The sequence below is a fragment of the Neopsephotus bourkii genome, unplaced genomic scaffold, assembly GCF_033783945.1.
Source record: "Neopsephotus bourkii isolate Nb327-2 ecotype Australia unplaced genomic scaffold, CSIRO-AGI_Nbou_v1 NB_951, whole genome shotgun sequence".
Classification (NCBI taxonomy): domain Eukaryota; kingdom Metazoa; phylum Chordata; class Aves; order Psittaciformes; family Psittacidae; genus Neopsephotus; species Neopsephotus bourkii.
This window is the reverse complement of record NW_026901445.1, coordinates 3,275,409-3,347,106: the sequence shown is the minus strand read 5'-3', so window position 1 is coordinate 3,347,106 and position 71,698 is coordinate 3,275,409. Positions and strand designations below refer to the sequence as shown.

The window sequence follows — 71,698 nt, the reverse complement described above, 5'->3', positions numbered from 1 at the left end:
GAGGAAGAGGCTGGTTCAATATAGGGCTGAGTATCCACAGCTTCAGAGTATCTGCAGACCTGCTGGCCATTTTCATGTAGTTCAGCTGGTTCTCCAGGTGCAGCTGGCATTAACCAGCTATGTTCAGAGAGCTGAGAGGGTGACTTCAGCACTGCTACAGATGAAGCTGGTAAAGGCAGCACTCTAGGGTAGGAGACATAGGGAGAATTCATAATTTCTGAAGAGGAGGGTTCTTCTAAGTTCCCTTCTGAGGAAGGGACTGAGACTTGAACATATTTGCCAGTTTCAGGGTCATAAAATGTCTTTACATTAACTTCAGCTGGTAAATCAACTACATAGTATTGACCAGAGTCAGGGTCTTGGAGGAGTTTACGTTGGGTTAAAGAGGGTGAAGGGCTTACTGCTGATGCACAACTGGGTCTTCCTGTACTGGTTTCTGTGGGAGTAAAAGTTGAGTGAGGGGCAGGGTGGAGAGGAGAATATCCCAAGGCTGAAACAGATGCTAGTGTCTGTCTAGAATGAGACGACTTTCTCCCTACAGCATCTGTATGCTCAGTCTGATGTTTTTTCTGCTGCTCTAGCATTTTCTTTCTCCTGTTTGCCAGCTTTTTGGCCCGCCGCAGAGCTTTTTCTGTTTTTGGTGGCACAGCAGGAGGCTTGCCTGCTGCTCTCTCCCTAGGGTCCCTGGGCTCCAGTCCCTCAGCTTCCCCTGCAGAATCAGAAAGCAGATTTCTCTGTGCTGAATGAAGTATTTCTCCTGCAGCCAAGTCAGCTTGGCTCTTTAGTGCCATGTTCAGCAAGGCAGGGTTTATAACATCCTCTGCCTCTCTAAGGCCTGAAATTGTTGGTTTGTCTGACAACGAACTGGCAGTTAGAGAGTGCATTGTGCTGCCTGACCTGGGGCTTGCAACAGCAGAGCATGCAAGACTATCTAACAAAACTGGTGCACCTTCTGTACATAGGATGTCCTCTAAAGCTTCATGGGATACAGGCGAATAAGAGTGGTCCTCTGATATGGAGTCAGTCACGGGGGAAATTGTCTCCCTAGTGATTATTTTTTTCACACAAGATCCACCCCTGCGATTAGATAGATGATGATTCTTGAAGTAATTTGTCTTTCTTTCTGTGGGATAGCTGGGGTTGTTTTGTTCTTGGTCATTTTCCAGACCTAAACTTGGATGTGTTAAGCTGTGTCTTGCCTTCCTAGACTGGGTCCTTTCTTTCCTTCTGCAGTCACTTTCCTCATTCATTTTCCCAACTTTATTTAACAAAGCACAAGTATCTTTATCTTCTTCCGTCAGCTTCCCTAACAAAAAGTTCTCTGTATCTTCCAGATGACTGGGATCCAGTGTTGCTGGAGTAGTTCCAGGCTCACTGGCCTCTTTTCCTCTGTCAGTTGCTCCATCCCTCACGTTCTGCTTCCCTCTGTGCCTCGATGCCAACCAGCCTACCTCCTGAGCATGCAACATCTTTTGGTGTTGCTTATTGTGCCATGCTGGGGGCATATACCTACATTCCATTTCCTTGTAACTGCTGCTTACTGTATCATCCAGGGAAAAGGACCTTAACAGAGGCAGCTTGACAGTCCTTATTACCTGAGGCGACCTGAATGTGTTATCTTTAATCATAAACAGACTGGGTTTGGTTGCACTTGAAGTTGGCAGTGTTTGTGGTTCTTCAACCTTAGGGATGGACATGTCCCTTACACTGCTGGCAGCAGAATCCATGCTGTTGGCCTCTTTGCTTTTTTCTCTCGTCAGTTGCTCTTTCATCACGCTCCTCTGTTCATTCCCAGTAACCTTCCCCTCCCTCTTCTCTGCTGCACCAGTACCAGAGCTGATACAAGCATAATATTGCAGTTCATCTTCCTCAATCTCATCCCCTTTCTCATTGTGGCTATTCTTACTGTCTGTACCCATTTCACTCTTAGTCCTCTGGCTTTCTTGAAGGCATGCCTTCTGCATCAGGGGCACTGGTGGAAATGTCTCATCCTGAAGTGGCTGCTCTACCGTGGAGACAAAAGACTGCTCTGAAGAACTAGTGCTTCTGCCTTGTGCTTCATGGTCAGGTACCACCATGTTGGTTTGGGTGTCACTGTAAGGCACATCCTCTGCTGGTGAGAGTTGATTTGGGAGTGTTTTGAAGGCAAGATCTTCATTCTGAATAGCAGCCTGTCGCATATTTTCCTCACCCTGGACACTGGGATTTTGCCCTGCTGTTGTGTCTGCATTGTCTCTACTGAATGGTTTCAGTGCTGGATAGTGCAGATGTTTTCTTAAATCAGGTTCATTTGATTCATGTCTGAACAAGGGGAAGTTTTCATTCTCCCTTGTGTTTTTAACCGGATCTTCACATGTTGAGTTGTCTTGCTGCAAATTGTCTCCAGTTTGGTAAAATAAAACGTCCCCTGTTGTCTGGGGTGAACTCATAGTCAGGTAATTGTCTGTAAAGTGTCCAGTTAAATCAGTTTTATTGTCCTTTTCATGAATACTGCCAGACAATATGGAGGTTATATCACTCGATTCATCTTTGTCTGCAATATTCTTGCTACTTTTTTCCTGTGAAGTGGAGAATGAGGCATTTATTTTTGTACTTTCCTGGATATTCTCCCTCATTTTGTTTTTCTCCTCCAAGGCCCTTAACAGAGGAGAAGGGGTATAAATGCTTTTAACACGTTTACGCACATCCTTCAAGTTGAATAACAGACTCGATGCTTTTGATTTGTAACTATCCCGAGACCTGTAATTGTCAAATGCGTTCCCCTCATGGTCTCTCAGTGCCGTGTTCTCAGTGGGAGGAGGTGTCAGTGGGATCAGCTCACTTTCAACAGTGACCACCTCCTGTTTTGGTGGTATGACGGGTGTTAAGAGTTCAGTGATGTTGAAAGGGGGACTGATCGATCCAGGGGAGTTTACGTGTCTGGGCAGAGGGGTCACCTCCAGACCAGGTTTGGCACCAGTCCCCTTTTCAGACAATGAACATGTCTCATTGCTGGCTGTGAACTTCTCATTTGAAGTCTGTGTCCTCTCTGCTGTCCCTTTTGCAGCCCTCTGCCTCCTCCAGGGTGGACATGTATTGCCCAACTGTGGACTGAGGTGCTTGCCTTCAGTTAAGGTGGCCAGAGGTCTTGGTGGAGGTGGGCTGGATGCCTGGGAAATAGGTGAACCCATCCTGTGGGATATGGACTGGGGTGAGATGGAGGCTGGGGATATGACAGGGGGGGAAAGTTGAGCTGGCATTGGGGGTGGTGGCACAGGAGGCGCTTCAGGGCTAGGGGGTGTTGGGGGATGGCCCTGCTGGTTTAGAGGTGGAAGGTGTGGGACAGGTGGTGGCTGAGGAGGACCCCGGTGCATGTGGATTCTAGGGGGTGGTGTAGGAGGAAGAGCAGAGGGAAATTCAGTTTCTGAAGGAAAGGGGTCCTGAGTTTCATATGCAGCTGGGAGAGGGATGCTGAAAGCAGCTTCTGGTGTTAGCTTCATCTGAAAATCTTTCTCTTGTTTCTTAGCAACAGTGGTCTTGACAGGTGGCAATTTATGATCCTGTGTGTAGGATCCTTTAATAAATGGTGCTTCTTCCAGGTACGTAAGACCTTCCTTTTTCATTTTTATATCAACAAATTCCTCCTTTTCAGCCAGTTTTTTATGATGAACTTTCCATGATTCAAAAGCACTATTCTCACTATGAAGAAAATTACCTTTTTTTGCTGGCTCATTAACTTTCACACTTCTGTTTTTTAAAGCCTTTTTAGAAGAACGGGAAAAATTTGACTTGGCTACTTTTGACATCTCAATCAGCACAGGATAATAATCATCAGAACCACAATAACTCAGGTCTATTTTATTAGGTCTTTTCTGTGGCTCATGTCTGCTACTGAGAGAGTGGCTCCCTTGACTAGCCTCAGAATATTCATGAAGTTCCTTGTGGTTGCTTAAAATGTCTGTGTCATCCCAACAAGCCATATCATTTCCATGATTTAACTTATGTTTTTGAAAGCTATTCTTAATGGGCTGCTTAACAGCTATCAGGGAACCCCCTGACCCTTGGTCTGCAGTCTTATCAAATGTCTTAATCAATGAGGACACTTTTGAAGCATGTTTATTGTTCCTTGGACCAGGAACTGGTAAATTCATATTTTTCCTTTCTGTGGTAAAGCTGTTATTTTTAGCAACCTTTTTCTCCTCCTGAGCACACTTTGGTAACTGCTGGAATGTGGAAGCCCATATTGTATGTTCATTGTTTCTTGCTGTTAGCTTGTTACAGACATTGCTCTTCTTGATGGCATGGTTTAATGTCCCTCGGTGAAGTTTAGCAGAGAACTGGAGGGCAAAGTCAGGTGAAATGGGAAGATCTGACTCACTGTAAGAGTCTTCGAGTTCTGCCACACACAAACTTTTGAAAGCCCGGTCTGTGAGGCTGCTCACTTCTCTGTCTGTTTCATCCAGGAGGCTCCCAATACTTGAGGAGTCGCTATGTCCTTCTGTATGTTTCTTATTTCCCTGCATTGTTGATAGGAATCATGAATGAATTCCCCAAAGGATTAACTTCAGGCAGATGACTGTGTGGGGTGGTTCCAGCTGTTCCAGTTGTTAGCAATTCACAATCATAAAGTGATTTCTCCTGTTGCACATTGATTCATCTTATGGAATAGCTGAAGGAAATTTTGTTCTCTGCAAAGCCAAAAAATATAAATAGTCATTTTTCTATATTAGCACTATTAGTGAGCATTTTCCAGATATATCAGTCACTGACTAATTTACTCCTACATGTATTCTAAGCAGGATGCTAGCAGTACAATGAATAACGTAACATAAAAAATAATTGTTATCTTTGACAATTTAAGTAGCTTATGGTAGCTCATCATTTAATTTCTTGAAAGCACCATTAAAAAAAAAAGCGGTTTCACCTCAGGTTCTTTACTTGGGTTCTTAAAAAAGGATAAAAGAACCAAATTACAGTACTTCCTTTTCCAGACTTCCAACCATAAGGACTTCCGAGTGCTGTACATGTATTTAGGTTAGAAAGTTAGCTACTTTTTGGGCAGAAGAATTAATGATAAAAAGGGGAAAATTTACTTAGGAAAGGAATCTCACTTGGTACATCATTGCACACTATGTCCAAAATGAAAGAAAAGTTGTTAAAACTTACTTGGCAAGAAATCATAATTATAATTTAAAATATTTTGTGAAAAATAAAATTGTAGGAGATTATATCCTCACTCATTTATTAGCTCATGACTGTGGAAAATATAGTCTACAGAGATGAGCATGCCTGTATCAGGCTGGAGTTTTGCTGTGATCATTACCCTGAGCAGAACCCTTGTTTCAGAAAGCAGAATGGCACCACAGGTAAAGAGGACTTACTGTGCATTAGCAGGTTCCAAGCAAATACTGCTGGAGTAAAATCCTCTAGCCATCCATATTCAAATACAGTTGGGTTGTTACATTGGAACCGAAGAGGCTGCTAATATCAGCTTAGCCAGCAGAAGGCAGGAGTGCCTAGGGGACTCTAGCAGACCCACTAAAGGAGCTCAAGGAATATTTGGTTTCAGTTCTAGAACTGCTGAGAGAAAAAGGTAACCCATTCAACACAATTACAAAATATCACAGCCTTCCGTTTAGCCCTGATCACAATGCAGTCAGGGCCTACAGCATGGTGGTTTTTGTCCAACTCCACATCAGTCTGAAGATAGGATGGTGGAATCTTTGGGTGGAACAAGTAAAAGCAAAACAGACCCTTCAGCTCCACTGTAGAACTGAGCAATGAAATACAGATCCAGACATCAACCGCTCCAGCTGCCCAAATCCATAATTCCAGAGGCTCAGCTCAATGAGACTCTTGTAAAGCGCACATTTTTCTCTGTTAGGACTCAGTGCTGGTCAAAGTATGAAAAGTCAGAGGAACTGGGCTTAATCAGCTGAATTACTCAGGCTCAGTTCTTCAACTGAAAATACTCCTCACTTTCCCTTTCTATTGAAAAAAATCTCAGCTAACCTATTTTTAGATTCAAAGTATTGTAGTGAATCTTGATTCTGTCCTTCCAGCAACAGAATTCCAGTAACTTATGCAGAACTACAACACATTTACACCAGAAATAAAATGAGCTCAATAGAGCTGCTCTATTTTACTTTGTACAAAGAATTTTCAAAAAGCGAGTTTCACTCCCCTCAGGGCACATATAGTTTTGTGTATAAGGCAGCAAGAAAAAGAGAAGACAAATGAAAGTCCATCCCATTCTTGGTTTTGATACTTAACTGTCATATGAGCTGGAAGTATAGGTACATACCTGCGTTCCATGTAACTTTGCTTCTCATATTTAGAACTCCCTCTCCTGCTTGCATTTGGCTTCATTTTTAACCATCTTTAATGAGGAGGTAGAAATAGTCCAGTGATGTATAGTCGACAGAAGTAGTGTCCTGGGATGTTTCTGAACTTCAGCATTTTTTGATCTTAAATGAACTCTGCAATTTGAAAACAAAGACATTTATTTGCATGACCTGAAGATTGTCTTGTGCTGTATACATTCATTTACTTGTTCACATTTCACAACCATTTTAGGAGTGACTTAAAGGATTTCTCACCAAAAGACACAGGTATGCACCCCAAAATTACAGTAATCAAATACCTTCAGGCTTTGGTAGCTAGTGGAGTGCAGTCAGTTTCCAAGCAAACAACTAAAGCAAGCTCCAGCATTCTCTGGTAGCCCCAGCAGGGACTAACAGCTGAGTGAGCAATGGTTTCCTGGCAGTCTGCCCATTCCAAAGGCTGAGTGACATCCAGGCTAAAAAGAGGGGTTGTGTTAGATGAGTTCTTCCCTGCTGCTGTCTATACCTCTGCTGTGCCACACTTTCACAGGGACTGCAGAGGAAAACGCGTGCCTTTACTTCACCTGCATATGACTTCCTACTGCCAACATGTATAGACAGACATCGGTCTGGTGGACTGGGAACTAACACAGTTGGGGTTTGAAAGTTTATCCTTTTCACTGTCCCTGTTGTAAAGGAGAGGAAAGGTGGACATTTGGGATGGTGAGGGGCAGTAAACAAAACATCCAATTTGCTTCCATGCATAAACCAGAGTCAGAAGATGCTAAAGGAAAGCTGTTATGGGAAATGTGCATTGCTGCTCTCTTTTTGCTGTGGAAACCCCCAAAGTTCAGACTAGTTTGCTTAACCTTTGCAAGAATATATCCATTTCCTACAAAGAGAACTGCCTGGCCCTAGGTAATGCAAATAGCACATAGATTTGCTTAGTACAGTAGACTTTTTCTGAAGCAAGGGTCTCCCTTAAGGCTTTTGTGTCAGTCCATGGTATTCAAAACACACTGGCAAAAGTGGCTCACCCACTGGTATGGTCTCCTACACTTTATTTGAGGAAGGACAGTTGCAGTATTAGTTTAGGGACAAGTCTGTACCAGTCAGAGCTTTTTGTCATTTGTTTAAAATGTCTGAATAAAAAGAAAATAAAAATTAAAGTAAATATAAATTAATCCCCCTGCAATGTTTGGTTGCAGCCAGATGTAAAAGGTCATCCTCGTCGCAGAGATATGTACTCAGTTGTCCTTTGCTCAGAGGCTAAATTACAATTTTACCGCTTCTGTGGTACTCTTAACTGTGCAAAGCCAACACAGAGGTGGCAGACTGAGTATGTTCTGGCTCACACTTCAAAGGGGCTGTTGACTAAACTCCAGCAGCACAATGTTTATCACTATTAGTGGTGGTACCTGAACTAGGAAGAAGGCTGGCTTTGAGATCTCATGGACAGAGGTCTGAAGAAACATCTTGTCCCTTGTAAACTGAGAACACTTGCTGAAAATGTGAGTAGCGTAACAATAAACATGGAGATCATGATATAATCTCAGCAATTATTTTCCTAGACGGAGTCACTGTTACAAAAACAACTTGGTGTCACTGATTAAAAAAAGAATAGCGACTGCTACTGTCTCTGAAACCCTTGTGAAGATCCTTGTCTTGCCTGGCCAATACGAGTACTTGGGCAGTGTAATGTTTCAAGCTGGAAAAACTGTATCTAAACCAAGTGTTCAAGGTACAGATCACTAGTGGAACTGGATGTAAATAGCAGCACTGTACTGATCTAGCTCTCTCTCGTATAGGTATGACGGCAAGTTCTGAACTTCAGGCAAAGCAGCTGTTCATGGCTGGTTTAGTAACATGCTAAAGTCCCATTTCTTTACCTTTTTGGACAAACATGGTAGCAAGCAAGCAAGCAAGGTGCAGTGTTTGAGCTTAGGTCAGGATTCAGCTGGTTCAAACATGTAAAGATGTCTGAATTTAGTGTATTTTCAAGACAGAGGAAAGCAATGCTGGGCATTTGGAACTGCTTGGGAAATACTGAGAAATATGTGAGGAGTTTGCAGCAGGCATCATCTGATACAAGCTACCAGAAAAGCTTGCATGAATGTACAGATTTCAAGGAGCTTAAACAGAAACCAACCTCCCCTCTTCTAAATAGAAGGCTTTTTTCAGTGGCCCTCTTAAGTGCCTAGCAAGTTGTGATGAGGAGGTTGAATTACAGAGGCTATTCCTGGCCTGGCACAGACTGAATGTCAACTTTTTTCACTAGTCAGGAGCTGGGCAAACCAGCAAACTTGGCTGGAGCGTGTGACATCACTGCTGTTGCAATATATAAAGGGCTGGTTGGTTTACCCACACCCCTTGGGCTGGTATTTGGCTGAAATGTTGTGCCATGAGACATCGTGGTGGCATTTTGGCAGCGCCTTTGGGAGTTGTATAGCAATCTGAAGTCAGCAGCACTGCATTCCCCTTGAGAATGGGAAGAGAAGGGAGAGGGAAGGAAGGTTTATTATTATCTGTTTTTTTTAATCTTTGCAAGCTGACTAACTTCATGTGGTGCTTTCTGTAGGCCATTCATCCACGGCTCCAAAACTCAGAGCCCTGTGGTGACTGCTGGCTGAGGTTTAATTCAGTGGCATACTTGCAAACAGATTGCTGCTTTGAGCTTTTATATGCGTACCAGGACAATGAACAGTTAGTGCTTCTTACCACGGGAAATAGGAGAATCCCTGAATTTATGACTTGTTTGCATAGGTGCACATTTGTCCATGGCACACATGGAAGCTCATTATAGGATGAGAGGGATGGATGAAGCAGGCCTGTTCAGTTATGTGTCATCAGGACAAGAAAATGCTCCCAGCTGATGGCAGCTCCTCACCAGCCTGAGCAGTGATGGCTGAGGAGGTCTCCTGGGTATCACTGGAGAATCCTGCATGGCAGTATGTGAATGGCTATTGAGTGTGCTGCTGTCAGTCAGTGATCACAGTACCACTGTCTCCATTGTGCATTTAGGAAAACACACAAAAAGGTGTTGGGAAGTTAAAAGTCACCCTGTGAGTCCCTGTTAGAAACAAGGGGCCAGAATGATGTCCAGGAGAAAAGAAAAACACTGCAATCTGGTGGAGAATGCCTAAGCGTCTCTGGTGCTGGGATGTTTGGACTGACAAGAGTTTGTGAGCTGATCATATTGGGCTTCATTGGAGCAAAACGCTCTCTGATTTGCCCTCCTGTCTAGGCTGCTCTAGGCACACTGACTCTCTGGACAGTCCTTGGGGTACATGGATAGGGGAAGGATCATAACACCCTCACCAAGGAGGGGAGCTGCCTGACAAGAGACAGTGGTGCTCCAGCCACTTTTCTCCGAGCTGTCAAGAAAGGCAACTTCTGGATTAAGAGTTCATAAAATGAAAGTGATTAGCACAAACCTCCATTTCCCTCATCCAACAAGATCATTTCCATCTATGCTTTGTGGACATAAAGGACAGCCCAACTGAATTCTTCTGCTTGGGGAAAGGAGAATCACTTTGTTCAAATACAAATAACTGCTCCAGCTGAAGGAGGGTGGATAATTGGATCTGTTCATCTTACAGCGAAGATCCCAAACACTGACAGGAATGAGTAGAATAAAACAAAGTGACTTCATCTCTTCCAGCATCAGATCTTTGACCATTGTACTGGAAAGCAAGGTGAAGGCACCATGTGTTTGAATCAAACCAGTGTAGACCAGGTCCATTCTCCTTGAGGATTTGGCCCAGCAATTGTGTCTTGAACAGCTTGTTCTGGGCCAGAGAAGAGGAGACGCTGTTCTTGACTTTGGGCCAACTTCTGTTCTCAGTTACACTGGTATAAATCTAGAGTCATTTTATTGACGTCAGTAGAATAACTGAGAACAGAATTGGTGACTCTAAATGCATCTACTTCCTAAGCCGACACTGGTGCATTATCCACAAGACTACACAAGTAACTGTAACCACAGTAAAGTAAAATCCAGCATCTCTGAAGAGCCAGACCTCACCCCCGTATGGCATTCAGACCAACATCTGAAGGAAAGGGATTTGAAACTGATACTGCATTGCTATGCCACCAAATTGTGTTGTCTGGACAACTCTAATTTTTTAACCTCTGTCACTCACCACTGACAATAGCAGTGCATTTGAGATAAAGTAGTTTTGCTCTTTTCTGCAGTGCTAACTAGAATACCTAGACCTGGTATGGTAGACATTGTGCAGTGCCAGAAAATGCCAGGAGAGCTGGCTGCCAATCTGAATTGCCATCCTGTGAATAATGTATCTTAGAAATGTGCTTGTGTGTGTGTGAGGGGAAGATATTCTCATTTAGACTGTTTTTGAAGTTTCACATGGAAAAAAGATTCTGAAGAGAATTTAAATTATAAATAGAAGTAACACGTAACATATACCATAATAGTTAAAATTATGTCACTGAAAATAGTTACTGTCCTTAAGTCAGAGAGGGTGCATGCTGTTTAACATTAACTGAAACTCTCAATTTTATTTTCTATGTAAAAAAACAATCTTATGGTATTGCAAAAGAGTGTGATCTTGTTTTGAAATTTTCCTAAGTATTATATAAAAATATGTATGTGTGTGTATATATAAATAACATTTTCAATTACCTTTCTAGGGGAAATGTTAAAATGAATATGATTGTGATTTTATTTGTTTAATCAAACAAGATTTTTTTCTTTTTCTGAAGAAAAGACAGCTGATGTCTTTTTCTCCCCATGAGCTCTACTGAAGCTAGTACATTTGTTGCCACAGGAGTTGAACCCAGGGATGCATCAGACTCACAGCTTGAGGAAGATCAGTGCATCTTGGTGGAAGCATGAACAAAAGGAGACTGTGTACCTACCTAATGACCATGTGTTACATATTCTGCACTGTGTCCTATCCTCAAAGGATGTGAACCTCTTCCAGGCACCAGCTGGAATGCTTACCTCTTCAGCTCAGAACATAAAGCTCCAAGCAATGGGAGATGAAGACCTCATGTGAAGAAAAATGGGAGGAACAGAGACTGCTTGTGACACCTATGGAGAATCATTGCAAGTCTTTCTACCTTTCCCTTTCTGATTCAATGGCAAAACCCCAACAGTTGTTTCCAGCTGGTCTCTGGACTGTCTTTCCCAGTATCCTCCAAATGCCCCATCCTGCCAAGAGTCCTATCTAGCGTGGAAGAAGGAGATATCTCTCAGAAAGAGCTGTATCTGAACTGAGGCTTTCGTGGAACTCCTGTTCACTCCTTCCATTACCTGAGCCCTATCCACCACTGCCTTTGAAGAGTCAGTAACATGCAGACATGATGGCAGAAGTCAAAGGCACAGAGCGCATGACTAACACAGGCAAGGGGCAGGTGCAGCACTTGACAAACAGCACAAGTCTATGAGAATCACAAGGCCCAGCGACGATGCTCCTCCCATGACCTGGAGTCAGCACAGACAAGTGACATTTAAGCAACTGAACCCAAACAGTGCATTTCTTGGCATTAAATGTCTGACTGTAAAAGGCCAGTCAGTAACTAGGTTAGTGATTATACACTGAGATATTTATACAGCTCTCCAGTAACACGGTACATGAGCACCTCGTGGCTGTTTATCCTTACAAACTTCCCACTGCAAGCAGGATTTCTGTCTCACAGATCAACAGCTAAAGCCCAGCTTCAAATGACTGATTTGCCCAAGATACTGCATCTGGGGCAGGGCCGGGAACCAAATCTGTGTTTTTTGAATCACACAGTAAAGGTTTAATCTTTGTCAGTTAAAGCAAAAATGTGCCTTCCCACTGCCCTTCATAGGGTGTGATACCTTACCATGAGCCTCTGCAAAAAACCCCCCAAAACACTTCAACTGAATATGGTACTGCAGCTTGGCATTGCATTGTATAGTGTAATCTATCCAGATTTGCAGGTGACTGACTTACTGCAAAGATATCAGCTCTGCCTCAAGTGCTCGATATCTCTATCTCTTTGAGATCATGAAGACTCAAGCCTTCCTCACTAGTTCAAGGTGATGACTGACATTTGCATTGCTACAGCCCCCTCACTGAGCGTTAACAGGATTTTGGCTCACGAGACTAGCTTTCATCTCCTTTCATTTAGTCTTAAGCAAAGCTTAGAGGATGAAAACTTCTGAGTTCGCACTTCCTGAGTGGGAGAAACGAGGTTTTCCCACAGCAGAGGGAGAGTTGTAAAGTACCACAGCATTGCAATGGCTAGAGATGGGAAATGACAAAGGGGGAAGGGAAGAAAGACGCATGTACAAGAAAACAAATGTAATGGCTTGCATGCCTTGTAAAGGAGCATGCTGGACAGTCCCAGCCTGTCACAGGAAAACTGTAATGATACCAGCAAGTATGTTAGACACAAAAGGGAAGCAGGCATACCAACACAAGGAAATCTGCAGCTAGCAACAAACCATGCCTCACTTCTCTTTCCCAGCTGGGGAACCTGAAACCATTACCCACTTATACTGCTCTTCTCATCAGCCCCAGCACACTGATACCATCTGCACTGTCAAGTTTACACTCAGACCATTTAAGCTTCTTAATAAGGAGAATCTGATCCATACCCACTCACACAGGATACAGACTCAGGAAATAACAGGCTTGCAGAAAACAACTATTATTCTTTTACTGGTAGTCTCACCTGTTCCTTTCCTTTTTACCCTCTGGGTACCGAGGTTTGGACAAGGATTTTGCTGAATCCTTTTTCTATAAAGAAAAGAATTGAACCCATTTCCATATGCTGGGTTCAAAATAATTTCAAGTTCTGAGTGGTTTTCTCACCCACTGAATTCCATGGGATTTAGGAACATGCAATATCCTAAAATACCTGTCTTACGTTACAAAGACAAATAGGTGTATGTACCATAGGGGAGAAGAGAAGGTGGAGGCTTTGGTTTTCAGTTTTCTGGCTCAGGCTGCAGGAATAGAGCTATTTCTTATTTATACCATTCCAGAGTGCTTTCAAGTGCAGCTAGAATATCCCAATTCTAGAGCAAGCAGTGTGGCAGGGAGGGAAATACACACATGCCAAAGCATATGACTCAAGCATACAGCCATTCATTTATGTAACATCTTTCCTCTGATGACAAACTGCTCCTCAGCCATTTGTGATTATAACAGAGCCATTCCAGTTGAAGGACAAAAGCTTTGGCTTGCCTTACTCCTGCTTGCTATCTGGAAGATAGCCATGGAAGAGATATCCTTCCCATGTGAGGACTTTTAGAAGTCAGGGAAGAGCCCACCTACCCTTACTGCACGTATTACCTTTGGAGGCCATACTATTTTTCTCCTTTTGAGAAGCAAATGCCAGACAGCGGTCTTGTCCTGAGTAAGAAGGAAGTTCCTTCCAGTTCCCTCTTCACTGTGCAAAAGGAGTTGTGGTTGGTTTTGTTTCTTTTTTTTTCTCTTTGGGAAATGCAAACTCCCTCTTCCTATTCAGAGACTGATTCATTGTTATGATTTAATGGTGTGTCCCCAAGGCAATTTCTCATTCCTTTACAGTTAATGCACATGCTAAGGCATTTCTTGTGATTATTCTGTAAAGGATGTATGCAAAAGACAGAAAGGAAAATACAAGAGTTTTAAGCGGAATTGACACTTGTTCCCTAAGGGACAGACCAATGATTCTGGCTGAAGCAGTCCCTCAGCAACCTTGGTAATGATGTTATCCCAGTGCTTTCCCAGACCACCCAGACTCTCTGAAGAACCATGTGGGTAGGCAATAGCATCATCTGCAGCCCAGTGCTGTCACCAGGCACTTTTTCCCCAGCTCTTCTCCTCAGTTCTCCTCCATACTTCAAGAGGCAATTCTAGATACTTGTCTGTGTCGTCACTTAATTCACAAGCCTGGTTAAAGAATAATTTCTCATTTCTGGAGAAACTGACTAATCTAATATCACTACTTCAAAACAGATCAGTCAAAACAAAGAGTCTCAGTGAACAACCTCATCATGATCAGCCCCACTGCCCTAGCACAAACCCTGGATGCAGCTTGCAGGTCCAGTTCACTCTGAGCATACTGTTGGTTCTGCACCAACATCCCAGATAGACCTGGGCACTTACTCCGACTTCTGAAAGGCCTATGCTCTGAAGCATGCAAAGAACAGGGACAGACCTGAAATACATCTCAACACAACAGAAGCCATCAGTAGGATGCAGAATTGTACAAGGGACTATAATGAAGCTGACAGGAAAACCAAGCTGACCTTAAAGTATGCCAGCTTACATATGATCCAGGTAAAAGTGATAGACACATCTGAGACTGAGGATCTGCATTAACTGTAAATTACCAGATACTTCACATTTGCTGACTCTGCATATTAACATGTAGCCAAATGTTAACTGCATTCATTTCTTTAAGAGACTTAAAAAAAAATAATTGCGGGGGTTTTCACCTCTATCTTTTTCAAGTGTAAAGTATGAGTTAGGTGGCCTTCATGTACCTGACTGTCTTAGCCCTATCACAGTTCCCCAAACAGACTCAGACACAATGTGTAAGCAACAGGGAAAGCGTCCCTGAAACTACTGGGATGTAGCTGTGTGAGTGACTGAAAAAAAATAAGTATCATTATTTGACCTGCTTGACTCATAAAAAAATTGGTTTGACTGTTACCAGATGATAGATTTAGATTAATCATTACTGACTAATGCCTTCTGTATACCATTATTTGCAAGCATGAGGAATGGATGTTAAAAAAGCCTAGGACTATAATTAAATATCTGTTTTCTATGCCTGTCCAAAGAGGATCATTTGGCAGGAGAACATAAGGGAGAGGGAAGCCTTTCTTCTTGGGAAGTGTTGTCCTCTTATGGCTTCAATGCTACCTCAGTTTCTCTTGGACTGCTAAGGGACAGGGTTTCTTGATGGCAGCCTCTCTGACCATATACACTTGAAAGCCATAAAAATCAGTTAACCACTAACATAGTCACAAAACACCAAGCTTAAAACACACACACAATATATATACGTGTGTATACCTTTAACTATATATGTATAAGCAACCACTGACCCACTCTAAAACCCCCAAAACATACACAGGCTTGATTGGAGAGAGACAGCCTTTTCTCAAGGGTAAAGTTCCCATATCAGTGCACACATGGAGTCCCCACTATGGTCCATTTCCCCACACACCTGTCAGCTGGCTCACAAACCGATGGTCCCAAATGCAACCCTACCGCAAGCAATGCTCTAAATGCAGTGGACTCACCCGCTTGCTTACAGTAGACAAGGCTCTGTGTGACCTGGCACCCTGGCTGCAGGCAGGCCAGCACAGCAAAGCCTGCAGCTCAATTCCACTTGCAGAATTTGCCTCTGACAGCAGCTTTTTGTGTGTGTAAACTCAGCTACAGTAAAAAAGGAGAGACTGATACACAAACGGTATCACACAGTATCACAGTAAGTTAGAGATTGGAAGGGACCTCAAAAGATCATCTAGTCCAATCCCCCTGCCGGAGCAGGAACACCTAGATAAGTGTGATAAATGGTATTTTCTCCCAACCTGGCTCACAGGGTTAGTTGGCTTTTTTCCTGGTCCTGGGGGGATTTACATTTTCATGGGTACTTTGCACATCTCTAGTAACACACGCACAGACAAGACAAATATTTCAGAGAAGCACATAGGAATGAGAGGCTACAGAGTGAAATTTCCACATGCTTTCGATTTGCGGTGCAGGGATGCAATTGCACCTGCGTACCTCCACCCAGCTGTGGCCTTCAAGTTCACTGGTGAGTGCCTGTTACAACTGTTTTTGTAAGTAAGTTGTGAATAAGTATGTAAATACCTTCCTAGTGACAAACTTGAAGGATGCAGAGATTTAGTTGTTTTAGGGCTCCACTATACTGCAAATCTTTAACTTGTTAGTGTTTTCCACAGGACTTATCCCTCAAACATTTGATTTTTACACGGTCAGTTCCCTAAAGAAGTGAATGAAAAGAGCCATGGACTGTGATCCTGTCTGGAAAGCTTGTTTCTCCTTATTTCTTCTCAGTTTTTCTTCTCCCCAGCCTCCCCCTCAGCAATGGCAGAGGACTAGTGAGGAACCCTCTAACTGATATTTTGCAAAGTCAGTGTGAACCGATTGCTGTGGCCAGCTGCTGGAAAACTTTTCCCTATTCAGATATAATCGGATTGCCCGTTCACAGGCCATTTAAAAAAGCTTAAGCAGTCTGGCTTTTCAAGTTCAATTTTAATTATTTCTGTTCTTATTTTGCTGCTGAGCTCTGCAGCTAGGCTAATAAAATGCAGTTCCTTGGGATGGCAGATTAAGAAGTTCTGCAACAACTGGACTCAGAAAAGCTTATGCCATTTAAGAAATTTCCCAGTGATTAAAATTGGATACAAGTCATAGTCACAGTCATTTATAGTGGCCTCTTAGCACTGCGTAGGTATTTGAACTATTTTACTTTTTCAAGCTCTGTAGCATACTAATTGCTCTCTATAAAAAATTTAAGCAATTCTTTTCCAATTTGTTGAAAAAAAAAGAAGAAATAAAAATGCCTTCAAACGCTTATACAAACCATTAAAATTTTAAAGAGTACCTTATCTGTAGAAAGTAACCATCTAGAAAATAAGATCAATGTATATTTACTTAAAGTTGCTTACAGCACGATGCACAGGACAATTAAATGGAGCTTCATAACAATTGACTGGTCTTTTGAAACCCATTTACCAAATAATTATGTCATAAACAGTAACCACTGCATACAAATCTATATGTATGCTCTTTCCACATGCAGACTTTCAGAGACAATCATGCATTTTTCAGAGCAGAAAAAGCTGGACAAAGTGAAAGGACTTTCCTGCTCTAATAATTGAAAACAAGACATAAATGCTGTTTGACTTCTGTTATCCAATCAATTACACAACTGATTCTTGAGTGCACACACATTCACACACTCAGGCACCATCATTCTTCACCATTTCTCTACTTCAAAAACACCCACTCACTTTTCCCCTTACCTTCTGTGCTCCAGCTTCCTGGTCAGGGACAGTACAGTGCTTCTCTTTCTTCCCTTGAGTCAAAGCCCCAACACATTTTACAGCAGCCTGCTTACTATTAACACTTCCCATTATTTATGTGTTTCGGACTCTCCTTCTGAACATGGTTACCTTAATAGAAACAACCCCTGAAAAATAAATAAAACAACAGAAGTGGAGGAGCTAACCCTTGAGCCCTCGCAGACCTGTCCAGCCAGGTGAAGTGAGCAAGGAATCCAAAGTTACTAAAATGTATTTAAATAGTTATCAGGCAAGGGGAAACCAAGCGGAGATCATGGTGGGGAAGAAGCAAACATACGTATTGGAATAACCATGCGGTGTCAAGTAACAAGACAGATGAAACAAACAGTCATCAGCTATTTTTACATTCAGATTCGCCATTGGTAATGCTTCAGAGATAACTAATACAGAAAGCAATGCTGTGTGATTGGCTTGCTACTGCTGGTGATTCAAACCTCAAAGCACTGCATTTTTGTATCTACAGGTGGGAGTCAAAGTGCTTTTAAGGTAACCATTAAAAATACTGTGTAAAAAGTATGAACGAGTAACACGTTACTGTCCTGCTGGTGCTTTTTTCATAAATAGCCCATTTCATCATCAAGGCTGGACAAATGTGCCCAGCGTTCTTGGAGTAAGGGCCCCATTCCACTGTCCTTCCAAAGCAAACAAGAGCAGCCATCATCCTGGGAGACACATGATAGCATTGGGTTTCATTTGGTGAACTACAATAGGATGTTGAATAATAGGGGTAATATGCCATGAAGTCAACAAGCTAAGTTTTTGTACTGCAAATATAAACAATGGATTGCACCCTGTCCCATGCTGAGTTCACAGAGCTCCTTAATGAAGTCATGGGGCTCTCTTGGGGATTAGCATCATGCCAGGCTTGAGCCACAGCCTGAAGCAAAGAGCTGAATCTCCTTGCTGTTACAGCCCAACTCTTGCTTCCAGGGTAGAGCTGGGCTCCAATGAGCCCAGTGCACATTTGCATGCTAAAAAGAGCTGCTAATTACATTGCTACAGCATGAATAACCCAACAACCATCCAGTGAGCTGGTGCCTGAGAATCTTCAAGCACTAGCAAGCTTGTGATGAACTAATCCTCCCTGTGACCCAAGAGCAGCCTAAGTTTACATGTCCTTGGAGGTAATGGCCTGCCCTTTCCAAAGCAATCTTCAGCTTTGAATTTGCCACCTGGGAGAGGTGTATCAGTCACCTTAGGTCCCAGCATGAAGATTTTGCAAAGCCCAGTCTCCTAAACTCCTGGTCTGGGCTTTTGGTGCTCAAGTCCTTCCCCTAATTCATCCCAAACTGAATGCTGGTCTTGCCAATCATCAGAGCGCTTCTGCTAAGTTCCGGTCCCAAACTGCACACTTTCAACATCTACCCATGCCCTGCACCCATGAGAGCACTTACGCACAAAGACTTGGTGCATCAGGAGTCATGGCACCTATGAACTGAGACACTGGACAGACCTAGCACACACTGGGAGAAAAAAGCCCCACACCAACTTTGGGATAAAAACAGACAGTGGAAGAGCAGTTTTCAGGTACTCACTGCCACCAGTGTAGGCAAAACTGTCTGTATATGTGTGTCTGTCTCTCCCACACATTTCTAAAGAGGGGTGGAATGTATTTCTGGAATACTTGTGCTAAAAATAAACCTATCCTTGCTGTCTATGAAGAGAGGCAGGTATAGCCCTGCTTTCTGTAAGCCCATGAACTTGTGAACTGCTTAGAGGCTGAATTGCAACTAGAAAGATCCCTATGGAAATTGTAACTACTGGTGCAGGAGGGGTGGCTGGTTGCTTGGAAAATCCAAAGCAGGCCTCTCACCCAAAAGCAGTGGGGGTTAACGCTATTCATCAATGATGAATGTGCTTTACAGACTCCAGCTTTGAAAGGACTCGAATGTTGGGATAGGCATTATGCTTATTCAAATATGATGATAATAAATACACATATTTGCAAATTCAGCATTCAGATGAGACTCCGGGATCAGATGGCCTGTCATTAAAATAAAGCCACTTCTGGGGAAAATTACTGAATAACACTCAGCAAACACAACCCAGTGGCACTTAGATGTTGTTACCCTGCTCCCAGGAAACTTAAAAAGCAAAAATTCCTGCTGCTTCCTTTCAGTGAGTGCAGAGCAATAACAGATCACACTGAACTTTTGTAGACAGCAATTTGGACTAAAATCCTAAATTTATATGAAACGAGTATGTGATTTGCATTAATATGTCACTGCAAAATGAATGTATGTATGTATAATGAACTTCCTCTTGCGCACACACACGAAACTTTGCTTAGCAAGGCTGAGAGTACAGACATGACAGGCTTATGCAAGAACAGTAGTTTTCAGCCTTTTCTGACTTGTATCCCATCCCTTAACGCTTTCTCCAGGGAAATAAATGGAGTTCTGCCCTACTGAGAGAGGCAGTTTTTTCCTTCGTTACCTTAGCTGCAAATCCCAGAGAAGCAGTATGCAGACCCCAAGGGGTCAATGGACTGATCACATGTGAAAAGTCCCTGGTACATGAAAACCAAAAAGTGGAACTGATTATAAACAGAAATGAAAACATGCCACCCTAGACTAGCAAAATGCAAACATCAAACTGTTTTGGTTGTAGAAAGTAAATGGTTTATAATTCTCATGGCGTTAAAAAGCAAGGGGCCTATTTAATAACCCATGAGAGCAGTATGACTATATTGAGTTTTCAGTTGTTTGTTTACAGCATTTTTTGTCCAGCAGAGCAATGCAGGTTCAGATGTTACCTGGCAGCCACACACAGAATAATTTGTTGACTGCCATCACAGTCAGTGCAATAACTTGATCTCTGGGTATTGCAGAGTATCAGCTGGACAAAGCAAACCCAGAGTCATGTGAGCTGAACAAAAGCAGTGAACCAGGACTAAAACATGTCCCACAGCAGGACAACACCTTTATCTGCTCTGCACATTTATTTCCACACTTGCAGGTAGGTCCTGCTGTGCTCCACCTGAAGTCTCACAAGGTGCATTTCTCTGGGGGTGTTTCTAGCACCTGCATGTCTGCTCCAGTGTGTGCACAGGAATGCAGTAGCAATACAGTGCTAAGCAAGGAATCATGGTGCAAATGAGATGCTGCTCCACCTGCCTCCTCAGGACAACCCAAGCCCCCCCAGATTGTTTTCCAGCAAGAGGACTTCACCTTCATGGCTTCTGTCTGAATGGGGAGATGACTGCCAGTTCTATCCTGTATCTTGCAGCATGTCATCAATCTGGACCAAAATCCCTTCCTTCCATGATCTGAATGCACATGTGCTCTGATGATGGGAAAGGAGTGCTTCTTGTTCCTTCTTCTTCTTGCAGTCTTTGCATTTCCCACCTACCTGAACAAAGAGAATGACTGTAAATGGGTTGAGGTCTCCAGTTTTGCATTCTCCTTTAGGAGGCACTGGACTTCCTGAGTATCTGCATGTTTTCTACTAAATGTGAAACCATCCCTGCTTCCTCCTGCAGCTGCATTTTGTGCAAAAGCTCTGGTCACACCTAACCCCCTTCCTTGTCTCCAGGAAGCAGCAGAGACCTGAGGGTGCTAAGGAAGGAATATGTCTCAGTATTGCTATAGGTATTTTCTCACCCAAGGGGAAACAAGATCAAGGCTGTATTTATTGCTCAGTACCTCCTGTTAGCCAACACAGGCCATGCTGCACCTAGTATCAGGGGAAATGACAAGCAGATCTCCGTCATATTCCTCTCTGTCTGTACCGTCTTCTTGGTCCAGTCCCTTACACAGCTGGGTTTGAAACAGCTTCAAACCCAGCTAAGTAGAGGTAGGTGAGGACAGAAAAGTCTCCAGCACCTGAGAACCAGTAGCAGTCTTACAGCTTATTCCCTTGGGGACATTTCTCCACCTTGAAGGAAAGGCTCCTTATCCACCCCTAGTGCAGAATTTGTGCAGCGAGAATGGTGCAGGACTCATTCATAGCCTCTCTCCAGTGCTATGCCTTAGGAATCAAACTTGTCAGTAGCTGTGATTTATCAGTCACAACTCCAGGGATTCAGAGCTCTAAGAAAGAAATTCTAATTCTTGAAGTCCTTGGAGATTTCTCTATTTGTTGTTATTGCGGCTTTGAATGAAGCCTGGCAAAGTAAAAATCCCCTGCAAAAGGAAGCTCTGGAAGAAATTTTAGCATGGTCCAAGCAAAAAGAAATATTTTCTTGATTTCACCTTCCAGAATTTTATAATATGGTGTTTAATATAATATAAAAATTGTTTTCATCCTGCCTTCAGAAAGAAGTAAAATATACTATTTTTCAACAAAAAAAAATGCTATGTTTCTTCTCTGAAATCAGATTTCTCATGAAACCAACACACTTTACTAGATTTCAACTTTGACTGTGTTCGTGACCACTGGCAGAGATTGGTTCCACCATGCTTTTGTCCATCTGTGAATATGACCTTAAATTCCATTTTAAAAGAATTTCTACAGCCTGGTGTGCTCTCCCTGCTGCTGTCCCATCAATACCACCCAGGCTCAGCTGACTCAGAGATGACTTGTTTGGCTTCCAGCCCCAAACGCTCATCCTAAAACTGGGAAGTGCCTGGCTGTGGCACCAGGCTGGGGCTCAGCAGCTCCCTTATGGCTTATAGGGACAGAATACAGACTAGGAGTCTAAAGACACAGCCTCAGTGACATTTTTGGCAAGGATGTCAGTCACAACCCCATCCTACTTATTTCCCCCAAATCAAACTGACTCTTCAACCAGGAACTAAGTCTTGCTATTGCCAGTAATACAGCTGCCTCACATACATAGGTCATATCTGCAGGACCCCCAGAAGATACTTTTGTGTAACTGTTTGTTTGACTATTAAGCACTCTGCTAAGAGCAGAGGACACGTGGCAGAGTGGCTAAATTGTTCTTTTCTACCCAGGCCAATTTTTCAAAGGGGTTGCACTACTAAAATAGGAAAACCCCACATTAGGTATCTATCTGCCCTCTGACCATCAATTTACCTTTGAAATCTTTCCCTTCCCATCAGGAATTGTCAATGAAATCAGCAGGAACTGACAGGACTTTGCAATTTGCAAAAGTTCAGCCCTTCTGAAGACACATAGTGAATCAGTCTTTCAACTAAAGATTAAATGAACACACTTCTGACAGGTCAGATGAGGGAAAAAATCCCTGTAAATAGTCTTAGTGATCTAAAAATTAGTTCTCTTTAAAAACAGTATGTCGAAGCCAGTGACATTTAGAGATATTAAGACAAATGCATTAGGTATTTTATAAACACAGATATAATCCATCTAATTTAAGAAAAGAGGTTGGAGGAATGTGGAGTTACTGGCCTAGTGTAAATATTTCCTATGTACAAGTCACAAAGTGAAAACCAGAGACCACAGGCTAATTAAAATAGCTGGACAGCAATGATGGGAAGCATAAGGTCCTATTTTTAGGGGATCGTTTGAGAGCAGCTACAAGTCTGGTCAACCCAGAGGTATCACATGGCTGCTCTCAGAGTCCTGGCATTGTATCACCCCAGCACAGACAAGGTGAACTAGCCAGTATGATTTTTATCCCAGCTTCCCACACCCCTATACAGATTAAATGCAATATTTTGCATTTTACACAACACATTGGATGAATTTCCATGGAAGTTTCCACAGAACCACTGGCCTTCTCTTGTGCCAGGTTACCCTGCAACTGAGAGATGGCTTTGGGGCAGTGTTTGCAGGGCTGAGTCCCCCCAAATGCTGGGGAATATCAATGGAGAAAATCGTGTTTTGCTGCAGTATGACTGGTGCTACAGAGGTAGCTGTGGTTCAAATGTGGGCTTCTCTCTGGGTGGTGAGGGTGAAGAGAATAGAAAACGAAACATTAAAATTCGTTACAGGCGAATGAGTTTGCATGAATTACATAGGTTTCCATTTTGTGGCTTGTGGAATACACTTGCTCTGGGCCAAAAAGAGGGAACAGTGAAGCACAGCAGAAGAAAATACAAAGATTTCATTCCTCAGCAGTCACTGAGGTTAAAAACATACCTGCACTATCTGAAAAAAAAAAAAAAGCACTGCAGAATGCGTTCAGAAAATACTGAGATGCAAAACATCTACCTGCATTGCTTTGTGCTGGAGCACTGGTGGGCAGTGAGGGGAAGGCCGGCTTCGCTTAGGAGACAGATTTCAGCCCAGATATAAATCGGACAGGGAAAGAATTTAAATCTGTGCCTCCTCAAATCAACTCCCTTCTTAGCTCAAAACCCTTCCCAGAAAAGGAACATTGGAAACCACAGAAGGCTTTCAAAAATATTTCTGTTTTGCATACCTTGGCAGAAAAGTGGGCAACACTAGTATGCAAGCCTCAGCAAACACAATTGCATAACCTAGTCCAGTAGCAGAGGAATTATAGTGGACTAGTTTCTAGTCCACTAGCAGAGGAATTATAATACTGTATTTCTAAAATGAAATTACTTTAAGTCATGTTTTAAAAGAGTAAGTATCTAAAATTGGCATTCAGAAAATAGGTAGCATCAGAGCGAGAACTAGTTTATGTCCAGCCTTTCAGAAAAAGCCAATGTGTAATTGTTTAAGGTTTTTCTGAATATCAGGAATGGAAGATTAACAAACAGTGAGATTATCAGAGTTAGCAGAAGGAATTCACTCAAGCACAGAAAGGCCAAGAACAGCGGAAAACCTGGTATGAAAGACAGCAAATGTGCTCTGCAGAATGGTGCTAAATAATGACTGAGTAGAAAGGAGCCAAATGAGGAACAGAAAGCAAACCACTGCAAAAAGCGAGGAAACAAAATGCGGCGAGCAGAAGCAGAGCTCAGTTGCGCAGATTCACTGCAGAAATCAGTCCCAGCTATTCTGTATCCAGTGTGCCTGGGGTGGTCCACACAGGCTGAATCTGGTTGGCACGATCTGGCTGGGGATTTGAGTGTACTGGAAAACTGGGGATGGATCTTTATCCTTCCCTTGTAGCCAAACTTGGAGATACGTGAAGTAGATAGGAAGACAGAGAACCCCATAAGAATCCTGCAGCCCTAAAACTATGTCACAATCCCTTAATGAGGACTAACCAGATGAGTCCCAGGCAACTGGAGACTAGTCTTAGCAGTAAAATGATTCCTGGGATGGAAATTTACTGTACCAAATGTACTAAAGTGTCTGGTATTAATAAACTGACAAATGCAAACAAAAGAATTCTTTAATCTCATTCCATTAAGGAAAGGGCATGTGTTTTGAATTATGATCATATAAACTGCTGACTTCAGGCACTTTTTGAATGTTTGTAGTCTGCAAAAATCATTAGAATACTTACGCTGTCAAATATTTGAAGATAAATACAATGGGAATAAAGAGATAAACTTTTTTTTTTTTTTTAATGTCACAACTGGTTTCCTTTAAACTTTACAGAGGAATTTTAGGCAAAAAAGAGAAGCATAAAACAAATACCAAAATTATTACTGATGAAAATTCTAATTCTGCAAACTTGCACGTGGTTAATTATCATCCTGCAGAGATCAGGGGCCCTTCTCTTTGGAAAAAATTAAACACATTTACAGAATCAAGGCTCTAAGCAAATCCATAATGTCACTCATACAAATACACTCACAGTGATTTCAGCAGAAGTGTTTACACACAGTGAACAGCACAGACTGAAGCATTTAAGCACTGCAAGCTCAAAGTGTCCTTTTATTTCAATCTTTTGATAGTGTCAGAAAGTATTGCTGTTTCAAAATCCAGTAGCAATTCCCAAATCTGAGCTGTATCTCAAATCTATTAAGAAAAATACTGTATGCAGGCAGGCCTGAACAAGAGGGCAGTGTTTGATGTCTCTACTGATGACACTTCCAACAGTGTCCATGTCATTTGGGATCACAAGTCCCATCGATTTCAATATTCCAACCCTGTTGAAAAGCAACAGCCCCTCTGACATTTCAATATAACACATGGACGCTGGACATTTTAGAAATTGATGTTCACTGCAGAACAGCCTGGCAGATGTGACTGAGCCAGCTCCAATTAACAGAAACATGAGTGGGAGCTGGAACATGCTCTGCTTGTTTATTGTTTTAGACAGAGTTTGTGTTGTCCTCACAGAAGGGATGCTAATGTGACCTTGGACTAGTCCCTTTGCAGCCTAGCTGAGCATGACAAGCATGAAGAATCTCAGGGGAAAAAATATCTCCACCAATTCTGAAAGTTTACAGAATTTTGCAAACAGAAAACATCCATGTTAATAATGCAAGAACAGAAAACACACCACCTTGCTTGCTTTCTTCATAACTAGAAATTAAAGTTAGATGTCATTTAAGCAACAAGATTTTTACATTGTTCAACATTAGATGCTTTGATGTCTGGTTAACTCCACTGTCCTGATATACATTTTGGTTTGTACCTTTTACAGCTTTACTATTTATTTTTGCATCAATGTAAAAAGCTACAGTTACCAAATTCTCACAATTACCTTCAAAAATCATTTGCAGAATCACTGTTTCCACAGGATACTTCAGTTATAATCACACAGTCCTTATGTTTACCATATGAGTTACATTAGTTTGTGAAATCCATGAGATTTTGATAATAACCATCAAATACATTAGGGGTTTTCACTGTGCCCAGTACCAGAGGAAGCAAGCACACACCTAACCTTGCACTCAGAGCAGACAATCTAAATCCAGGCACATGTAAACTTGGTCCTGTTGCTTATGACAAAAAACCCAACACGTGTTAATGTGAATGAAATCACATTGCAAAACATGTAGAGATTCATATCAAATACTTCTATTGGAATGCATTCCAGATCTGACCTTTAGTTGAACATCCACAACATGCTGTGCTGGCATGTTCAATACAGAGCAACTAGACTATATATTCAAGGTTACACTGGGAACCTATAGAAAAGCCAGGAAGCTCTCTCCTCTTCCAGTCCTAGATGAGAAAACCTCCAAGGGAGGATTTTTATTAGCACTTTCTGCCTTCTGCAAATTACTATGGTATGATCATAATGCCTTTGTGCTTTTTTCTACCTACTGGTAGTATTTAAAAAGTGCCTATTCCTCTTGAGTCTAGAGCTGTATAAACAACAACAATAATAATTAATAACTTTTGCAATTATCTTCCACCAAATGAAATCTCATCTTCAGCTTCAACTGGATACATTCATCTGCCTTAAGTTGTTGCCTGGGGTTGCTATGCACTAACTGTTGGTATGTTCTATCCCAAAGGTGGTTCTTTGGGAAACTTTGAAGCTCTATAAATAGAAGTTATTATTATTGGGACGGGGCAGGAATGCAACAGTTCACCCTCAGGGGACGGAGATGCTCAAGAACGCTTGTTTCAGAATTTGAGCTCATGGATGGCTCACAACCAGTGATGTAAGGGAGAGAAAAGCTCTAGTGCAAAATATCTTGTATGAGAAAGAGATACAATGCACCCAATCGATCACATCCAGTGCTGGCCTTTTACAAGTTTAAACTGGCCATTAAGGCTCCCTTTCTCATCCACGGAGGTTAGCAGACACCTCTGGGACGTGAAGTGCCCTTTTTCCCACAAGAAGGATCACAGTCTCAGGACAGTCCTCAGTGCAGATGAGAGAGAAAGCCTTCCTGACTGGCTTATTAGCCTAGGCATCAGGTGCTGAGACATCTGAAGAGAGGTGGCAGGACTCTGGCCCCAAGAAAGGGGACCAAAACCCAACACTGGCCAAGATCTGCAGAGCATGGAAATACAAATGAAGTATGCACAAAAGGTGATGTAAAGGGAGTGTGGATACTGGGAAAGTCCTAAAATAGTAGGGAAAGAATACAGGGAATAAAGTGAAAACAAGGAGCAGCAACAACAACAAAGAAGTAATTGTTTTTCTTCAAAACTTTGCGGGTCTGGTCCTAATTCTGTTGGCTGCAAATTTTCCAGCAGGAGATATGAGCAGTTTAGGATTTTATATCATCAATCAAAGGAGCCTAAAACAATTAAGCATTCTTTTCTAAGCCTCTTCACTTCAGCCTTCCTAAGCAAAGTGCGCTAAGCTGTCACTCTGCCTGAGAAGCTCTATGAACAGTCCCTGTACTCTCAGTGCGGGGCAAGCACCATATCCCCAGGCTGCCTTCACCATAAACTTTTGCTTTCAGACACAAGTGTCATGCTTGATCATCACAATACAACAGGATTTTAGATTTAGGCTAAAAAGAGGAAGAGAGAAGGTGGACCCTGAAACCACTGGCAAATTTGAGCGAGACAGGGTGTCATCCCTCGCCAGCAACAAGTTCACATAAATGGTGTTGCATTTCATTTCAAAATCAGTCAGGAAATGCTGTTTCACCCAAATGATGAACTGAAGAGATACATACATGGTCTTCCTCACAGAAAAATCTGCCCATGTCAACACCCTCCTTTCCCCACTGTGGCTAACGCAGTGAGAACCAGGAGGGCCACTACAGCATGCCCTGCGGGTGACGGGTACTGAGCAGCAGGGGCAGTGATATCCCCCTCAACTGACACTAGCCAGCTTCCCGTGTTCCCAAGGCCTCCCAGTGCTGTGTGTGCTGCAGCACAACAACATAGATCCCCCTCCTACATAATCAGGTGCCTAAAGGGCCTTCCGGGCAGGACCTATGCTGCTGACAGGAGTCACAAGCAAACACTGCCTTCGCCTAAAAAGACAGGTGCTGTTTTCCAATTGAATGAGCCTTTAAGTCTGTTTCCTTTCACTGTCCATTTGACAGCCCTGGAAAAAGTGCATGTCCTTGGCTCTCGGTGTGCTGAGCACAAGGGCAGGAGGACAGAGGAGAGGGTGGCAGTGGTTTGGCCCCACTTCAGCAGCTCTCTGCCAGGGAGCAGTGAGTGGATGAGTACTTACAGTTCAACTATTCGTTCATCAAATGAAAAATTTGCCTTAATCATATCTTGCTCTTCAGAAGTCCAGCAAAGGGCTAGGGTGATGCAATCTGCCTCTGCCCAGCCACTGGCAAAGACAACATCAACCAACCACTGTCTTGCTTGTGCCAAGAATCTAGGCTGAAGAATCCTATTTAATCTCTTGTCATGGAAGAAGATATTCCGATGTTCTCCACACTTCTATTCTCTGTACCTTCTCTAATCTACTCTTTTGATCTTTTTTTGAGGTGACAGCAATTAGCATAGACAGTATTCAGAATGGGTTTATGTGGTGTGTTCTTGATCCCTTTTCCAGTCTTCTGGAAAATGCCTTTCTAACTGCTGAGTGTGAAGCAGACATTCTGGAAGCATGGGTCTAGCTTACCAGCACAGAGAGACAGACATTAAAGTCAACACAGCAATACACTTCAGCACAGCATCTTGGAAAATGGAAAACCCTGCTCCTTTCAGACCTCTGCCAAGGACACCTCTTCAGGCTACTCCAGGAGTGTGTGATGCATCCAAAGCCGAATCAAGGCCATAGTAACTCTTGATGCCATGTGTGGAATGGTTTAACTTGTCCGTTCCCCATGCCTGATATTATTCCTAATGAAAAGCTGTTTCTTTTTCCAATGAATTGGCCTTTCATTGCCAAAGCCCCACAGATAGGGACCACTGAACGTATGCCTATTAATTTGTATTCAGTATAACCTGTGCCACTGATACAGAATGAGTCCTGCCAATAGGGATAAAGGAATGAGTTAGATGAGAAAAGTTATTTGCAAACACCTACAACCCAGGTTGGCACTATCGATTTCTGGGCTCACTGTTACAATCAGTACAAGGTGCAGCACTCTGTCAGCCTTTGATGATTTAGCTCATAGGTACACAATGCAATTGATTGATCATTTCCAGGTCCACGTTAGTCCTGGAAGTGTTTGCAGAGTTCTGAGCATTTGGTCTAGATTGCACTGAACTGAATTCAACCTCACTGAATGCTTTTGGCTGCTGCTGGGTTTTGGGTTACCCAGCTAAGACAGGTGACATCCAAGCCATTTAAGGGCTGAGGTGCCACCTTACCAAGTAAATGTGTGGTGCACTGGGGGGTGTGCTAGAGGGACCTCAGACTGGCACCTAGTACCGTCACCCTGGCACTGGAAGGTACATAAGCACATCAGTGGCAGTGCTGTTCAGGGGGAACCAGTTGCACTGAGTGGCTCTGTCCCAGGGCCTGCAGCAGCTCAGGAGGTGATACTCACAAGCCTCACAGACAAGTTACTGATAGCTGGAGTCCCATGGGTTTGTGAAACATAAGCCCACAGATTGTAGCAAGACACCTGGGAAAACCTTCCCCCAGTTCTTGCATATCTGTCACATTGCTAATCATTTTATCCAAGCATGATCTGTTTGCCTTGAAGCCAGAAATGCCTTCCATTTGTGGAGTTAATTCACAGTCTTAACAACACCAGAAGGCAGGTTTTTGTGGTCAAATATATTGCCACATTAATAACTTCAGAATATTAGATGAAGCACAAAAAGAAAAGAAGAGAATAAATTAACACAAGAAGCCTGCATGGCACACTGGAGAATTAAAGTGCCATTTTATTACACACACCTTAGAGTTAAAGTTTTAATTTTCTTTAAAAGATAGCAACATATCATTTTCATCCTCTGTGTTCAAAAACAGAGGGGATGTGAGAGAGGATTTGTTCTTTGTTGTAATCTACAGGACAAACAAGGCTGTAGTCAAGTGATGTTGACCAAATCCCTGTAATTTCACAGTGACAACAGAATTATTATTATGGTTTGTATTCATTATTGCTCTAATAAGGGACTTTTCTTCAAGGATCCTGATGCACTTTAAATACAAATGAATGAGTCTTCCCTAATCCCTTGTGATCCGTTATGCAGTCTTATTTTACAAAAGGGTTAAAGAGGACACTGAGACAGAGAGGGGTGGCTGGCCTTATTTTCATGAGAAGTAACTTTGAAACGGTTCCTAGTTACTGATTTGGCACAGGTCAAAACTCCAGCTCTGAGTCAGAGGCTCCTGGAATTATACCCAGCTCCCTCCTGGGACATGCCTCCCTGTCCAGATGTATGGCTGCATACATTCACACAGTACAAGTACAGTAAGCACTGCCACTTGTGGGTTTTACTTGCTCTGCTGAGCCGGCACTGAGGGCTTTTAAAAGTGGAAAGGCATTTAGAGGCATCTTTTTCTTTTACAAGCTGCAGACATTTGCCTCTTAGTGAAGAAGGTCACTAGCCAGGCATAGAGATCTCAGTGGATATCACTGCAGCAGTTTCCAAACGGCTCTCAATCCAGCAGCTCTCCTCACTGCCTTATATTGCAGACCAGCAGAGCTATATTTGGAGACAGATACAGGGGTTATGCTCCCAAAGGCCTCGGATGGAGTAAGTTCAGAGTGTGTTGTCATGATGGACATGCACACATGTGCCCTAGCAGAGTAGAGGTCAGCCATCATTCATGAATATGTGGAGACTTCTTACAGTCCAGTTACAACATACGCTAGTAACACGTGTTCCCTACCCACTCTGCTTTCTCCCCAGTAAGCTGCTGCATTTTTAATGCCTCCATTAGCTCTTGGAACAATTGACAGCTTCAAGACTTTCTTTGCAATGAGCTCCAATGTGGAAACGCCATGCAGCTTTCAATCACAAGCCAAATGGCTAAAGATTTTGAGACAAGATTTCAGTTCCAGAAGAGGAAGCTTGTCCAGTCAACCCTACACCTTTAATATAACTATTAATTATTCATAAACAACTATAAATGCACCTAAGTCCAGCAGTACCATTTGTCTTTGCAAATGACCTTGCTGAAATCACAGGTAGGTGTCTGGGGTTTTCTCTTTCATCTGCACCTAAGGCAAGGTTTCTGGCCCTAATGTTTCTATTGAGAGTCAAAAGATTCAGTGTTTATTGCGGACATAGCAGCTTGTCCCAAAACATACTATGTTTTAGGTTTCTTTTAGTAGAAGAAATTACTCTTTTAGCGCAATAAATGTTTCTTTCATTTAAAAGGAGGACAGTGCAATTAAATGGTTTCTACATAAGGCAGTCAGACCTCGTACCCCTCCTCCAAATTCACAGCTGCAGAAGAAAAACCTGAAGCTAGCTGGTGTTGCAAAGGTTAAAAGTGTCAAACAAATAGGATTAATATGAAGTATCTGCTCTTCTGAATTGTTGTGTTTTTTTTTTTTTGTGGTTCTTTTTTAGGAAATGCTGCCAGCCCTACCAGCAATGAAAGATGTGTTCTGGTATGAGATAAAATGGTGTTTCTCTAAGTGCCATGTAGTTTAGCTTGGGAGCAGAAAGTCACCTAAAGTTCTTAACTGAGATGTCACTGACAATTACAGTTTTGTTATCGAAAGTTGGCTCAGTTTTAGTGGAAGTGCCCAGCTATGGAGAGGTAGAAGCCTGTCCCTTCTCAGGTGGTTCAGCTTCTCAGGTGGTTTCAGGAATGGAAAGAGGTAAAATCACACTGCTGTCACTGAAGAAAGCCATGCACACAGTTTGAACACCAATTTAAATCAATTTAGAAAACAATTATGCTAAAACAGATCTGTCCCTTGGTATAGAAACTTTGATTTTAGCTTGACAGCACTCTTTTGGATAAGAAACTGACTGAAGAAAAGAGCAAAGCAGGTCACTGAAGCTGCAATTACACATGCTGTGCTGTCTGCTGCCAAGCCAGTCAGGAGGCTAGTGCCCAGCAGTTTTCTTGCTTAACCTTGCTACCCCATCTCCCCTCTCTGGATCTTACTGGCCCTTTTGGATTCCCGAAGCCTGACTCCGCAGAAACAGCACAGACTGAAAGTCCTCCCAGTAAGAACTTACACTAAACTTTATCTTTCTGCTGGAACAGAGTGAGGTAGAAACCACACATAATTATGTTGGCAGATCAGAGAGGACAATAAGTCCCTGGGTAAGTAAGTAGTGATATGTCATAATCCATGTGCTGTAGGAACTCAGACATTTGTCTGAGCCCTAAGCTATCCTGCTTGAAACTTGGCATATTGTTTGACTTGATTCAATAGTTCATGACAAACCTTTGTCTAACACACTAAACCTGCACTCAGATGTGGTCCACTGGCAAACTAGGTTACAAGTTTATTACTGCCATCGCATATAAACTGAAAGATGCTAACTAGCCATGGGCTCATTGCTGCAGCTTACAGTAAATATGAAGTAATATGTGTTTTCCTAAATTTCAGCGAAATGAGTGATGTTAAACTCATTTAAATTAAGCCACACTGACCTATATGGACATATTCTTATGGTCTGAAACCTTGTTGGCATGCTTCACCATAAATACCAGTAGAAGCTACAATGCTCTGGGCTCAGTTTTAGCTAACAGACATATCCACTGCACATGTTGGTTTTAGTGAACCATTTAATTTGGGCTTTTGGGAGGCGCCAGTATGTTCCCAGAGGTAGAGAGAGGTATTGACTTACAGGGAAAGGAAACTGAGAAAGAGATAAATTTATGTGGCAAACTGTGGCTAGCTAAAAGTGCTAAGAGTGCTTACTGATTTTAATCTTAAACAACAGTTGCATTTGGAGCAAGAAACACATCTAAACTGCTAATTTTCATGCTGTGGTACTGTCAACTGCAGCAAGGCATTACAGGGAGCTCTAGCTGCATGAAACTTTGGGGTAGTTATGTCCCAATTGCTATTATGTTCCTCTCTTGATGGTACCCTTCCAACCAGGACGTGTCCTGGTTATGAGTTGTGCTTCCAGACCAGGGAAACGGTCCTCCATGATGCCACACATACCTGTGGGTGCAGGTTCCATAACCCCCCCTTCCTGTCAGAGTATGGTTCTGATACTACTTTCAGTTCATATGAGGCTTATCTCCTCTTTCTGCTGATGAGCAAGGAGATAGCATCCTTCTTTTTCCTGTCCACTTCTGTCCCCTTTCTACTCTCACAATTTCTGAAGGGATAACATATGCTCTTTCTTTTTCCTACAAAACCAAGTCAGCTTCCTAAAACTTCCCAGCATTGCTAACAATGTGATTTTGTAGGTTAACATTCAGTTATACTCCAGCACAACAAATGAATGACAAACTCTCATAAACATGAAAGAAATGAACATGAGAGCATTACCAAAACCAGCTCACTGATATAAACCTTCAAGAAACTTCTGTTTCAGGGAAATGTTCTGGCAAAACAATTCCACACACTGAAGTCTATCCCTTGTAAGATCACAAAAGTTATGAAAACAGGTTATGAATCCCATCAGTCAAGATACCACCCCCTAAAGGTCTCAGCTTTGTAGACAGAAAAAAAAAACCCAAACATTTAAAAACAGCTACATGGAGGTGGGAGTTTTATTTTTTACAATCCTATATATCTGGAGAGAGCCCTAGGTCCACTGAGTGAAGTCTTGACCTTAAACCTATGTCCTGGACAATTCTCCGAACACCAAGCGCAGCCAGAGGAGACCTTGCTGATGCAACTCCTTTCCCACACTTACTGAATTGCTTGGATTTTTAAGTCATTCTACAATTCCATAAATGCTTGATTTAGGTATAGCAGCGTGTGTTTACCTCACATCTAGCTTGACAGCTTCATAAGGAAAAGCGCTCTTTAAGGACATACTCAGAGACCTGGTGAGCTGGGGTTTGTGCATGAGGAAAGACTGCATCAGGCTCCCAGAGCAGGAGCTTGGAGTAAGGCGCTTCCAGCACCCCACTGCCTGGCCCATGGGGCTGTCTCTCTGTAATCAAGTCATTCATTGCTCTCTTGAACTTAGACCCTGCAGGCAATGCAGAAATAAGCAATCAGACCTCACCCCTTTATCTTAATACTAAACACTCCAAAGTCCTGTTTTCAAAAACAATCTGAGGACTTAGGAGAGTAAGTTCCAGTGAAAATGACTCTTTGCAAGTGGCACTAAATCTTTTTGGCACTTTTAGAGTTGCATCTTGACCTGCACTTGTGCAGTATGGCCAGCAAACCCTTTTATCCAGCTGCTGACAGCCTATCTGCAGAGCACAGCTCCTCAGGCTCCTGGAAAATGCTCATTTCTAAATGAGACAAAGGCAAAACCGACCAGCTCTAGTGTTAGCAACAGACAAGCTTTGAGAAGGAGCTTGGGCAAGAGACCCTGGAGCTTCCCTGCTACTAATGTTCCCATGATTTCCACGGCTCAGGAAGGAGAAGGTGCTGGCAAGACCCCATGTCAGTCCTTCAGCATGGGAGAGTCTAGTCTTCTCTAGCATCCTTCAACACAAAAGTTTCCAGATTATCTACAAACCAATTTACTTCAGTCTCCACAAATTCCAGGGAGTCCAGAAGCTGAAACACACTAGAATGTGATAAAAACTCTCCTCTAAATGTTTCCTATCAGGGATTTTAGAGGGAATTGCAAGATACATCTATTCCATTGTGGTAGGAATAGACTTTGAGATGTGCAGCCTTCAGATTTACACTGGGAAGGACAGGACATGCCCTTCTCCTGAGGAAAAAAAGAGCAAGAAGGCATTTTTGTGGAAGACTAACAGATTAGACATTTCTTCTGCAATACCATGGGGTTCCAAGAGAGATTGTATGTGTGCTCAGAGGAATGAGCAAACCTTTGTAAATGCTGATAGACTGTAAATAAATAAATGAAGTATTAATCATCACTGCCATCAAACTCTGGGAGAAATTTATCTTTGTATTATTTGGATGAGGCTCTGTCATTAGTTCAACCTTGCCATTTTTAGAAATTATTGGAGTTTTATAGCAGGTCTGAAACTCTATGCCAGTGAGACTGTGATTTTAATGCATATTAATGGGACAAATGGGGGAGGGGAAAGGAAGTTGGTGCTATTTCCTTATAGAGTAGAATGCTAAATAAGAAGATTCCAGCTGTGCAACAGGAAAGTTAAAATGGTTTGTTTGGATCATTAATATTGCAATGAAAACTAATTAAACCTAGAGCTACAAGGAGGAGCTCATTAGAGATTTGAACAGAGGCAGAACAGCATTCAGCAGCCTCCAGTTTAAGCAGTTTCTTTTATGACACCAAGTGGGATAGCAAGAGTTCACCAAACAGAGGATAGTCTGAAGAGCCAAGGGGGTACAGATGCCCAGTCCAAGAAATGCAATGCAATAGTTACCCGAGTGCTACAGGTCTTCTTTGGAAAACACTACGTGAGTTTTGTAGCTTTGTTGAAGGAGCCAAGCCCTTCTACTGTGTCTCTTCTCAAACTAACATTACTATGCTCTTTACCATGACCTTCAACTCCTTGCTTCCTGCAATGTTTTGACTTTGTTCCCTTGTCTGACCTGAAATTTCCATAGTCTAAGAGCCACAAAAGATGCTTTGCAAAATACATCTACTTGTAAATCATTGATTCTTCTGTGGTCCTTAAGCCATGATATAAGGGCCATTCTATACCTAGCTATGGCACTTCATAGTTTGTAGTTTTAGTATGACCCCCAGATTTGCATTTGCTTTCTTCTTTACCATGCCGTGACACTTTTGCTATAGCCAGAGGAGGTGTTCCTGCCTCTGCTTTGTGAACATCAGCATCCTCATATGGGCAGATAACTCTTCTTACCTCTGATTTTCTCTTTTCCTCACCCATAATGCTGTAAAAAAAAAAAAAAAAAAAAAAAACCAACAAAAAAAACCCCACTGGAAATGCAAAATTGATTTTCAAATCTGATGTCCAGGTATCAGCCTACTCAACCTGTGCCAGTGAAAACCCTCAGAAAAGCCTCTACTGCAGCATTTCATGGTGGGAGGCAGAGAGGCTGCTGGACAATGAAGAATATTGCACACCCTACAACCCCAGTTGGTGCTGGCAGTGTGGGGCACAGGAATTTATGCACATACATTGTAGACATGACAGATACCTCCTGTTTGTTTAACACTGTGTAACAAAACCAAATGAAAGGCTGTGTGCTATAGGTTGAAACAGTCCCAGAGGCCAGAGGAGTGACACCTTTGTGAAGACCTCTTCCCTGGCATCCCAGTAGTGGATGGTGGCATTTAAGTATACTCATCACCAAAGGGGGATAATTTTGATTTTCTGTGTCCAACACATGCATACGTAGATGTGATCTCTTCTGCACTGACCCTGCAAACGCACTTTGTAGAATCCATTAAGAGACTTGATGTCCATAGGAAGGCTCAGATTACAGCAAGCTCACAAAGAGAACAAGAGCCTGAGTGAGGCAAAAGTATACTTCAGAATACTCCTTGACACAGGAGTCCCATCCTAAATTTAGAAGCATGTAGGTGCACTAGACCAGATTTATACAAACCCTGAAAAATTCACACCAAGAGGCCTGTTATCTGTAATGTTTCTATTTTTTCCCTGGAGAAGAAATAGGTGAGTTTGTGATGATGGCACTTCTGCCTATTAATAGACTGCAATCCTGAGATCCTACATACCACTTTCTATTTTCCTCTCCCTGATGTTCCCTCTCAACCAAAATCCTCAACAGCATAGTTTTGGAATGACAAATATCTGCTGAGGCTTGAGTGACTGCAGTAACCTCACATTCCCTTTCCTGGTGCAGCTTGCATAGTACAAATTCACATAGTTCAAAGTCAGCCCTTGAATATTTCACATGCTAGTTCTGTTCCTTCCCCCCCAGGCATCAACAACTTTAAGCAACCCTGTGTTGCTCCTAAACTGGTTCATCTGATATACTTCTGACTGACAAACAAGGACAGTGACAAACAAGGGGGAGGAAATAAACAAAGTTGTTTTGGCCAAAGGCTGATTTCCACAGAGAAAAGAAGACCAGAGGACACATTCACTTCACATAACCCATGATCAACAGCCACCTTGCATTTGCTGTCCACCACATAAGGCTTTTAAGGACATCTTCAAATAAATCTAACTAACTCAAAAAGTGCTCTGTATGAGGTGAAGTGTAAGACTTGGAGACCGCAGTCTCAACAGAGAAGGGCAGTGCAAGGGAATATCATCTCCCTGAAACCATGGTGTTTCAAGGGTTTAGTGGGAAAAGTAGTTTTGTTTCAGATCCCTCCCATAAGATAAATCTGTGTTGTGATGTAGGCAAATGTTAGTAATGTAGTCAAAGTTGGATGCTTTGGCTGACACTTGATCATGCATAGTGATGATTTTACTAGCAAAGTGACTATGCACTGACATGCTGTTTCTTCTAATTGCCCACCACTAACACTGCCTACATAGGAAAGACCTCAGGTCTGAGCCATCAGAACAACAACACTGTTTAGATTCTCTAACCTAATTTAAGTACCTTAAATCATAATGTAGGTGCTTAAATCCTTGTTGAAGGAACTAAACCAGATGTTTACATGCCTAAATCTATATATAAAGTACTTAAAGAAAGCAAGGATGTAACTAGGAACACATTTAAATCTCTCATTTCAGGCATCCAAATTTGGATTTTGGTGCCTTTCTTCCTCATTTGGCCATAAACATTTCTCCACTCACACTGCTTGGCATGCCAGAACAATGCAGGCACAGCCCCACCATGCAGAGACTGAGAGAAACCTCTGTCAGGGTCTGAAAGCTTTCTTGCACAAAGAACAAAATTACTGTGTTCACAGGCAGGTAATGTATTTGGGGTCAATCTGCATGGAAATGAATGAAAAATGGCTGTTTTATTTTAACTGAGTGTTTATGAAGATTGCCTAATGATTTCTACTGCTTTTCTTTGTTTTTTTAAATGTAAAAGGAGCAAAATCACGTAATTCTAATCCCAAAGCAGGGCAATTGGATTGTTCATGCCTATTATATTCCATTAAAGATGGAATATGTGATTTATCTCAAGAGAAGTCCCAGTTTATTCATGCCTAGTGTAGGTGTAAGTATTAGCACCAAGATGGTGTGCAGTTAAGTCTAATGTCATGTCACCAGCACTGCTCATATTATAAACAAAGTAAGTGGCAATTACTTGGAAGCAGAACTGGATAGTTTGTTCTAGAGGCTATTAATATGCATTCAAATATTTTCATCCAACAACAGGATTTCAAGAGTAAAGTGTAACATGTTCATGCTTTTGAAGAATAATATAAATGTGCTGCAGAAGCCTGTTTGTCCACTATTGCACTGCTCTACACTAGATGTCTGACATCAGATGATTCCCTTATCATTAAAACAATCAAACACACTCACACAAAATAAATCCAAGGTGAATATTTCTACTGAGAAACTTACCAGGCTGTCTTGTGGAATTATGTATCTGACATTTCATGTCCCCTCTTTTGATGGTTGAATTGACTAGTCAAAAACCCCCAAATCCACCAAAACAAAACAAAAAACCAAAACAGAACAGTGCAAAAAACCCCCAAAAAACAACACCGACCCCAAAACTAGCCCACCAACAAAACAAAACAAACAAAAAAACCCCACAAAGACAACCAACCAAAAAAAAACCTTCAAAAACCACCCCCCTCTGGGTGCATCAAATTCTTTCTGTGCCAGTGCCGTGGATCAAATGGATCATTCTATCCTCTGGTTACAGTACATCATGAGAATGCAATTCAATGGGTGATCCAGCCAAGAGAGGATAACAGGGGCATGAACTACCTGCATTACAACTGGTGTTTTCCAGGAGTTCCTTCCTGATAGAAATTCAACCTTCCTGCATGTACAGCACATTTTCTTTAAAGAAGAAAACCTCAGTTTTATTCTGTTGAAAAACCTGTTTTACACCTAGGAACAGAAGAGACACAAAAAGTTTCATCCATTCCAACACTGACATTCCCTAGTTGGTCATTTGGAGGAAACAAACTGCAGACCTTTGGCCATAAAGAAACAAGCTACTGCTGCCCAGAAGCCATTGACACTGAGACTTCCATACATTGCCTAGCCAGTAAGGATGCAAAGTGACTTGTGCACCATGTACTTACTCTGCATCTGTAACAGCAGGTACTAGCTACAAGCAGTGTGTTATGACACTATTTCCTGAAAATAGGTGTTACTAAATGCATTTGTCACTTTCATGTTTAGATATGGCCCAGAATTTCCTACATGACTGGCTTTAATCTGCCAAGCGGTCATGTCAGCCATGACCACTTACATTTATTCTCACCTTAACGAAGTTTGGGCTTTGACATGATATAGGCAGACAAACAACAGACAGTTTTGTTCCTACTTAACAAAAGAGACATAAGGACAGCTGTGCTTTCTGAAAGGTACTAGGGGGAACTGCAGTCAGCACAATTTTTATGAGAGAAATCAACAATATCTCATTGAAAAATACATTATCTCCTGAAATCCTCTGTCTTCAGAGATAGATGTCACACCTTTGACACCATTATTCCTGAAATACTAATAAACCGCTTGCATCACCATACAGAGAAGAGCTGCTTTCCCCACGTTCAGCATCCAGCACAACAAGTGACCTTTTTGCTACTTACAAAGGCAACCAAGTGTAGATTCTGTTGGGGGGAGAAGCCAGAAATCCTCCTTTGCAAAACAATGAGGCTGCCCATTCAAATGCTTTCCTAGGCTGTGCTGTTGCATGGAAGAAATGGTGTCTGTGGCTGTATTAACAAAAATGGTTAAATTAAGTTTTCCACTTCTCCCATCACCTTCAAAACTTCATCCTACCCTATGCAGGACTCCAAGGATTTATTTGACTTTCTTGACACCAGTAAAATTAAAACAGGACAACACACACATGAGAGCAAAAGCAAAGCACTACATCACCTCCAATACATCAACTGAAAGCAAAACTGTCAACTCTGCCATCTTCTTCTCCCCCTCACCTCCCTTGATTTTTCCTTTCAAAGCCTAATTGAACATTAAAAAAACAGTGTTATTACAGGTGGGCAATTTATTTTTTCTATCATTATATTGTCCACCCTTGAAAAAAGGATACTTAGTACTCTAAAACCTTCACATTGTGAATATCTTAAGATGCTGTACAACTAGAAGGCAAACACATCAAGAAAAGGCAAAGTTAAAAAAACAGGACCTGTGATTAAACCAGGTGTCCCATCTTGCTCATTTCATGTCCTGTTTTAAATTAGGTAAGTACTAATACAGAAAAACATAAATGTTTCAGAAACACAGCAACATAAACACTCAATTTTGGCTATGGTGCTATTACTTTCATATCATTTGACTTCCTCATTTCTTTCCTGGGCATCCTTGGGTTTACCATTAACATTATGTTCATATTCTTACAAATACTGGCTAAAGATTGTGCTCCATCTCCTGAGCTAGTAGTAGAATAAACAGGATAATTTTTAGAAATACAGAGCAGAAAATCATGTTGTTCTGTACTGTGACAGCAGCAGCAGCAGGGAAAATTTACAGTGAACAGGACACAGCCTGTGAATGGCTGGGATCTGCCCCTCAGTCCTGAACCTCTGAACTGCAGAATGCTAAACATCATCTGAAAAATATAAACCCAAGTTTTCCTTTGCATTAGAATTGCATAATTTTTGAAGAGGGCTAAGAAAAACTCTGTGCTACTTCAAAATTTCTGATGGTTTAACTTCCTCTAAAGCTATAGCTTCAGATTTTCATTCTCTTGTGTTCGGCTTTTTTTAGTTTGTATATATTTTTTTCTTCGGCAACAATCATGATGCACTTGAAAGTGTTTATCCCATTTTACTGATACAAACTACTCGCAGTGGCTTCAATTCAACAAAGTCCAACATGCTTATACAGGGTACAGATGGACAAGACATGCAAGAACAGTGGACAGAAATTGGACATACTCTGCCCTTTCTTTCTTTTGCTATGAATTTTCCTGGGCACAGCATTTTGCTCCACCACCACATATGCCACCTTCAAAGAGTAAACACCCAGCCATTTTCAGAGGCTGCTTAGGAACTTTCTAAGTTATCATCATACATGTCAAAGGTATTTTAAGACACAGCTGAGTGCATCAAAATGTGTAACAATGACAAAGCCAGACTGCCTGGCATGTTTTGTTCATGGCGTATGAAAACTTACACAGGAAAAATTAGCTGCCTCAGTAAAGGAACTTTATCAACACAGAGCCCTCCAGCAACTGAGATGTTTGATAGTCAGAGAAGCCAATAACATCCAGTGAGTAATGGAGCCTTCATTTAGTGTCATCAAGTCCTAACTCATTGCTCAGAGTCCTAACTCTCCCCCACAGACATTTTTATCAGATTTGAGGGACTGTTGCTTCCTCCCACAGCTTCCCAGCTTCTCTAGCATCTTTCCAAATGCTGCAGTATCTCCACTGTGATATACAGTGCTTCAGAGAATATACAGTATGCAAAAGAATCTTCTCCTCCAGTAGCTCACCCAGATAGATTTGAGCAATGAGACAAATGCAGTGCAGAGAGTATTTCCCATCGGAGCCCAAGTGTACTGCAATCCACATGCTCTGTAAGGAGGGTCCCTTCTGTCCCTGAGAGACTGCAGCCTCTAGCTGACCTGCATGGAGAAGAGCTGTTAGCCAAAGCCAGCCAAGGAAAACAAACAGAAAACTCCTTCCCCAGCCAAAGCTAGCTTTCTGATGGAGTTGAACAAAGTGGTGAAAGGCATCTACTGATGAATGTAAGTAGCTTTGTTGGTATTAATACAAATTTGTTCTGTGTTTGGCACAGGGGGTAGGTAATAAATAAGGCCTGTTAGACTCACTGAATGATGGAATTATAGAGATATATTGAACAACTGACTTCTTCACTGTGCCTCATTCATTATCCGTTTCAGATGAGGTGAGGATCTGTTCTTGAAGTAGGTGAACACTGGACAGGGAAGGTTCGTACCATGGGACCATGTTACTAAAGTCTGCACTACCATGGAAATATGTAAAAGGCTGAATTAAACACAACTGAAATTTCAAATGGTAGCACAAAAAAAGCATTTCCTAAAAGCTTGTCTCAGCACAGTAGAATTCCTCTAATGTCATTTTGATAGTAATACCTAGACGTGTGTTTTGGTTTTCAGTAGATAAATAAAAATCCATATTTGGTTCTCTGACTTCATAACAACATCTATTCGGGTATCATCATCAGAGTCAGACTATTGAATTTCCCATGCTTTAATAAGTATTTTCTACTTAACACAAGAAATCCATCCATGCAATAAAAAAGGATACACAGTCAAAAAAGCAATGGGTCATCTACATTGTAGTACTGTCGTGGTTTAAGCCCAGGGTGTAAGCCCAGCCCTCTCGCTCACTCCCCTCTGCTGCCAGAGGGATGGGGAAGAGAATCAAAAGAATGTAACTCCCATGGGTTGAGATAAGAACAGCCCAGTAACTAAGGTATAACACAAATCACTGCTACTGCCACCAATAATAATAATGATAAGGGAAATAACAAGGGAAGAGAATACAATACCACCCATCGATACCCAGCCTGACCAAGCAGTGATCTAACCCTTCCGGGTAACTGCCCCCAGTTTATATAGTGGGCATGACCTGCTGTGGTAAGGAATACCTCTTTGGTTAGTTTGTGTCAGGTGTCCTTTCTCTGCTTCCTCCCGGCTTCCCCTACTCGCTGGCAGAGCATGAGACTCAGAAAGTCCTTGATCAGAGTAAACATTTGAGCAGTAACTAAAAACATTGGTGTTATCAGTGCTGTTCCCAGGCTGAAGTCAAAAAACACCAGCACTGCACCAGCTACTAAGAAGGAGCAAAAATGATTGCTACTGCTGAACCCAGGACAAGTATACACATTCTTTAGACAACCAAGACAAAAATATTGTAGGACATATCTGTAAGACGCATTATAGATAAGAGATAGGGAGCCATAGGTTCACTATGGCACATTTCCATACAGCAACAAGGCTTATATGATCATACTGTCTGTGTGTGTATTTCTCAGTCCTCCCACAGGTATCTGAACTTACTGAACAATTTCAGCTAAATCAGAGAGAGGGTTAAGATCTTTTCCAGTTGGTGAAGCTTTTGTAATTTTTAATTTCTCACCTGCTAGACCTCTGAAATATATCAGAGTAGAAAAAAAAACCCTTTCAGAGGAAAAAGCAGGTCAAATCAGGTGGGTTGGGATTGCTACTATAATGTGATCTGGTTCTATTGAAAATAAACCAAGATCCACCTACAAAATGAAACAGAGCTTTTGTCTCTGTTGACTACTATCTGCAACACTAGCTTTTAGAGAAACATAAGCCTAACATTCATTTGCTTTTGACTTGTTTACTATTCTCCTTGTGTTTCCACACTCATCCTTCCCAGTTACTCACGGACTGCTCTAAGGCAGGATTCAGATCTCTTTCCTATTTCATTAGCTAACTGAAACAATTCCGAGTCATACCAAGCATGAACACACCCTCTTACTTCGAGACTGCCTTTGCTGACAGGCCAGCTGGTGATTTCATGAGAATCCTAGAAGTATCTTTATTATAAATCTTTCTAACTTAAATAAACTATTTCACAGGAGGCTACTTGCCTCACACTTTTATAAATATTTTATACAATAGGCTACAGATTGGACTATGTCTGTCTAAGACAAGACAAGTAAGATCAAAAGCTTCTGTAAAATCATTCCTCTGAGCTGTGGTTTACAACTACATATAAGGCTGTGGACTATGTCTGAGGGCCAGCAAAGGTTATCCTAAGAATACCTATGGGTCTAAATGTACTAGTTGGAGACTGATACCTTTCCTAGAAAGTTTCTGGCTGAAATGAAAAAGGGATTTAAATCCTCTGGTCTAAAGCAGAGGAAGATGGGAAAAAATGCTGCCATTGCTGATGCTCCTGTATGCTACCTGTAATCTCAGCCTGTAGGAAATCAGCAATTAAGAGACACAAGGAAAATGCTAGAGCAAGGGCCAAGCAACAAAGATCCAGACAGAAAAGAAACATTTTCAGTGGGTTATAGTAACGCTAGCTCTAAACAGATCTCTGTCCTTCCACCAAGCACACACACAGAAATAGTGAAAAAACATACCACCCTGGCCATTATATCACCTCACTGAAAGCCCTGCTACACTGTGTGTAAGTGCCAAAGCTTTCCAGCTGAAGGGTAGTAGGAAAGCACACCTGAGAAGAGGAACCATGAACACTCCTGTTGCTTGTACTGAAGTCTGCGCTATAAACTGTGTCATCAAGAAAGAGCATCAGCAGGTTCCCCAAGAACCTAGCCCACACCCATGGCACACTGGCAGAAGTCTGAAACAGCCTGGAATGAATTTGACTGTTTTCATGCAAATATCTGATACATACCTTCCAAGCACACAGATTAGCCATGTTTCCTACAAAAAAGATCTATTTTTCTACCCAAATTTATATCTGCCTACCTGTGTTCCATCCCAACACATATGTTCATTGCTATGTGTTAACCTGAAAGATATGCAACTTCCAGAAGTGATCTGCAGGTGTTTTCCTTCACCATGAAAGAAACTGCCCTCTGTTGTAATACCCTTTTTTCCTGCTGCATCAACAGTCTGGCTTAGAAATACAAAAAATCCTCTTCACTGAATGGCACACAGATGCAGACCATCTGAATGAATATCCAAATACACCTGGTATGGAAGAAATTAAGTTCAGTAAAAATTCTAACTTCTACAAGGGACACCACACAGTTTTACAAACCTAGGAACAGAGCAAGATCTGGGACAGGACTCCTGCAAATGAATAGACTACTTAGCTGAGCTGTGGACAAGTTTCGCATTTTCTTTCCTGATGTTGCACAGAAAGACTTCAGTACACACCCCAAGCTTTTTTCTTTTGCCTCCTTGCATCTCTCTGAGTTGGCAATAAGACCGAGCCTCAGTGTTCCTCAAGTAAAATCAAGAAAACATGTTTTTAAAGTGTACCAGCATTTCCATTGCTTCACATTAAAAAAGAAACAGAGATGGAGGGGGGGGGAAAGGAGTGAGACTGAAATGTTGAATGGTTTCCCATGGTATTTCTTAATGTCAAGGGAAGAAGGCATTAAATAACTGGTGCAGGAGTGCTTCCCTTTGTTAGCACACACGACATCTGTGATTTTGCTGCTTGCTGAGATGTGGAATCCCTCCCAGTTGTCCCAGAAGCTCAGAGTCCTGACAGAGGAGAAGATGGAGAAAATAGCAAATGAAGAGCAGCTGTGATTTTTAAAGCATAGTTTCCATTTGTTCTGGATACCCATAGGAAAAGCACCTTGATTTTTTGGCAGTAACCAGCCTGAACATGTTTTCTTCAATTTGTTCCACGGTGTGACATGACACGTTAATGGAAGAAGGCAGCATGTCCATGCACACCAGACTGCCCTGATGTTGCCCGATCTCCATTGATACCCACCCAAGCCAAGTGCACAAAAGCTTTCAATCTTTTTCCACAAAGCTTTTTCAATCAGACTTCAGGACTTGCTTGGCCACACTCTAAGATCTTATACTTGAGCCTGAGAACTGGATTTATGTGATGACGAGCTATTACCAAGACCTGTTAATGAAACAAAGGAAATGACCCCTCGGATCAGACCAATGAACATTTCACTCCATGTTTGCCCACAGTGGCAAATAGAGAGGATTCTAGCAATGGTGACAAAGGACAATCAATAACAGAACATCCTGGTCATCCTGGAGGTTTGCTTTTGAATTCTTGCTTTTGAACTCACATGTATCCCATTCCACTAGAGTTTTCTCTTTCTTTTAAAATAGTTTGGATTGCCATGGTCTAAAGAGTTTGCATTTGTTTGATTTCTCTTACTGAGATTCTTCATTTCACAACATTTGCTCTCTCCTGCCTTGCTCATTTCTGTTAGATTATTTAATTTGTGCTGCCTATAGCTTTGTTATGGTTCCTTATATTGTTTCCATGCTGAAAGTAATCTGAATTTCTTCTTCTCTGCTTAACTCCTCAATTTGTCACATGCTTTGCTCTTTAAAGACCTACTCTCAGAAAATCAGGTGGATAGTCCTGGTTCAGGCAACTAAGGAGAAAAGAGATTCTGCTATGATGGTAAAGGCTTTAGAGAATGTGCTCCTAGATGACCAATTCCTTTTTTCAGTTAAGCAATATAAATCTAGGCATCTCTACAAACACAGACCGTGTTACACCACTTAAAACAAAAAGGGAATAAGAATTTGCATATTTAATCACTCGTAATCTTTTAAGAGGTTCTCCTTAACCCACCACAACTATCCCGACATCCCATGCAATCATAAGCTGCTGCACTGGTCTTTGCTTTGCACTGTTCAGAGCAGTTTCATTCAATTTTTGCACATGGGATGAATTCTACAGAGAATCAAAGTTTGCCAGAAGGACAGATTTCTTTTGAACCTGGGATGAAAGAGAAGGAACAGACTTCAGTGTGCCTCTGATTACAGCCACCATGACAGTTCATATGTGTAGCAATAAAAATAACCATAAACCTACCTAATCATTAAAGTAAAGCAAACAACTCCTCTCTGTATCATCATACACAGGTACTAGAGTTGTTAATAAACCAGGAAGAGCACTGAGGCACCGGAGGAGCATCTTTCCTATCTCCACAGTTTCTTAAACAACTTTAGAGGCATGTTTTTATTAAGTATATGCAAGGCAGATGATCTTAAACCTCAAAAAGAGTCTGTATAATAATTGTGTGCTCTTCTAATGCTCTCCAAAGACCTATTCAGAGTCCATTCTGAAAGACAATAATATATCAAGAACTTCTGCAAACTTCCTCCTAATGAACACATGCCAATTTGAGACCAAGAATTCTGGCCTCAGAGGACAAAATAACCACTGCTCTTAGTCTCTGGGTGTTTTGCTACTTTATTTCAGAGTGATTCAAAATCTAATTAAATTTCTAAACTCTAATGAAATTACAGAAGAAAAATCATTTAGGATTATATTATATACAATTACTCACAGCTGAAAATTACAGTTAGCCTCTTTCACCAGGATAGGGTCTCCTGAGAAATCCTTGTTATTCATATAACATATAAATCTGACATCACTCCACTATTTACAGGTCGAAGGTAAAAGCAGAATTAATTAAACATATATATCCTGCCCAGTGGCTGGATGGTGGAGAGTAAGCAATAGAGGAAAGGATGATAATGATGACTATGCTTGAAACCACATTCCCCACTTTGGTCAAGAAACAGAATAAACCTATTGCAAAGCGGGATTTTATTAAGCCTGATTTATTCGGATCAGTGCTTTTCCTCACTGGAGGTATGCTGTGAATGAAACAAGTGAAGCATAAGTAGTCAGCAGTGTGCAGTCAGCTATCTGAGCTGTCTGAAGCATTTTGTGGAGAAGTAGCAACGGAATAAAACAAGCAGCTTTAGAAAGTTCAGCCAAATGCTTAGTTTAGATGTTTAGTTGCTTCTCTGAAGTAAACCCCGAGACCTGGCTTAGGCGAGGTTAAATAAAAGAGAAAGAGAAAAAGTAAAAAAGAAAGGGGGGAAAAGGCAAAAGAAAAAACAGAGGAAAAAAGGAAAGGAAAAAAAAAAAAGAGAGAGCAGGGAGGGGAAAGAGAAAGCTGACATTTGTACTATTCCTTCCATAAGTTTCTCAGGAAACTTAGAGCATGGGATCATTTGCAGATGAAACATGAGGCATGAAAACATTGGGGGTTTCTTACAAGAATCTTCCCTATGTTGCTGGTGCAGAGATTCTTGTTGGTTTTGGTGTTTTCTCTCTGATCCCAAAGAGAACCAGTGACAATGAAAGAGCAATTACACACACATGCATGTGTGCACACGAACACTCACAATAGGTCCAAGCATTAAAAAACACTTTGTATCACATCTACTTCACTCAGCCAGTTTTACCTGTTTCATACAGCAGAACAAACCAGGAAGCGAGGCCACCTCAGGGGGCACATGGGTCATCTCTACTTATATTTTTAGTGCCTCAAGAGCCTTATTTGTTGGCTAACACAGTGTTTTGCTTAATTCTCCACAAACACCTGGTAGTCATAAATACAATTTTTCACTCACAGCTTATCAGAACAACTAAATGTTTGTGAACATCTTGCTCATTTGCAGTCACATTTTTCCACCAAGGTATCCATACATACGCAGTCACTGGCATTCCTTATGGACTATAATGGTCCCATTAAAAAACAGATTTCTGGAAGGAGGCTTTATAACTGTAATTTACTCAGCAAGACAGATGTTTCATCCAGCCTTAAGATGCAAGATTCTGTTGAGACCAGATTGCTCAGACATTCCCTCACCAATAGCAGGAAAAATAAGTATCCAAGAGTTTTCTCTCTGAAAACCTCTCACTTAAAATGTGTTCCAGATTACTTTGATTGGTGTATATAAGAATCTACATGAGATGAAGATACCAGACAGCAAAGGACTATTCTAAAGCAGGAAGGCACACAAAGAGGCAAGAAGTAAAAGCAATAGAGACCCTCCACAGAAATCTGCTGCAAAAATATGTTCCTCATGTTCTTTGAGTCTTGCTTTTCTGAAGGATGGACCTGAAATGGGTTGGGAGGAATGAGTCCACTTAGCAAAAAGGGCTAATATACTTGTATGCATTGCTGTCATTCATTTTTGGAACAGGTTAACCTGTTGGAAAGATGAATTTTCCTTAAGAAAAATCTCTTCTTTGATTGTGGTTCAAAGAATAAACTTGACTTCTATCAGAAGCATTACCTGCTAGTAAGTTCTTGCTTTTTAGATCCTACTATGGCAGGACATTCTTCTTAGGTATAAGTTCTATTCCAGGAACTGGCTTGCAGTGGTTTGCAGCCACAGTGGATTTCTTCCACTCCGCTCCTAGAAAGCTGATTATGAAAGGGAAATGTTTAGCCAAGTACTCCTCTCCTCTAAATGTTACAATGGCATTCATGTTGAATTTAAAAAAATACTGCATCATTGATAGAGACTTCCTTAGAAGGTTCTCCTTCTAAGCCAGAAAATCCACTTGCATGCCCATGGATTTAGAAGACATGAGCAAAGATCAATTAACTGTGGTAGGACTTCTTCTATTTTTAATATATAAAAAAGTTAGTGTTTAAAGGTGCCTTAAGAGAGCAAAGCAGCTGAACGGGGCTGTGACTGCTCCTGTCCACCTCTTCCACAGAGCAGCTTCAAGTGGGGAATTTATTTGTATGCTTAGCTGAAACCCAGAAAGGGGAACTCCTGTTTGCAAATGTAACTACTCAGGATGTGGCTGAAGTTTCCCAGTATAGTCACATGACCGCTTTATGTCTGGGGTTGGGTTTGTTTTTATTTTTTTTAAGAAGACACTGCAGAAGAGCTAAATTCAGAAAATTGGGTGAAACTTCTGTGTCAAAACTTCACAATGACCTTCTTAACACACCGGGTACCAGTGCTACTGGCATTTCTCCTCTTACGTAAGTCATCTATCATATTTCTTTCCTATCCTTTTTGAGAGCTTTTTCTTTTCCCTGAGCGTGGTGGGGTTATTTATTTTCCAGTCTAGTTTTATGTATGAAGTTTGAAATTTTGTTTAGAAATCTGTTTCTTGGTGAGAACATTTTTTGAGACAGTGAGGTACTTTGCTGAGTTTTCTCAGCTAGCATTTCCTAGACAGAGTTCTAAAGGGTCTGCTGTGTGAATCCAGAAGATACTGTGAACTTCACTACCCGCACCCTTGCAGGTTAGATGGCAGAGGTGCTGAACGTCCTGTTTGGCACTGTATAGAAAACAGTACTTCAGTAGAGTATAAGAAAAAATTTGAACAGTGTGCATGTTATCTGCAAGCCAGTTTTGGTCTTTGCAACTCTCACTCACAGAACTGTATGCTTCTGACTCATTCTGCTTCTAATGCTTCCTGCCAGCCCAAAGCATAGCTTTTTCACAATTTGCTTGTTATTTCACAGTTACTCACATCCAATTTGTGCAGGGAACAACTGGGGCTCATGGATAGCAAGTGTCAGCAGGGGTCATATTAACACTGGGATTAATGTAGACTAATGGGGAGGATGGGGCTGGCAGCTGCCATAAAGGCAGAAGTTTACAGTGGTTACTGAGGTCTCTGAGATGTTAAGTAAGACTCATCTTTACCTAATGAACACCTCCCACACTATCCTACTTCACGCAGATATTCATACAAAATCATCATCTACTCTTGGGGAACCCCACAAGGGCAGTTTGCTCCTGCCTGAGGCATACAGACTGCTTGCACCGACTGAGCACCTGATCCCTCCTCAGCTTCTGTGAGCAAAGCTATCCATAGATGTACAGCAGTGCTTTATCCTCTTGTAGTCCTTCTCAGGGTCATAGCAACAACGCATAGGATGTTGTTGTTCTCACTATCCTATTTGTTGGACTTTAAAGCCCTCTGCACCTTTCTATTGACACTTCCAAGTCTCCAGAGAAATGGAAACTGTCCACCACACATGACATAGATAATCAACCATTCTCATAGATGTGGAGTCAGCAACATCTGCTCTCCAGTTACTGACTAGTTACTGCTCACCAGTCAAATGACACAAGTCCCATTAATACAGTAGAATTTGCTTAGAGTAAAGAGATGCAGATTCAAGGGCAGCACATATTCCACAGCAAAAGGCACTTTGAAATAGATAAAAGGGAAACACATTAACACGCCTCCAACTGACACATGGAAAGGTGCAGGCAATCTATAGGCCTTGGATGGAGGGGTGCCTGGCAAAGACTAGAGCTCAACAATTTCTGTCTCCATGGAAGATTGATTCCTGTCTTCATCTATTGCTACAGAGAAGGATTTTGCCTCTAATTTGAGGACCAAGGAAGCACCTAATTTGCCTGGATGCCACCAGTGCCTATCTTATGAAATGCGTATGTAGCTGGGAATTTTGCTACACTAAATACCAGCTAAAATACTTCTTTTAATAATTTTTTTCATGAGTGATGTCCAGCAGGCTCATTGCCAGTAGCCTCTTTGTTGCCATGGGCATTCCTTATCTGACTCTGAACTGCTCAGGACACCCACTGTGAGTCGCCCCTTTTTACAGCCTACTTTAGAGTTCCCCAGATACTTGCTTCCTTTCCCATTTGCTGCCCCAAAGAGAAACGGTCCTGAACCCTGGGCTGCTGCAATGCCACAGGACCAGCCATTATGTGCTGCAATGAGGAGAAATCTGAGATGGGGAGGAAGGGAGAAGAAAGTCACATGGAAGCAGGAGGCAGTGAGCAAAGGGACTAAAGAAAGTGCTGTGCACTGAGAAAGGCGAGGTGCATACTGCCATTTGTCCCGGCAGGTTACAGCTGGGAGTTGCTCACAGTATCTAATAAGGTGGGAAAGTGAGCTATTCCTGTTCCCTGGTCGTACGCGCAAACTGCATTCTGCACCACTTTCCTCACTGCACTGACCTATGGGCAATGCACCTCGTGAGCACAGTTACACAGCAGAGGGCACAGGGAGAACAGGATGCCCCCCAGTGCAGCTCAAAAGCTGTTTTCTTCTTTGCCCAGTGTTGTGTGCCATCTGAGGATGGCTGAACCAGCCCAAGGATACACTGGGATCACAGACCAAGGCTCTCAGCCCAGTCCCAGCCTGATGTATTTATTTGCAAGTCCACTACCTCAACAGGAGCTCTGTTTTGGAGGAGGTAACCACAGTGGCAACCCTAACCCTAACCCCCCCCCCCCCCCAATAGAGGACCTGTCTAGTCTGCTGTCTCATTTCCAGACTCTGCCACCAGCATGCACAGAGAAACATTGCACAGCCAGTTGGAGATGCAGCCCACACCTCTCACCAGCCTCCTGGTGCAGGCAGGGCCTTGGGGGGCACATCCTTATTGCAGTGCCAGTTGCGTGCTATGCCTGAGCTGGGTACATATGAGAAGTGAGAAAGCACCATCAGTTACTTTAAGACCCTTTGAAAAATGGTCCATGAGTCACTCAAGTACAGATACCACATTCACTTGCAAGTCTCTTCCACCCAGAAGCAAATATTCTGCAAGTCCAGAGGGCTTGTTCAAGATGTGGGAGTTGGTCTCAATACAGAGATAAGGGGTCAGAAAGCTAGCACTGAGACTAGAGCACTCCAGAAGTTAAGGCATAATTTCTAACCTCTCTGTAGCAGGAGGTTTGTGTACATCTCCAAAAGATCTAAATTGAAGATGGGATCTGGGTCAAACAGCAACACGTGTGTTTGATTTAGTCAACCCACTTCTTTTCATCTAAGAAGAACCTGAAACAGACAGAAACCAGCTATCTAACACAGTCCTCACCAGCAAATCGTGTTTTAGTAGCACCCAGTAAACAATATTAAACCTTAATTAAAACCATATTGAAAATATGAATAGGAAGTGTTCCCTCTAGTCCTGTGGGTTTTCAGAGGTTTCCATTCCTCCCTTTTTAAAAAGAAACTAATAATTTAATTTCAATATCTTAAACTGACCTACATAAAATATTCCATGTAAAATATTATTTCTGCCATAAAACACATAATCTGTCACTGGTTTAATTCCATTAGAAAGCATACATTAAGGTCTATGTATAATGATCATTAGGATAATAAAAGTATTACAATATCACTTTTATTATATTTGAATTTAAAACATTCTTCATATGAGCACAAAGAATAATTAAAGGGATGGAGGAAAGGTGGTTTTTTTCTTTTTTAATTTATAATGAAATACATTCACAGGCGAGAGCAAAGAGACTGGTTTTTAATCTGGAAATTCATGAGCTTTTTGCACCCACTATATAATCCTAGATTTTTTCTTTTTTAAATTTCCTTTTCTTTGTAACTTTCATTTTGGTCATTTGGGATAGCAGTTTTTGCGATCATAGCTGCAATTGGATTCCCCAGCCCTCCCAGCTCCCTTCTCCAAGTGTCATAGGGGTTTTGGAGAGAAAACATTTCTGCTTGTATAAAAAAAGTTTCCAGACATTTTAATCATGAAGAAAAGTTTGGCAAAAAAGGACTTTCAGCTCAGAATTATGGTTCCCAAAATATATTTGCTTTAAAACTCAACATTTCTTTTTTTTAAGCTTGTCTCCAGATTTTTGAGGTTTGGATCGTAATTTATGAATATTTGGGATTACAAATGTGATTAAGACCAGGAAATAAAAACAAATCTGTTGTGAGCCACACAATATATCAGATATTTCTGACATAACCATGGAAGCCTCAGAGCCCACACTCAGCTCAAGAGTTTCAGCAGGCTGAAAAGCAGACACAAGATAGATTTCTGTAAAGGTACCAAAAAGGCTGGTTTTGGAGTGGGAGGACTGTGCTTCAAGTTTAAAAGTAATTGTATTTCTAGTGTTCGTTTTAAGGGACAAGAAATGAAAGCACAGCTCCCCAAACCTCAGGAAGCATGCTGTTTTAAAATGCAGGAGTCATATCTGCCTTTAAAGCCTTCTCATGCCCCAGGCACCTCATGCAGCTACACATCAGTTACATCATTTGGAGCTACTAGTAAAGACTTTGGTGGTAATATGCCCATCACTGAAAAAGAAAATTTGAGTGTACATTTTTAGCCATTTCTTATAATAAGCAAGCAACATTAAAACTAAATGTAGCCTCTCCTTTCTCTTGACTTCTTTCCTTTTTTGAAAAATTTTGAATATTTTCTCAAAAAATTATGTGGGAATTAATCGTTTTCTTCAGAGCCACTCCATGCTGAGGGACTGCAGACTTTGAGCATCAGGCAGCAAAGCTCACTGCTTTATGGAGAAGGGCCAGGATAGTGTCCTTTTGATGAACAGGGAACTTGGCATGGGAGTATCTGAGAAGATTTGCTTCCAGCCCATAAGATTCTCTCGCAAAAGACTCTTGTCTACCAGCAATAAATCACATTTTGAAGCTTGGAACTATAAGAGGGACTGGCTCACAAATTTTCTGGAGAGGGGTGCTGGGGTGTGCTATGTTCTCTCTTGTTAACATGTCATTAGATTTACTGCATTGATAGTCTTTTTCTTGATTTATAGCAACTTTTCTTGCATACATCTTACAAGCTTGCATGGAGGAAACTCTGGAATAGAAACAGTACTAACACAACATAAAATATAAAAATTTTGTATTTTCCATTCTGTCCAAAACCTGGCATGTGGTGCCCACATTCCTAGGATGCCCTTATTAACTTGACTGATAACTATTTACTACTGAAGGAAGCCTCAGATACTTTCTTAAGTTTTACCAGGATCAACCAGATAAGGCATTCTCCTTTGATATAGAGTATTCTCCTTGATATCCTAACAGGATAAAATGTTTCCATTTCAGATTTTTGGAGAGCAAAGGTTTATGCTTCTGGAAACTCAGAGGAGGAAATAGGTGAGTCCATGGTGAGAGTTTTGCTTCCAGACAGGAAACAAGGGGAAAAGAAATACAACAAAAATTAATGTGTTTAGAAGACTTTACATACTTGTTATGTGTAGAAAATAATCACCTGATTGCATGTTTGCATTTTGCCTAGCACAGCAAAGTCCTGCTGTATGACTGGAACTTTTAAAGTACTTTTGAATAAATACAATGAGCCTAGGGAGGACAGATCCTGAGCACAGGCCCTCAACACAGGCGTTCTCCTGTCTGACAGGTGGAGGTGGTTCCTTATATACAAACAATGGTGGGGAAAAAATAAATCACATAACTGTGCCTAATTTACACTTAAAAATTCTTGTGCTTCCTGTCAGTGAGGATTTACAGAGGCAGAATAGTTGGGTAGGACATAAGGCTGGGGAGTGGGGAGGTGGAGTTAAAGATACGTGCATGCAGGTATGGGAAGCAGGAATAAGAGTCTGGCAGGGTACAAAATGACAAGGAAGTGAGAATGGGGAATTTCACTTTTGGGGGGTAGGGGAAGTAGAGCCCTAGCTAAACAACTCAGCTGAAACCTGTGCATACCAAAGGCTGAAGTTATTAGCTATCATAAAATGGCTTTGCTCCCCTTAGCTGCAAGTTGACGTGGTTTCACAATATGCAGAGAGCTGAAACAGTAAACTTTTCTCAGCTACCTAGTCTGTCTCAGCATTATCAAGCCCTTCTGGAGAATAAATATGTTTGTTTATTTAGTGATGCATTTAAACTTTGGAAACTTTGTGTCACATCTGAGACGCAGACTGTATATATTACTTAACAGTGTATACTCACTGATTTGTTTTCAAATCTGTTTGCAGATTTCACATATGTTATTATAGGAGTTACTCTGGGAGCGTTCCTAGCAATTGCTTTTGTAGCAGTAATAATCTGTATGATCAAAAACCAGATGATTGACAATGTTTTCAGAGGTAAGAAAAATACTCCTGCTTTCTTAGTCAGAGATGTAGATCTCCTTATGTTCCAATACAGCAGATCTGTGCTTAAGTGTTAGGAATTGTCAATGTGCCACAGCTCTAGTTTTCCTCTGAAGAACTGTTTTAAAAAGTGTCTGAAGTGGTCCCTACAGCTGCAGGTTCACAGCTTGGTATAACCAACTCTGCTCTTTAGCCCTATCAGAGAAACAGATTCACTTCAGCATACTGCTTAGGTATCTTCTAGAATAACTGATTTTTAAACAGAATTCTGTCTATTCAACTTAAGTTAATGAACCTGTGGCATCTGCAGAACGGGTAAGAGGCTTGCTCACACTTCCTAACCAAAATTACTATTTATTTCACTGATTCTAGACTTTTCTTTCAAATGCCACTGGTCCTAAGATACGCAGTTTCCATCAGAGTACATAGCAAAACTGTAAGTTTCCCACTGCTACTGATTTTCAAGTTGTTACAAGAAAGCATGTTTTTCATCTGAAGCAGGCAAAGGCTCTTGGCTATAAAATCATAACTTTTGAGTTCATACCAGCAATTTACAAAACATATTTTTGGTTTCAAAACCAAAATCTTAAACTGAATAATGACCATCATTTCAGTAGACAGAAGTTAGTGACAGGCAGAATTTGTCCCACTGCCCTCCATCCTGAGATGCTCTCTTATTTGACAGGACTCCAAAGTGCTTCACAGAGCAATACAGAACAAATACTATGATTTCTTCCACTGCTGAAATACAACTGTCATCTGTGAAATAAAGTTACAGCACACAATAACACTCAGCTGCAATTAAGAGCTAGAAATCAAGAGCACAGCATATAAAATAACAACAGTTAGTGGCAAATAAAGAGAATCAAAGTCCTGGCAGATTGACTTGAACTTCTGTATAAGTTTTTCTTTTTTGCAAAAGAAGAGATCTGGGACTTTGCTAAGGCAAATCTTTGCAGCCTATGTTTTTCTTGTTAAGAGAGGTCTGTACTCTTAGTAGTATGTGAAAATTTGGCTTAGAAGGAAACCATAGCAGAAATGGAAGCAGTGAGGCAATGTCATGTAATACGTGGGGAAATAATCCTTACTGAAAGAAGAGGAACTATAAAAAGATTTTGGGGACTGAAAGCCTTGCTTTCTGTATGCCGTAGAATCATACAATGGTTTGGGTTGAAAGAGACCTTAAAGACCATCCAGTTCCAACCCCCCTGCCATGGGGAGGGATGCCATGGTGGATCTAAAAATCTCCATGTTGAAATTCAAAAAAGCACCATTACAGCTCTGGTTGCATGCAAAATGTCAGGTTTTGCAGTCCACTTAAAAAAATAATAAAAAATCATTTATTCTGATAAATATAGCCAGTTTCCACCATGAAAGATGAACCAGATACTAAATAAGGAAATGCAGTGAGGGAACTCAGTCAGGCTGCTACAGCTAGGAGCTGCTTGTCCATTCTGCTGTATCCAGAAAACTTTGCTCTGTGGCTATGTCTTTGCATTAACCATCATGCAACAAATGAGAGGTAATTTTCTGGCATCCAGAACTGTCTAACTCTATTAAACCACTAGCACACCATGACTTGGTAAAGAGGGGAGCAATGATCTTGACTATTAAGCTTGGAGTGAATAAGACCAAGCTCTATGGGCCCAGTACTCCTACAGAGAGCTCAGCCTATCAGTCACAATCTGATTTCATCCCATTTAGAGTACACAGTGATCTTTTAAAGGATAATGTTGGATACAGACAGCCCAGGTACCTCATGAGGATACAAATGACAACGTAATGCCACTTCCTGACAGACAAATGGCTAATGCTTTTTTTAGTGGCACCGCATAGCAGGATTAATGGGAAACTGCTTCCACCTCATCCTCACCAAACATCTGCCCTCAAATTTGTTTTTCATGATGCTCTGGAAATGTGCTACAATCATGCTCAAAACATCCAAAATATTAGCAGAGATGCAGGTCTGAGAAAATTGACGTAAGATACTATAACTGGAAGAAGCAAGGACTTTAGGAAGGTTGCATGACACTACTAGTATCAAAGAGCTTTGCCTCAGAAAGAATGGGTGGATCTTATCCGCTACGACTATGCTCTGGTTACATCCTCATAACTTCTGAGGAAGCCTATCACCATTTTGTTCCCGGTTTCTCTAACTAACCATATTTTCCTGTTGTCTTTTTAGAGTCAGATGGCAAACTGGATAGAAGGTAAGAGTCATTATCCCACGCGTTTTTTGAGGTGGTGCGACAGACAAACTGTTATGCTTAACTTCTCTCTTTATGCATGATGTTTCCCCAGAACTGTGAGTTGAGTAACACGTAACATACATGAAAGCATGTAGTTGACCATGATACGCAGTGTATCTAGTGGATCTGTGTGGAAAAAGGAAATTTCTTGTAGCGTGATTTTGACATTTCAGAAATAGGAGGGAAATCACAGCAGACTGAGATTCTTTTTAAAAAGAAAATCTTTCAAACACTTTTGGTTAAGCTTCTTTTTTATGCTTGTACTATGTATTATAATAGCAAATTCATTAAAAAAGAAAAGGTATTTTTAAGGGATGAAAGCCAAAAGCCTTGTTTCAAAAGCATTCTTACAGGCCAAGGTCATGCAGTGATCATTCCTGCTGGAAGTAATGTTTTTTTGACCTTTACATGCCTTCCCCTAACCTAGAAACAGCAAGACCATTTCAGGTTTTGAACACATGGTGGATTCACAGTTAGAAGAGGCAGTGCTAGGCTGCTTAGTCAATGGCTACTCATCTTCTCCAAGGACCAGCAATAGGGTGGAGATGTACAGGCGCAGGGAATTCGGACTGCAAGTTGTCTGTTGACTGATGGCAATCTACAGATACTTTTTTGTGTCCCTTTGAGACATTTTATAAGTGTCTAAAAAAAAATTTAGACATTAATTAATCAGCATTTTCATGAACTGAAGGCAACATCTGTACTCAGTGACCTAAGAAATGGCTTTTGGCCTCCCTGTGACAGCTAGATAGAAGGATGTCCCTGTCACAGTCATTCTTCATGAAGAGAGCAAAGCATCTCTTGCTTATTTTTTTGCTGTTACACTGAATTAAAGATCAAAGCAAGGGCACCCCTTGCAGCAAGTGCTTCAATATTTTGCCTGCCCAACAGAGAAGACAAAGCATCTGTTATTTTACCAGGGAGAAACTTCCCCAAACTAACACAACTGTTACAAAAATGTTTCCAGTAACACATTATTCTCTTATACGACACTGAAAAATTCTGTGTATTAACCTGAAATAGATTAAGACTATTATCTGGCCATAGGAACAAACCTAGAATGCCCAATAAACTTTCTGATGTATTAAGGATGGTATAGACAGAAAAACGATGGGAAGGGCATGATAAAGAGCCAAGCCAAAGCAGAAATGCCAGAGACCAGAACCAAGAGAAAAAGAAATAAAAGGAGAAGAGGCACAAAGTCAAGATCAGACACAGAAGGCAATAAATTTACTGCAGATGATATGATAAATCAGACAATCTATGAACTGCTCCTTGTTTTCTACATCCCCTTGCTGCTTATAATGTGTGATATTTTGAGACAGTTTAGACATTTATGATACCCTTCTCTGATCTTTCTAGGGAAAGTGACTGACTTTGCCACACATCAAAATTTTACATCTTTAAAGATGACCTTACATTGACTCCAGCCTACAAGCATTTGCTAAAAGGTACAGTGAAGTTTCCAGCTTCACGCCAAAATCCTGGTTTTAAGGCTGGGAACATAACACAATACTCAAACTCTTTGCCTTAGAGCTACTGACACTCACCAGTTAAAGAAGCCATAATTCCACAATGTGTGAGGGCAAAACTATGTATATTAAATAGTACAGTCACACAGCCATCTTGAATCACTCAGAATGCAGGTAACCTGAAACCCTCAGTGATAATCAAGATCATCTCCAATTCTTTAGGATTGTATGTCTTCTGCAGACAAATTCATTGTCTCTTGACCAGTTATGATTATTAGTGTTTGTTCAGGAAAAAACATTAATCCAACTGACAGAGCACTCACCTTTAGCCAGATTTTGTTGTAAACTTCACCTCATTATTCCCACAAGAGCCTCAAGTCCTTTGGTAATTTCTCTCCCTAGCTGGGATATATTCTGAGTAGCTGTCACCCAGCACAGTACTATCATAGCCAAAGGAGTTGTTCAACCTCGTACTAGTTGAAGGCCTTGATGCAGACAATCTTTTTTTATGCTAGAACCCCAACTAGCTGGTACTGAACCTAACCAACACATTGCAAGAACAGGTTTCCACTAAAATCAGGAAGCATTCCGATGTGTCCCCCTTGATACTTTCCTAAATGCTTAAACCAGAAGTGCTTCTACACCCACATGACACTGACAGCTCATTGTGAAATAATTAACAGCATTTGCAACTTTATTTAGTCGGGTATATAACGTTAAGATTTAAATAATCAATTCATAATGGGATGCCCTTAAACTCAATGGGATATTTACTAACACTTGAGAAAAGAAAAAGGCTTGAGGCAAGCTTCTGTCAGCTAACAAAACAGCAATTTAGATGTCAACTGACAATTATTTAATGTCCTCTATTTTAATTAATAGCTCATGTCAGTTTCAAATGCCATCTTGGTGTAAGCTTGGTAAATTATAATGCCTTAAAATTTCATGCAAGTTTAATGTATTAATAAAAATGTCTGGGCACATTTAATACTAGCAGTATTTTGAGTTAACTACAGTGCATGGCAGCCAGATTTATTTTGACAGGAGACAAAAAAAGAGACATACAGAGACAAGGAGAAGAATGGAGAGAGAATGCTTACTGGAAAGGCAAAGGTACATATTTTAAACCTACTGCAATAGCAAAAAAGAATCTGTTGCCTCAACACATCCTGGGCAACAGCACACAGCAAAACTCCCCATGCCACTCACTGGGTTTTACAGACCCCCAAATAAATCATTCATTAGGAGATCAGGTTTTAAATGCAATGTACAAGTCATTCTGGTGTTTGATGGAGGAGAGGAAGAGCTTGGAAGTTCCAAGCTTATCAGTCATTTTCTCTTGCTACCCAAAGCAGCATCTAGATGTTCTCTTGTATTATCCCCACTTGACTTCTTGCAAGGGACCGACTTCTCTTTCCTTGCTAGACTATGTTTAGGACACACAAGGTACTCTTGAGAATCACAACATTCTTTAGGCGAATGGAGGCAGGCTTGGAATATTATCACATGTTGCAAGTCTTCTGTCTCCTCAATGCCTCTAAAAATAGCACTATGGTAATACACTAGGTAAATCATCCACTTGGAAAATATAAACATCAGAGGTGGCTGTCATAACAAAGGGGCAATTATATGCAAGTTTGAATGTTGAGCTGCTGTTTCTTCCAACTTCCGTAACTGCCTTAGCCTAAATATTTGAGCCAAGAACCTTTTTCCTAGCATTTTGTCATGTTCAGATCTGTAGCCAGCTGCACTGACAGGCAGACAGTGAACAGGATCTGATCTAAAAATTTCATATCCTTCAAATAGATTTAAAGTCAGATAGAAAGAGAAATCTTCTGTTTTGGAGAGGAGAGCATCTCCTTCTGATGTAAATACTCCAGACTGGTCTGCACCATTTACCAAACAGGAAGCCAGTGAACCAGGTATGAGTTATATCACTGGTACTATCAGCCGCAAATGAGAGACGCAACCTGTCTAATCACTGGAGTCTGAGCTCAGAAGTAAACTTAACTGGAGACCTAGTTTTGATGCTAGAGGTACTTGAGAGTGCCACAAGAGTGTGTCCTTTGGAAAATGGGCCCAAAATTTACAAAGAAAAATCCATACATATTGAAAGAAAAGAGATTTTGGCCTTGTCTGAACATGTCATTGGAAGAGTGGTGCACGAGAATAAAGGATTGTGTTCTAGAAACACAGGTTACACAGGACACTGGGCATTGAAATTCATTACAGTGACTCAGATACTGCATCAGCTATTTGCAGGTAACACTATACATTTGATCTGCAGCCAGGCAGCGATACTGTCTCAGCCACTCTACTATCCATTGAAATTATATCTGCTTAAGATGCAAGAACATACTGCTGCTCTACTATAAGCATGTGCAATGGCAAAAGTAGCTGAAATAGCATGGTGCCAAAAATAACTCTGCAAAGAATTTATTGTTATACAGTTCCTAATCAGAATAACTAAGATGACCTTTCCACAAAAGATTTTTGTACTAAGAGAGCAGGAAACAGGGGCTGGTATTGCTTGTTTTAAGCCATGCTACAACTTATGTGAGCTTTAATTACTTTTCAATGAAGTGATTTCCTCCTGTGTAAATACGTCAGGCTTGGAGACATGTTTTCTTTCACTGACCTGACTTTAAGAGGACATTTTTGCCAGCAGTAAGGTATCTCACTTTGATGCCTGGAGGAACTGGAATGAGGTTAGTTCATTCTGCACATTTTGTTCAAGCCATGGACTTCCTGCTAAGACCACCATGAAGAAGTTAACAGGATTTGTCTGAACACCTTTGCGGAGGGAGATTAAATCTATGACGTGTTACACAAAATATGTGACAACTGAATTATCTATCACTACAAAGTACTAACAAAGACTGTAAGCTGCAGCTGTGGATATGAAGCAGCACACATTTTCCTAAGCATAAACCTATGTCTGTCATACGCCCCCAGGAGATGAGCACTATAGCATTCCATCCTTACCTGCAAGATTACAGCCTGTACCTTACAAGCTTCTGATTGCTTAAACATGCTCCCTCAGTTGCTACCAGTTGTCACTTTATCTTTCTGATTCACCTCTTTCAGCACATGGGATGCAAGTAACAAATACATGCATAGGAAAGGAATTTGTTAAGCACAGTCACTACTATTCTGAGGAAAGCTTTCGAGTGTTATCAGTCTTACCAGAAAAGCAAATATTGGTATGGAATGGTTTGGAAAGGTGGCATAGTCTTTCATGTAGAGTCCTAGATGCTTGGTCCCTTCCCAGCCTGGTCTTCAGACATGTAACAAGGAAAAATCCTCCTCTGAAAGATAGTGACTAATGGAATAGAAGAGGCACACCTGTTATCAGAAGCCATCCAACACCACTGACACTAGATGTGGGCAGTCCTTCCTGAGCAGCCTCATATTTCTGCATTAGCAGAACAGTGCCTGGAATAGACAGAATCCTCCAAGTTGCTTTATAACAGCAAAGAAAACCCAGACCTTCAGCTGTCAAAAACTAGACCTGCCAGGAAGACACAGGGCAGAAGCCAGCTCACACTGCAGCATGGATGGGCCTCCCTGGAACAACAATCACTTCATACAGTCCCACAAGCACACCCCAGTGGATCTGCCCCAGCCCACTGGTTACCGCCCTTTCCCCACTCAGTTCGGTTCTGCCCTTGTTGAGTGCAGCCATGGCATTCCTTCCATAGAAAGAAAACATTGGCCTGGAAAGAGAGGAATATGGGAAAACAGAGAAGAAAAAGAACTCGAGAAGGTACCAAAAAGCTTAAAAGGCTATTCAGCTTTCACCTGACTATGACCACCACTGTAGCTGATGGAAATTGCAGAGCTCTGTTGCTTCCGATGAGGAAGCATCTATTCTCCCACATCTATTCTCCCATCTCCATTCTGGCCATCTTTCCCAGTGCCTCCTCAGCTTTCTTCACCCCTTGTTTGTAGCCTACACCTATTTCTTCCTATTTGGAGGACTAGAAATGGTGATTCCCATACAATGCAAAGTATGCCACAGCTCCCCCCCACACCTTGCAGACCACTGCTCTTGGACAGACTGACTGCATCCTTGACCTTGTTTTGGGTTGAGTGCCTCAAGTCTTCAACTTTCACAGTTCCATTCCTGTGTGCCCTAACTATCTTTTGGACTTGTGGAAGAGGCAAAACTGAGTTTCAGTGTTCCAGTTCCTCCTTACAGGAGCTGTGACAAGTTCAAAGTAGCCTTCTCACGCATGGTCATTAAGCATCTTGCAACAACAGAAATGAAGCATTGAAGGGAAAAAAACATGCACCCCTCTTCTCTCTAAGTCCCCAGTAATCCAGACAGCTTTCTGGTTTTCTTCAGTAATCCTCATCTACCTGAGAGCCACTGAGTTGCCTGCATCTGTCTTTGTTCTCCTAAAACAAGCTTTGCTTTTCTTTTCCTCTCCCAGGAATATTCCTTTTAACCTATGACAATCAGTGTCATCTTCTTGGATCTGGAGAAAGTGGTCACATAGATTCAGCAGAATCTTTGACACCTCTGGGGTCAAAGACTTGAGTGTTTTTTCTTAACACCCCTCAGCTAAATCTTAAGTTGGTTTTTCACTTGCTACTTTTTTTTTTTCACTCCAAGCAGTCCTTTGCAGGGTCTTTCATTCTGCCAACTAATATTTTCTACAGACAACCCAATCATCAGGTCAACATGAAGTTTTCATAAGTTGTTGGAGGTTTACAAAGAAGGATAAACAGAGGCATCAAAGACACTTGGCCTCCTCCATGATAAGCCTTGCAAAATCAGTCAAAAAGATTCCTTTCTGGTCTGCTTTGACTGCAGGGTTTCCCTTTACATTGGCCAAATATCCACTACCTGGAGAATATTTCCTCTAATCCAAATACCCGCTATTGACCACCACCATGGCCAAATATCTACTACTGGGGGAATGAGAGTGGAAGACAACTTGAAGGGCTACAGTCCTCTTAGTGAAATGCTTTTGCATTTCTGCTGAAGAAGCAGATACCACATGCACAAGATGAGCCTGGTCCTCCTGATACACCAGAGCAGGCTCAGTTTGCTCAGCACCGCAGGGATTAATGGATGGCTGATAGAACGAAGGCTGCATTCAGTGCCTTAGGTTTTCTCAGTACACATCTTGGGAAATAAGTTAAATGAGTTTAAAGATCCACAAATGCTGTAATAATGCATGCTACTGCAAATGTAACTACGAACAGAGATGGCCTAAAAAACTCCAAACACATTTGTGTTAAGTGTTAAAAAATGAGCACGTGGTGTCAGCAGAAATGGCTGTCTCAATTCCTTGCACACATGTATTTGCAGAAAAAAGATTAAATACCCATTCAGTGTTGAGGAGAGGCCACCAGTGACTAGAGATTTCCTGCCTGGTTCTGTCACTGTCCTGTTTAGCCAAACTTGTTCTTCTGAACAACCTTGGACAGGTTACTTTGGCTTAGGTTACCCTTTCCATAAAATGAAATTGATCTTTATATCACACACTTTAAAGCCATGAACATTATGCTTTGCACTGTGCTGAGGACACCAGGGTTTAAAAAGCAGTACTAAGACACTCTGTAGGCACTTTCAGGCTCTCAATTCCTCTTAGCACCATTCCTGAATGGGGGGAATACTTCATGTACAGACACATATGCACACAGAAACAGTTTATATATATATATATATATATATATATATCTCCCTACACACATAGCCCAGACTGTTAGGGCAAGATTAATTCATTAAACCCATTTCCAGGATACAGCATATTTCACTGATGCCAGCTACCAGCCTGATGGGCAGAGCCACACTTCTGGCTATTTTTTGCTCCTCCCTGGCCACCCTCCACATTCCCTAGGAGAGCATCTGGCCCGGGATGCCTGTTCTCCCCTCAGATCTGGGGGCTGCATTTGTGGTTGACCTTTTCACAGCTGCCAAACAGGGAGGAATCCCTACTCCTTCCTACCCCTCTGCACAACTGTTCAGGGCTAGTCTCTGAATCATTTGATTGTAAGAGATGGTGCCAAACCTGCTGATTCAGGAGAATACTTTCCTAGTAATATTCAGGCACCTGTTAGAGGGAATTCCTTCCACAGCCACGGTGGTCTCTGCTGGCAAACTTGCCGGTGCCACTGATTCCTGCAATAAACAAGTGACTCTGCTTTTCCCTGGAGCTGCTGTGCGTCTGGATGAAAAAAGATAAATGTTTCTGGAAGAGCACCCTCTTCACTCCTGTCAACAGACATCCAGGGTAACTCAAATATTAGATGTCACTGAGCAGAGAATCCCCTGCTCCCAGGAAGCACCTGTCTGCCGCCCAGACTGAGCAGCTTTAAGTTGGCTAGGGCTTGTCAGGGAGGTGACAACATGGGATTAGTTAGGAATGGAAGTTGCTGCCATAGCTAAAGGACAGCTTCAAAACAAAACAAAACAAAACAAGGCCTCCTCACGCAAGGGACTGACAGTTCTACAGCTTTTAGCCAGAGAGAACAGCATCAAAACAGAACTCATGCATATTCCAACTCACAGAATTTCCTGTACTGCATTTAATTTCTAAGCAAGTTCACACTAAACATATGAAAAATGAATCACTAATTTCAGATAGAACTTCTTTCAGTAATTTCTCAGAAAATAAGATTGTTTATAGATCCTTTTTTAAGTACATGCATGTACTCTGACAGATAATTTATTTCAATTCCCTGATCTTTTACTCTCCGAGAGTTCTTCCTTAAATGACCTGTACTAGGTATCAAGAAATCCAAAGTTGTTTTTTTTTTTTTCTGATCGTTGCTTATAACCATCCACCTCCATGTTCCCTGGGCACTTTACAGCTCCGTGTCAGAGAGCAAATAGCAAGCTGAAAGAAATGATCAGTGATGATGACTTCTGCCTTCCAGGCTGCAAATGCTTGGGGACTCATGGAGATTTTTTCATAGGTTCACAGAAGTTCATGGGCTTAGAGGCTTTCCATATGGGCTTAAATTGGCCTTAAAGATACATCAAAGAGGCCCACAGCTTCAATGGAAAATTTGTATGCACTTGTAGATGAACAAAGACAAAAAAACCCAAAACACTGGCTGAAAAGTAACTAGGTGTGGGGTCGTATTTGTTTGTTTATTTTTCTTCATTAAAAACAACACCTGGCCCATTCTCAAATGCGGTCTACTACATAGGCATTAAAATGCTTGTGCAGGCACAAGAGGTGTGGGAGAGGGGGCCTGGAGGTGGAGACAAGTGCTGAGAAATAACTACCCCTTCAAGTGGAAATACTTCTTTTAAAGTGTTTGTGAACTGGTTATTTTGAGTGAGCTTCAATGACTCCCTGGACAGTATCAAAGCATGGGATCAGCAGAGTGTCCCGTCTTCAGAGACAGTTCTGCTCTGCTTCCCCCTGCCTCCCTGTGCAGCTGCATATTCTGGTCAGGCAGTTGCACATCTCCATGGCCTCGTGGAACTGGCCCTGCCAAAAATCTATATGCTATGACATAAAAATCATTTCCAGAGAGATCAGGCTGTTCAAGGGCATCTGTCATAAGGGAAGTAGTAAAGTATTACAGCTGAGATAGCCTGGACCATCCTTTCCTGGCATTGGCATTGTTAACAGTGGGAAAGCTGCCTGAGAGCATCAGCAAGAAAGCCAGTTTCTTTAGTTGACTTACCAATTACATTGGTCTAAACGAAGAAGAGCATTGGCTTGCCATCTAGTCCCTTGTTTTTTCTTTCTGTGTACAGAGGACTGAGTTACTTAGGACTGTGGCACAGGCAGGACATCACTTAGAAACAATACTGACAGACAATGCCCTTCACAGTATTTCCCTGCCACCTTCTCCTCAGACATAGGCTGGGGAAGGGATAAAGTGAACACCCCTGAACCTAATCCATTGCTGATTCACCCCAGTTAGCTCAAATCACTTTGCACTGGCCTTGTTTTGCATTATTTATCACAGTCAGAAGAAGAGGATAGAATTGTTGTTTTTAATGGCTGCAGTTCCAGCCAGGCAGGCATTTGCATAACTTGGTTCACATGCTCAAATCTGTGTTATTTTGTTTGAAGAAATTTTGACAAGTTCATAAGCTCACCACATGTTAGGTCCCCTGATTATGTTTTGAAATGTCTCCTCTTTCTGGGAAAGAGCTGCCACAAACTGTTTGGAACAAGCTGAAAAATATTGCTGTATAACTGTGACACCCTGGGTAACATCAGAGCTGTATCACTAAAAGAAATCTCTGTCTGTGAAGTGCCAGACACCAGTACAGGCAAAAGAGGGCTGAGACAACCCCCAGGTGCCTCCAGTGTGATCACCAGGTTGCAGGCAAAGCAGGCTGGTAGGCAGGTACTGGCTAGGTGCTGATAAGCTTCCCTCTTTGCATTTCAGCAGACATCTCTGGATGCCCTGGAAGCTCCCAAGGACTCGGCAAAGCAGGCAGTGTGGAAATTCAGCTGTGAAAGCACTGTAGGAAAGTGCAGGCACTGCCAGCTTATAGATCTATGCTAACTCACCCCAGCCCCAAACTAGAGAAAGAAATAAAGGAGGAAGGGAAGCAGAGCAGAAAAATATCCCTCCAATTCCAGAGTATATATGCCTCACGATATGATCTCCCATGGGTTGTATGACCAGTTCAAACTAGAAAAGTGAGAATCAGGCCTTAACTTTCTTACAGGCACTAATGGTTGGTGCAGTAAATTTCATATGGACAGAAAATTTCAGCACAGCTTTCTAGAAGACACATGATGAAGTTCCTTACAAGAGAAAGAGAAAAGACTGAGGGAAAAGATAAGGAGATCCCTCCCCTGCTGCCAATCCTCCTGTGAGTTCTGTCTTTGGCAAAGTCACCAGAAAACTGCTTAAGTAGTGTTGAAGGAAAGGGACTACGATGAATACTATTTCCCAGTAGAGTCATGAGATCTAATATAAATAAGCTGAAGGCTGCCAAGGCAAGATCTTATTTCCAAACTCTGACGCTAGATGGAGTAAAACTGAATAAAAGATTACGAGCAGTGAAGAAAAAAATACAGAAGCTCCTGAATTTTCCCAGCTCCTAATGTGTTGCCTCTTTGAATGCTGATCTTTGACTATTGCTCTGAAAGTCACAATATCTCACTCTCTGTACTTTACAGGTCAAACATGGGATCAAGCCAAAACAGGTATGTGTGGGGACAAGGGGGAGGCTCGTGGGGCAGAGATGGAGTGGCAGTACTAGGTAGACGTAGGTGCTGTAAAGACACATCAACACAGGGAAAGGTTACACATTCACGTAGGTAAAGGAGATGTTGCACAGCAATAAAGGCTGTGGGGCTACCCTGTCTTCCTAGTAAAAGCCCAGATCAGCCAGACACTCTGCGTGGCCCAAGGCACGTAATTAACCAGCCGCATCCTTTCCAGCTGTCTACCTGGAATACCCTAACATAAGGCCCTGGCATACTGCAAGACTGTCTGCCCTATGCAGCTGCAATGGAACTCCCCCAATATTAGCAGGTACTCCAACTGGTAAACTCTTGGAAAGATGCAGCCATAATATGGATCTAGATGCTGCTCAGTTGGTCTCTACTCATGTGGCAAGGCAATGCTGGGAAGTGGCCCAAATAATAATAATCCAGAGTCTGCAGTTCTTACAGCAGGATGCTGCCCTAAAATGCATTGCTTGCTGCTAGTGGATTCATACCTGGCAGCAAAGGCGGCATCGGAAAGTCATCACAGCAGCAAGAATCATGCATTTGTTCTGTTAATTCACTTAGGAAAAACAGATACCTCCAAAGATACATCTAGGAAAAGTTAAGTGGAAGGAGCTTCATTAATGTACTTTCAGCAGCTCTATTAATAATTTTCTAGAATTCTTATTTTTATGTGGGTGTCTCTTGGCTCAGCTTTTACAATTATGCTATGAATCATCCCAGGTAAAACCAAAGCCAGCAAATTATTGTTAACCTGTGATTTTTGTTTCTTTTCAGAGATGACATCAACATACCAGGAAAACAAAGTACAAATGATCAATAAACCTTTTGCAATCAACAGTTACCTGGTCTGAGGATCAATAAAAATCTCTTGTACACAGGCAAGAATCTCACCAATACCAATTCCTTTCTTTGTTCTTTAATTGAAAGAGTGATTGATTGATTACAGGAAATGCATCCTAAGTTCAATCACCTGCACATAAGAAGCCTGTAATTCCCAACATCGTGTATGAAGGAAATGTATGAGAAAAATCAAGTAGATGAGCTCTGCTCATTAACAGATCCTGTTTAGACTGTGCTAAGTATACGGTTGATTTCTAAAATCAATTAAATCAAGGTAGAAATACATTTCAGCAGCAGAATTCATGGTCACACCTGTATTTCAAGATAGGTAAATAATGACTGAAGTAACTTAAAAAGATATCATTCATTTGACCTTGAAGCAGAGCAAGGCTTCTCAATTTTTTGGGGGGAAATACGTGATCTGTGTTAATAGGAAAACATTTCATTCACACTAAAGTTGTATCTTCTTTAGCTCTAGGACTAATGTCTTGTATAACTGTAAGTGGTAGTTCTAATCTCAGCTTTTAAAATGAATCATAATTTAAAATTAAAAATTCCTTTTTGAAATACTGTTTTTTTCTGGTTTGTTTTTAGAACACTGAAATAAACCAGTTTTGTACTCTCAAAAAAAAAAAAAAAAAGTTTCTGGGCACCTGAAGCAAAACATTTGATGCCATCATTCTAAAACAACCTCATCTGACACTTCCAAAATTCACCCACCCTATTTTTTTAGTATAAAACAATGCACAACATTCAAACAGAATTTGAAATGTCATTTCAATCAGAATTCAATCCATCTCCCAGCCCCTTCATTCTTGTTCTAGCAATATATATTCTCTTGAATTTGATTTCATCATAATTGCTTTGCCTGATTCCAATTACAGTGAGAGTGACAAGAAGAAAAAATAGAGCTTTGTCTCAGAATATTTGGAATAGTTTAAATATTTTTAGATGGTTTAAACCCAAGTTGCTTTGTAAACACATTCCAACCTTTATCAAAGCTGTGAGCCTGTAGTTCAGAAAATAATGCTATAGTTCTGTCTAACCCACTTCTTTCAAGAATGCTGTATTACAGCAGATATTTTCATCACAAGGTAAAAGCAGGAAGATTTTTATACTTAAGACCAGTTTTTCCTTTCAGTTTGTGAAGACAGGGCAGCGAATGCTACTTGGCTAGGAGCAATGCAACACTGGGCATCCCCTGCTATTCCTGCAGCTCATCTCAGGAAACCCAGCAGGATCCAAAGGCTTGAGAGCCTCAGGTAGATGTCACACATAGCATCAAGTAATGTCACATTATTTCACAGGCATAGCTGCTATGTTGTAACATTACAGGATGACTCCAAGCAGGATGTTACATTATTTTATTGCAACTTACAAACCCCACTATCCAGATCCAAAGACCGCAAACTGTAAATTGATTGGATCTTCCTAAACATTACACTCAGGCCAATGTCTGCAGACATATGGATTTGTTTTAATCTCTTATCCGACAGACATTCCTAAAGTTAACTTTAAACCAGTGTTTGCTCTCAGTTATGCCATGTGGCAGATCATAATAAAGTTCTTTCCAGTTTTTCACTACTGTAATGTAACAGAAGTTATCCAACTTATAAAAAAGTAATCCAACCTAGAAATTCTGTGTATTATTAAGAAATATAGCTTCAAAAATTCATGGAAACCAGGGCCTCCCTTCCAATAATGAACTTTCAGGCCATGAAGAGCTGCAATTAACCCCACACATTAAAGCCAGTGTTGATGTGCTGAGTCAGGGACTTAGAGTGAACATACTGTCAGATCACAAAAGCAGATATATCAGAATTTTGTTTCTCTAAAGAATAAGGTAGTGTATTGCTTGTAACTGTAACTGAAAGGATTTGAATAGGGTTTTGTTCCAACCTTAGCAAAGCAGGGAATTTTACAAATATGCGAAGAAAACTGGATTATTTTTTTTCTTGTACATTTTGAACAGCAAAATGTAAGGTTTATTTTCAGAGAAAAGTAATGTATTTCCATGGATTCCTTGGTGTCTGTTACCCAGGTCAGTAACACTGCAGTTCATTAGCAGCATTTGCTAACAGATAAACTAAAGCAGTAACGTGATACTTGTAAGTAATTGTGTATGTGTACATGTGTAAGTGAAAAAAACATTTTGTAAGTTATCTGCTAATTGATTTGCTTCCTTTAGTACCATTTTAATTAAGACTTGGAACAGAAGAGATCATGTGGTCAGGGAGGGAAGCAATTACCTTCCCTTATTTGTGTGAACAAATGTTTCTTTCACATCATTTCAGTACACTATGGGAAATAAAGATGAAAATAAACCAAAAATGGTAAGCTACAAGCAGTAGAAAAGACTGGAGAATGAAAGTAATCTTCATCAGGCAAATGTACTGGAGTGGTGAATAGATTATGAATTCCCAAAACGTTGGTGTGTGCCCTGGCTCAGTGGGTATGGGAAAAGGATGGACAGTGCTGAGAAAGACAGCTGAGGACAAGAGACCCCCAGAGCTGCTGCTTCTGCTGCCACTGAGAGTTTTGGGCACACTTAGTAACTGCCACTGCTGCACAGGGCTGCTGTGGCAACCTTTTGCCACCCCAAGGAGTTGCTTATTTTGCCTATTCCTACAACCAGTTTTACCAACACAGCTTGCAGCATCAGTAGCTCCTGAATTTGGGCCAAGTAGCACAGCACTGCTTGGAAATAATCAGTAATGGAAAACTAGATGA

At 41.5% G+C, this 71,698-nt stretch overlaps 2 protein-coding genes across 9 annotated transcripts in view; one reads left to right on the top strand and one right to left on the bottom strand.

Annotated features, from left to right (window-relative positions):
- CUNH10orf71 (chromosome unknown C10orf71 homolog) overlaps nucleotides 1-17,753 on the bottom strand; it is an 18,144-nt gene extending 391 nt beyond the window's left edge. Inside the window, exons 1-4 of one of the 8 annotated variants that reach the window (XM_061358839.1) lie at nucleotides 17,287-17,753; nucleotides 11,266-11,487; nucleotides 6,284-6,458; nucleotides 1-4,667 (exon numbers count right to left, since the gene is read on the bottom strand). The exon at nucleotides 1-4,667 is cut by the window's left edge and continues 391 nt beyond it. In XM_061358839.1, coding sequence (XP_061214823.1) covers nucleotides 1-4,502 — 4,502 coding nt within the window. In that variant the 5' untranslated portion in view covers nucleotides 4,503-4,667; nucleotides 6,284-6,458; nucleotides 11,266-11,487; nucleotides 17,287-17,753. Of the gene's footprint in view, nucleotides 4,668-5,360; nucleotides 5,560-6,283; nucleotides 6,459-6,622; nucleotides 7,003-11,265; nucleotides 11,488-17,286 lie in introns of those variants that run through there. The other 7 variants (XM_061358835.1, XM_061358836.1, XM_061358837.1 and 4 more) reach the window with 7 other exon arrangements.
- A 31,534-nt stretch (nucleotides 17,754-49,287) lies between these two features.
- On the top strand, nucleotides 49,288-69,529 carry TMEM273 (transmembrane protein 273). The gene is made up of 6 exons (XM_061358833.1): nucleotides 49,288-49,401; nucleotides 54,228-54,278; nucleotides 55,121-55,231; nucleotides 57,423-57,447; nucleotides 68,072-68,098; nucleotides 68,903-69,529. The coding sequence occupies exons 1-6, from the start codon at nucleotides 49,350-49,352 to the stop codon at nucleotides 68,946-68,948; spliced, it is 312 nt and encodes a 103-aa protein (XP_061214817.1). The 5' UTR covers nucleotides 49,288-49,349; the 3' UTR covers nucleotides 68,949-69,529.
- Nucleotides 69,530-71,698: the final 2,169 nt, after the last annotated feature.

Bases quoted from the DNA above. Each gene is read 5' to 3' on its own strand.
- TMEM273 (XM_061358833.1), top strand. From the start codon at position 49,350: ATGACCTTCTTAACACACCGGGTACCAGTGCTACTGGCATTTCTCCTC. The intron at 49,402-54,227 runs GTAAGTCATCTA...TTTCCATTTCAG, and splicing joins ACTGGCATTTCTCCTCTTAC to ATTTTTGGAGAGCAAAGGTT. The intron at 68,099-68,902 runs GTATGTGTGGGG...GTTTCTTTTCAG, and splicing joins ATGGGATCAAGCCAAAACAG to AGATGACATCAACATACCAG.